The sequence below is a fragment of the Schistocerca nitens genome, chromosome 9, assembly GCF_023898315.1.
Source record: "Schistocerca nitens isolate TAMUIC-IGC-003100 chromosome 9, iqSchNite1.1, whole genome shotgun sequence".
NCBI classification, from domain to species: Eukaryota; Metazoa; Arthropoda; class Insecta; order Orthoptera; family Acrididae; genus Schistocerca; species Schistocerca nitens.
The window spans coordinates 381,664,341-381,736,429 of record NC_064622.1 but is presented as its reverse complement, the minus strand read 5'-3'; the positions used below and the strand labels follow the sequence as shown (position 1 = coordinate 381,736,429).

At 43.2% G+C, this 72,089-nt stretch overlaps 1 protein-coding gene across 1 annotated transcript; it reads left to right on the top strand.

The window, feature by feature from the left end:
- Nucleotides 1-32,296: 32,296 nt before the first annotated feature.
- LOC126203944 (protein takeout-like) lies at nucleotides 32,297-70,077 on the top strand. The gene is made up of 6 exons (XM_049938338.1): nucleotides 32,297-32,439; nucleotides 47,426-47,518; nucleotides 49,518-49,668; nucleotides 57,727-57,863; nucleotides 67,075-67,224; nucleotides 69,741-70,077. Exons 1-6 carry the CDS (start codon nucleotides 32,376-32,378, stop codon nucleotides 69,893-69,895), a joined length of 750 nt encoding a protein of 249 aa, XP_049794295.1. The 5' UTR covers nucleotides 32,297-32,375; the 3' UTR covers nucleotides 69,896-70,077.
- The last annotated feature ends 2,012 nt before the right edge of the window (nucleotides 70,078-72,089 follow it).

The following is a 72,089-nucleotide window of genomic DNA, read 5'->3' as shown; positions in this document are numbered from 1 at the left end:
TCCACACTCTCTGTAGCATATCAGGCGTAACAGTTTGGATAGCTGCTGTTATTTCTCGTTTCAAATCATCAATGGTGGCTGGGAGAGGTGGCCGAAACACCATATCCTTAACATACACCCATAAGAAAAAATCGCAGGGGGTAAGATCAGGGCTTCTTGGAGGCCAGTGATGAAGTGCTCTGTCACGGGCTGCCTGGCGGCCGATCCATCGCCTCGGGTAGTTGACGTTCAGGTAGTTACGGACAGATAAGTGCCAATGTGGTGGCGCTCCATCCTGCTGAAATATGAATTTGCAGCTCTCTGCTAGCTCTGCGAGTCGATTTTCCTGGGCTGCGAACAAATGCTTGCTGGATGCGTGCTACATTTTCATCACTCGTTCTCGGCCGTCCAGAACTTTTCCCTTTGCACAAACACCCATTCTCTGTAAACTGTTTATACCAACGTTTAATACACCACCTACCAGGAGGTTTAACACCATACTTCGTTCGAAATGCACGCTGAACAACTGTCGTCGATTCACTTCTGCCGTACTCAATAACACAAAAAGCTTTCTGTTGAGCGGTCGCCATCTTAGCATCAACTGACGCTGACGCCTAGTCAGCAGCGCCTCAAGCGAACAAATGTACAACTAAATGAAACTTTATAGCTCCCTTAATTCGCCGACAGATAGTGCTTAGCTCTGCCTTTTGTCGTTGCAGAGTTTTAAATTCCTAAAGTTGTGGTATTCTTTTTGAATCACCCTGTATAATGCTGCCTGTTAATACTGCAACAACAGGCACGATATCAATAATAAAATTTTACTTGTTGTTCGTATACATTCTAGTTGGTAGTATACGTGGCTACATTTGAACGTGATTTGCGGTTGTACCATGGTGTCCGTCACTGTATCCAACTGGACGAACGGAACACGTTCAACACCATAAAACGTAAACGTTTTATTTACAGTATATTTTACACTTCACAGTGGTTTGCATAGTATGGACGTAAACGTAAATGAAGATATTCTGGAGTTCTGAATGCGACAGCTTACAAAGAATCGCAGTCCATCACACTTGTAGGTAGTGAGGTGATGAAAATTCGGCGTCCTCTGGTGGCATGTTGCGAGCCCACCACAGCAGTGGCTCGCGGCGGCCTGTTTTAATGTCTCTCTTGCTGAGATGTGAGCGGTCGACAAGGACACCGTCTATACTGCGTACACAGTGTGCGAAACTTGGTACCAACTCTGGCAGAACAGTACGTCTAACGTAGCTGGGAGTAAAGTCGAACTGAGCTTGGAAGACAAATGTCAGTAAGTTATTTTATTCTGCTTCGAGCTTCATCATTATCTTGGTGGCTGGCGAGATGTAGCGTGCCGTCCGTCGGCAACCCATGACCAGATGTTTTCAGTGGATGAGAGGTTCGGGGAACGTACTGGTCAGGGCAGCCATGGGCCCCCTCTGACCAGGTAGTCGGGACAACAGGGAAAAAAGTGGGTCTTGTGTTGTTTTTTTGAAATACGGAGTCCTGATACAGTGTTTTAGTTAGGCGTACCACTGCCTGCTGGCCTTTCTCTTGTCACACTGTCTGTGCAACGTACCACGACGCAATCTTAATCGTCGCTGTGGACCAGAGGGTGAGCGTATGGGGTCGTAGGGCGAGGAAGAGAAAGACAGCTGAAGATCTCCGTCAAGCACAGGGAAGTGTACTGCTGCGCCTAGCATTCGAGTCTAATATAGTACCGAATGAGAAGCTTGTAGTGAAACTCGGCTTACTGGCAATGGAGATAGCCCTAAGGCAATGAAATACAAAATACTGGCTCAGGAAAGTTGAATATAATAAAGTAAAAGATATATATGAGCCACATCGATAAATGAAATAAGCGCAATCGATGACAAAGAATGGTAAGAAATCTGGAACAGGAGATACTACCAGTTCCTTACTACAACAACAGAAATGTCGTACTTCTTTCCAACTAAGGGAGCAGTAAACAACCTGTCGGAACATGGTTCATATCTGGACTATTTACCTAAAATACAAATCACCACAGATACTTGGTAATGTGAAGCAAACGGCACCCCAGGCAATATGGCCTGTAAGTGTGCCATGAGGGAAGACCAGAACAGATAACTATTTCGAAGTACTCCAGCCTGTAGCATAATAATGAATTATGATCTGTTGTTTAAGCTGAACTTCTGACAGCCGAAATATTTGCTTACGAATAAGTAAGCTCACTAGTTTTACAAACGCCTTACTTACAAAAAGTTATGCCCTGCACTGAAATATACATAGTTAAAACTCGTGAATTTGCAAAATAACACAACCTGATCGCGATACTGAGATAATATGAGCTCCAACAGGGGAGAATTACTGCGATCAAACTAATATAATGGCCAAAGCAAATAGTTAATTGTTAAATTGAAACAGATTAGTCGTAGGAAACAAGTGAATTTACCGGAAAATTATGTAAACTCCGGCGCTTGTAGCTCCGCTGATGCGATGTGCATCGTGTACACAGACTGTCAGCCTAGCTCACAAATACATGGAATAAAATAATCACACTTCATACGATGAAAAATAGCAAATCTGACATGTCTGTAAAGGTCGTCACCTACCCTCAGCTCTGAAAATAAACATGCATAGAATAACGCCGCTTAACGTTCATCGCGTTTCGTGCAAGAATAGACATTAATCGTAGAATGATCTTTAGCAGATAATACGGGTGTCTGTGCTGACGGCAAACTACTGCACTCTACAGTACACTGTGCTAACAGCGAAGTGCAATTCGGCGTGAATTAATTAATGAAGGAAAATGATAGCAACGATATCAGATTTGTTTAAGAAGTGTTTGACTATGAAAATGTAATTAAGCTACGATGGCATATACAGCTCAGCGCTCAGAATGCGTGATACAATAGCTTCAACGCGTGAGAACTTTGAAGTAAGTGCTTATTTTACGAACGGAATATGTAAGTGAAATACTGCGCCCGTCTCATATGGTATTAGCAAAATGGTTCAAATGGCTCTGAGCACTATGGGACTTAACATCTATGGTCATCAGTCCCCTATAACTTAGAACTACTTAAACCTAACTAACCTAAGGACATCACACACATCCATGCCCGAGGCAGGATTCGAACCTGCGACCGTAGCAGTCGCGCGGCTCCGGACTGAGCGCCTAGATATGGTATTAGCAGCAAATATTTTTGAGAATGTTTATGTTCGACAATGCTATGACGGTGTTTGTCGAACTGAAATCAGAAAAAATACGTGATTGTTCTAGCTATGTCGCTAATTATTACAAAAATAAAATTCATTACTGAAAATCACACCGGATAAGGTACAGAACAGTAAAGACTTCAAGATTTATCTACTACAGACGGAGATAGTTTAAGTCTTTCAAACATATAGTGATGAAAATAGCTATTAGCCATAATGATTCGTTAAGTGTCGTCCGATCCAAGGTAGTTTGACGGTCTACTCGAATGAAAGCAGATATTACATAATACTTATTTTATTACAGAGATCGCATTACATCATACCTTTTGTAATGAGCACCAGAACAAGAGAGTGTAAGTAATTTGGCGTGCCAAAAAATTATGTTATACCTGATGAAAGTCAAGAATAATCATTTTTTTAGTACAAAGAGTTAATACAGGGTCACAGCTGAACATTCCTGACTGTTCGTCGTGTGCGGAAAAAGTTGCAGTTAGTGTGGACAGCGTATGAAATAGACAAAATTTTCTTAGGTGTGACAAGAGACACTACAACTTGAAGGAAAATCTATACATACCATACTGCAGTGCCTGTGTTAATCAGAAGTGCGATGCAAAATTCTTTTGAACACGCATGCATGACCGAAGGATCCTTGGATCATACATCTGAACAAATATCGTATTTATCCGCTAACACCGGGCAAGCGACTTTCAATTACAATGTCTTCCCTGCGCAGGAAAATACACTCCTGGAAATGGAAAAAAGAACACATTGACACCGGTGTGTCAGACCCACCATACTTGCTCCGGACACTGCGAGAGGGCTGTACAAGCAATGATCACACGCACGGCACAGCGGACACACCAGGAACCGCGGTGTTGGCCGTCGAATGGCGCTAGCTGCGCAGCATTTGTGCACCGCCGCCGTCAGTGTCAGCCAGTTTGCCGTGGCATACGGAGCACCATCGCAGTCTTTAACACTGGTAGCATGCCGCGACAGCGTGGACGTGAACCGTATGTGCAGTTGACGGACTTTGAGCGAGGGCGTATAGTGGGCATGCGGGAGGCCGGGTGGACGTACCGCCGAATTGCTCAACACGTGTGGCGTGAGGTCTCCACAGTACATCGATGTTGTCGCCAGTGGTCGGCGGAAGGTGCACGTGCCCGTCGACCTGGGACCGGACCGCAGCGACGCACGGATGCACGCCAAGACCGTAGGATCCTACGCAGTGCCGTAGGGGACCGCACCGCCACTTCCCAGCAAATTAGGGACACTGTTGCTCCTGGGGTATCGGCGAGGACCATTCGCAACCGTCTCCATGAAGCTGGGCTACGGTCCCGCACACCGTTAGGCCGTCTTCCGCTCACGCCCCAACATCGTGCAGCCCGCCTCCAGTGGTGTCGCGACAGGCGTGAATGGAGGGACGAATGGAGACGTGTCGTCTTCAGCGATGAGAGTCGCTTCTGCCTTGGTGCCAATGATGGTCGTATGCGTGTTTGGCGCCGTGCAGGTGAGCGCCACAATCAGGACTGCATACGACCGAGGCACACAGGGCCAAAACCCGGCATCATGGTGTGGGGAGCGATCTCCTACACTGGCCGTACACCACTGGTGATCGTCGAGGGGACACTGAATAGTGCATGGTACATCCAAACCGTCATCGAACCCATCGTTCTACCATTCCTAGACCGGCAAGGGAACTTGCTGTTCCAACAGGACAATGCACGTCCGCATGTATCCCGTGCCAGCCAACGTGCTCTAGAAGGTGTAAGTCAACTACCCTGGCCAGCAAGATCTCCGGATCTGTCCCATATTGAGCATGTTTGGGACTGGATGAAGCGTCGTCTCACGCGGTCTGCACGTCCAGCACGAACGCTGGTCCAACTGAGGCGCCAGGTGGAAATGGCATGGCAAGCCGTTCCACAGGACTACATCCAGCATCTCTACGATCGTCTCTATGGGAGAATAGCAGCCTCCATTGCTGCGAAAGGTGGATATTCACTGTACTAGTGCCGACATTGTGCATGCTCTGTTGCCTGTGTCTATGTGCCTGTGGTTCTGTCAGTGGGATCATGTGATGTATCTGACCCCAGGAATGTGTCAATAAAGTTTCCCCTTCCTGGGACAATGAATTCACGGTGTTCTTATTTCAATTTCCAGGAGTGTAGATAATGAATGTACGAATATAGGTTGTAGACACATGGTTGACGACATGAGGAAGTTTATGTGTGCCTGTGAGTCGTGCTCGGATAGCTCGGATAGCCAATCACATGATATCTCCAACTCGTATTATAAATATGCTCATCCTCATCTCACACAGACGGTACGATACCAAACTGGAGGGCCCGCACAACGAATTGCTTGAGCATACCGACCACATCAGGCACCTACATACATTTCCTCACGTTGTTGTGTTTCATACACAATAACCACAGAATGGCACAAGGCGCGCATGAATCTCATTGGCTCACGTAGTCATATCACAGTATCCTTCAGATTACAGACACTTGCGTTTGTATAAATCGATACGCAGGATGAGACGTGTTCCTTTGCACTGAACCTGCGAGTCAATAAGAAGCGAAACAATTTCAGCAGTGAAATTTGCTAATATAATGGGAAACTTTCAAACTGCAAGGTTACATGGCCGAGAGAAAATCATGAGAAAGAGATGTACCAGTGCAGAACAAACGACAATAAAGGCTGTGAGAAGATGAAACTTGGGGGAGGACTAAGAACGATTTCCTGAGACTCTGTCAGCTATCTGCTAATTTCTACACACTGGATGGCGTAGTGGAAGAGACCCTGTGAATCCTAGCTAGTGCCTCAGCGGGCCATGGGATACCAGTCCAGAAGAAATCTAGTTTTTCTCTGACACGGTAGTGTAATGCAGTATTACGCTGTATAGCATAGTGAAGCTCCCTATGAGAAGGACGTGTCTGATGAATAAGTAGAAATTAGAGTGCATAAGGAAGATATAATTCCGTCCGAACAGGTTTCGGAAGGTCCAACGGTACCGTCAGATCGCCGTGTCATCCTCGGACGATAGGCGTGACTGTGTGTGGACGTGGAGGGCCATGTGGTCAGCACACCGCTCTCTTGGCAGTTTTCATGACCATAGCCGCTACTTCTCAGTCAAATAGCTCCTCTGTTGGCCTCGTAAGGGCTGAACGCACCATGATTGCCAACAGCATACGACAGACCCACACGGTCACCATCCAATTTTTAGCCAAACCCGACAGGGCTTATTAGGCTATCTGTCGGGAATCGGTGCTACTGTGGCAAGGAAGACGGAGGGGATCTAGATTTATAGTCAGAATTTAGAACAACTCTAGAGCGTTTGAGATCAAACTAGGCAGAATGGATAGACACAACACTCCATCGGAATTTCTAAAATTATTGGAGGGAAATGGCAACGAAACAGCTATTGAAGTTAGTTTTTAGGGTCTATAAAACTGGCGGCGTACCATCAGACTTCCGGAAAAATATAATCCTCACAATTTCAAAGATAACAAGGGGCACATAAGAGCGAGAACTATCTTACAATCAGCTTTACAGCTCATACATCCAAGCTGCTGATAAGAATAATATACAGAAGAATGGAAAACAAAACTGCGGAGCTGCTAGTTTACGATCAGTTTGGTTCTAGGAAAGGAAGAAGAATGTTGAAAATCAGGCGAACTGATAACGTAAAGAATGAGGAGGTTCTCTACGGAATTGGCAAAGAATGAAAATGTGGAAAACACTGACGAGAACGAGGCACAGTACGACAGCATATGTGCCAAGAGATGAGGGAATAGGATTCACTGTACTAGAGGGAAATTTAGAGGGTAAAAAAGTAGGGGATGACAGAGACTGGAATAAACTATTAAGATAAATACATTGTTTGTTCTCCATCAAAACTTTCATTTGCTAACTATGCCTATCAGTAGTTAGTGCATTCAGTAGTTAGAATCTCTTATTTAGCTGGCAGTATTGGACTCACGCTGTATTGCAGTAATTTGAGTAATGAAGATTTTTGTGAGGTAGGTGATTCATGAAAGGTATAGGTTATTGTTAGTCAGGGACATTCTTTTGTATGAGTACGTTCAGTTTTGCTCAGCTGTTTGAAAATCAAATAACGTAAGAGGTTTACCAGCAGTGTCATTGTTAATTTTTCTAAGGAGATGTTTCACCTTCCCTAAGTCACAGAATGGGCGCTTATGACCGTAGCAGTTTTGCGCCCTAAAACCATAATAAAAAAAGGAGGTAGAAGTTTTCCATTCGACACGGGATGACTATTGAGAAGAAAGATTGTGCACTGCTGGTAAAGTTGTTTTATGAAAACGGCAGCAGTAGTAGCTCTTCAGTGCGGTCATATGGCCGACAGAAACAGCTGTGAAGCGGCCTCATATCAATAAACGGGCTGTAGAAAATCATCAAAAATTATGAAGAAATAGGGTGAATTAGATGTTGCAGCAGGGAGAGTGGGATGGCCCATTCCAATGGCAGGTGTTGATAAAGTTCCTGTAGCTATAGCCGACCGGGCAGCGCATGCCTCAGAGTCTACAGGCTGTGCTCGAGCTTTGTCGCGGGAATTGTCTCTCCGTTACCAGTTTTGCGCCGCATTTTGCACTTGCATCGATACCCCCCCATGAACCATGGACCTTGCCGTTGGTGGGGAGGCTTGCGTGCCTCAGCGATACAGATAGCCGTACCGTAGGTACAACCACAACGGAGGGGTATCTGTTGAGAGGCCAGACAAACGTGTGGTTCCTGAAGAGGGGCAGCAGCCTTTTCAGTAGTTGCAGGGGCAACAGTCTGGATGATTGACTGATCTGACCTTGTAACACTAACCAAAACGGCCTTGCTGTGCTGGTACTGCGAACGGCTGAAAGCAAGGGGAAACTACGGCCGTAATTTTTCCCGAGGGCATGCAGCTTTACTGTATGATTAAATGATGATGGCGTCCTCTTGGGTAAAATATTCCGGAGGTAAAATAGTCCCCCATTCGGATCTCCGGGCGGGGACTACTCAAGAGGATGTCGTTATCAGGAGAAAGAAAACTGGCGTTCTACGGATCGGAGCGTGGAATGTCAGATCCCTTAATCGGGCAGGTAGGTTAGAAAATTTAAAAAGGGAAATGGATAGGTTAAAGTTAGATATAGTGGGAATTAGTGAAGTTCGGTGGCAGGAGGAACAAGACTTCTGGTCAGGTGACTACAGGGTTATCAACACAAAGTCAAATAGGGGTAATGCAGGAGTAGGTTTAATAATGAATAGGAAAATAGGAATGCGGGTAAGCTACTACAAACAGCATAGTGAACGCATTATTGTGGCCAAGATAGATACGAAGCCCACACCTACTACAGTAGTACAAGTTTATATGCCAACTAGCTCTGCAGATGGCGAAGAAATTGAAGAAATGTACGATGAAATAAAAGAAATTATTCAGATAGTGAAGGGAGACGAAAATTTAATAGTCATGGGTGACTGGAATTCAAGTGTAGGAAAAGGGAGAGAAGGAAACGTAGTAGGTGAATATGGATTGGGGCTAAGAAATGAAAGAGGAAGCCGCCTGGTAGAATTTTGCACAGAGCACAACTTAATCATAGCTAACACTTGGTTTAAGAATCATGATAGAAGGTTGTATACATGGAAGAACCCTGGAGATACTAAAAGGTATCAGATAGATTATATAATGGTAAGACAGAGATTTAGGAACCAGGTTTTAAATTGTAAGACATTTCCAGGGGCAGATGTGGACTCTGACCACAATCTATTGGTTATGACCTGTAGATTAAAACTGAAGAAACTGCAAAAAGGTGGGAATTTAAGGAGATGGGACCTGGATAAACTGAAAGAACCAGAGGTTGTAGAGAGTTTCAGGGAGAGCATAAGGGAACAATTGACAGGAATGGGGGAAAGAAATACAGTAGAAGAGGAATGGGTAGCTTTGAGGGATGAAGTAGTGAAAGCAGCAGAGGATCAAATAGGTAAAAAGACGAGGGCTAGTAGAAATCCTTGGGTAACAGAAGAAATATTGAATTTAATTGATGAAAGGAGAAAATATAAAAATGCAGTAAATGAAGCAGGCAAAAAGGAATACAAACGTCTCAAAAATGAGATCGACAGGAAGTGCAAAATGGCTAAGCAGGGATGGCTAGAGGACAAATGTAAGAATGTAGAGGCTTTTCTCACTAGGGGTAAGATAGATACTGCCTACAGGAAAATTAAAGAGACCTTTGGAGATAAGAGAACCACTTGTATGAACATCAAGAGCTCAGATGGAAACCCAGTTCTAAGCAAAGAAGGGAAAGCAGAAAGGTGGAAGGAGTATATAGAGGGTCTATACAAGGGCGATGTACTTGAAGACAATATTATGGAAATGGAAGAGGATGTAGCTGAAGATGAAATGGGAGATACGATACTGCGTGAAGAGTTTGACAGAGCACTGAAAGACCTGTGTCGAAACAAGGCCCCCGGAGTAGACAACATTCCATCGGAACTACTGACGGCCTTGGGAGAGCCAGTCCTGACAAAACTCTACCATCTGGTGAGCAAGATGTATGAAACAGGTGAAATACCCTCAGACTTCAAGAAGAATATAATAATTCCAATCCCAAAGAAAGCAGGTGTTGACAGATGTGAAAATTACCGGACAATCAGTTTAATAAGCCACAGCTGCAAAATACTAACACGAATTCTTTACAGACGAATGGAAAAACTAGTAGAAACCGGCCTCGGGGAAGATCAGTTTGGATTCCGTAGAAATACTGGAACACGTGAGGCAATACTGACCTTACGACTTATCTTAGAAGAAAGATTAAGGAAAGGCAAACCTACGTTTCTAGCATTTGTAGACTTAGAGAAAGCTTTTGACAATGTTGACTGGAATACTCTCTTTCAAATTCTAAAGGTGGCAGGGGTAAAATACAGGGAGCGAAAGGCTATTTACAATTTGTACAGAAACCAGATGGCAGTTATAAGAGTCGAGGGACATGAAAGGGAAGCAGCGGTTGGAAAGGGAGTAAGACAGGGTTGTAGCCTCTCCCCGATGTTATTCAATCTGTATATTGAGCAAGGAGTAAAGGAAACAAAAGAAAAATTCGGAGTAGGCATTAAAATCCATGGAGAAGAAATAAAAACTTTGAGGTTCGCCGATGACATTGTGATTCTGTCAGAGACAGCAAAGGACTTGGAAGAGCAGTTGAACGGAATGGATGGTGTGTTGAAGGGAGGATATAAGATGAACATCAACAAAAGCAAAACGAGGATAATGGAATGTAGTCGAATTAAGTCGGGTGATGTTGAGGGTATTAGATTAGGAAATGAGACACTTAAAGTAGTAAAGGAGTTTTGCTATTTGGGGAGCAAAATAACTGATGATGGTCGAAGTAGAGAGGATATAAAATGTAGACTGGCAATGGCAAGGAAAGCGTTTCTGAAGAAGAGAAGTTTGTTGACATCGAGTATAGATTTAAGTGTCAGGAAGTCATTTCTGAAAGTATTTGTATGGAGTGTAGCCATGTATGGAAGTGAAACATGGACGGTAAATAGTTTGGACAAGAAGAGAATAGAAGCATTCGAAATGTGGTGCTACAGAAGAATGCTCAAGATTAGATGGGTAGATCACGTAACTAATGAGGAGGTATTGAATAGGATTGGGGAGAAGAGAAGTTTGTGGCACAACTTGACCAGAAGAAGGGATCGGTTGGTAGGACATGTTCTGAGGCATCAAGGTATCACCAATTTAGTATTGGAGGGCAGCGTGGAGGGTAAAAATCGTAGGGGGAGACCAAGAGATGAATACACTAAGCAGATTCAGAAGGATGTAGGTTGCAGTAGGTACTGGGAGATGAAGAAGCTTGCACAGGATAGAGTAGCATGGAGAGCTGCATCAAACCAGTCTCAGGACTGAAGACCACAACAACAACAACAACATCGATACAAGATTCGGAATGTGCCCCAGATGAAGTCCCAAGATAGGCTACAACACCATGATGTTGCTCTTCGTTTTTTAACACGCTTGTAAATGGATTTCATGTGACTGACCAATATATTTTGAATGGACGAGGCACATTTTATTATGCGCGGTGCCGTGGATGCATAGAACTATCCCATATGGGATTCTACACGTAGACATGTTGTGCAAGAACATCCACTGCACTTACGTCACTGTGGTGTTCTTTCACAATCTCTTTCACTCTCATCCGTTTATCTACGAGGAAATGACACCTTGGGGCCCCTTTCGGTGCACAGTGATACGTGCTCGTTATAAGGACCTCCTTGTGCAACATGTCATTCCAGCTTTACACGAACGCAACCGTGTCAACATCGCATGGGGCGACACCACATGTCGCTTACCAGGTGAAAAATTTGCTTACCGAAACCTACGGAAACGACCTCATCATCTCTTGGCAATTTCGAGACCTGCGGCCTTACAAATCAGCCGACCTAAACGTGTGTGAATTCTGGTTGTGTGTACATCTGAAAGTAGTGTATACCAGGGATGTATCCGGACTCTGCCTGATCTGAAGGATAGCGTACGACGAGATGTCGCTCTGATTACATCAGATATGCTTCGATCAACTGTCCTTTTTGGGAGCAATGGAACGGGGTACAGTCACCCCCCGATTTCCGGTACTCGACCGAGTGGTAGCGGCTGCAGGTCACGACAACTGATAATGGCTGGGAATGTGGTGTTCTGACCTCACATCACCCAGTGACACAGTTGGTAGAGAATGACACGGCAGTCGTTCGGTACCGATGGACCCGCCAGGTCCTGTGGATGGTGTTGGTTCATGGTGAGGACATGGTTCAAATGGCTCTGAGCACTATGGGACTTAACAGCTGTGGTCATCAGTCCCCTAGAACTTAGAACTACTTAAACCTAACTAACCTAAGGACATCACACACATCCATGCCCGAGGCAGGATTCGAACCTGCGACCGTAGCAGTCGCGCGGTTCCGGACTGAGCGCCTAGAACCGCTAGACCACCGCGGCCGGCTGGACATGGTTCAGCGAAGTACATTAGAGCCTACAATATTCCGATCACTTATTTCGAATTACAACTGACGAGAAAAAGTAAACAACAGTACTGTCCCGTCAGCTCGGCAGATATGTATCACGCAGTGCACTCCACTAGAATACATCGCCAATCACACGGGTAAAAAAGAGAAGAAGATAAAAGCTAGTATAGTATACAGAGAATAATAGAAATTTCTCAAACAATAAAATCAAAGACTTTCTGATAAGTAATTTAATAATGTTATGTTAAAATGAGTGACACCAGCTCGGACATCAACTTCGCTCCAGTAATAGTACCCAGGATATCAAGGATCAGTTGCAACAGTTGCGAGCCTCATGTTTTATGACACTCGTCCGAACCGAATCTGTGCCAGCATCCAGACGGAGTGCAGGGTCATACCGTTATGTTTGTTCATACTGCCAAGTTCTTTGCGAATATGACTCGATTTTGTAATAACTTCAGTAACATGATGCCCTCTCAATCCATGAAGTATCATTCCGTTTCCTCCTAGCCTTTAGAGTGTTTCACTTATTATGTCAGGCAGTGTATTTATGAGACAATATCAATGCATTAGACGTTCTTTAATTCCTGAGTTATGAAATGATCAGGACGTAAAAGCTCGTCACTTTTAAACACATAAGTGGCACAGCCTAACATCTCTTTGTAGTGAGACTGTATCAACAAGGATATGGAGCATGTTTATGTAGTTACTTAATGTCGAAGTGATGTACGTTTCATTTTCGATGTAGATGTGACTACAGTAACTTTCTTTGTCTTCCTTGTGTCACACTACTGTGTCTTACAATTACAGAACGCACGCCTTCGCATCGTTGGCCTTACCGCAGTGTCCACTGCATATTAAAACAGTGTGGCCTCGACTCTTTCACTGAGAATTTAAAATAGAGATCCCAATAGGTACCTCACAACCACATACACCTGTAATACATTTGACAATAAAGAATTTGTCTATGCTATAACTATATGTACACCGTATTTCGTATGTAACAGAATTATATGAAATTCTTAAGTTATCAGTGATGAAATACAAACTGTCGGAGGCTATTTACTATTTGTATGGAAACCGTACTGTCAGTGGTTGAGAAGAGAGAGACACAATGTTGCAGACTTACTTGTTCATAAATCTACACTGAGGGAACGGTAAATGAAAGCAAAGAAAAGTTTTAAATGAGCATCAAAGTTCAAGGAGAAGAAACGGAAACTTTGCGGTTCGCCGAGGACATTGCAATTCAAAGACGTTAAAGGACTCTAAGGTCAGTGGAACGGAACTGAAAGCGTCTTGAAAAAATGTTATAACATGAATACGAGCAGAAACAAAACAACGGCAATAATATGAAGCAAAATTAAATCGTACCATGCAGAATGAATTAGTTTAGGAAATGAAATAGTAAAAGTGTTATATTGTGGTATTTAGCCGACGAAGGTCGAAGTAGAGTGGATATAATATACAGGTTATCAACAGTGTCAAATGTATTACCGAAAATCAGAAATTTATTACCATCTAGTGTAAATTTGGGAGTTAAATAGTCTTTCCAGAATGTGTATTGATTGTAGAAGTACGCTAAACTGAATTTTGGATGTTTGAATAGAGAACAGAAGCTATGGAAATTCGTTGCTACTAATTAACTATGAAAATAAGAACGGTAAATCGAAGCTAATTAGGAGACGCTGAACCGAAATGAACCGAAAAGGAAATTATGGTGCAGTTAAGCTAGAGAGAGAAATGCCTTGGTAGCACACATCAGGGGGCCTAAAGGAATTGTTAATTTGATAATGAATGAGCGCGTGTGTATAGGATGGGGACGAAGAATTGTGTATATTCATTTAAACCTTCGTATAGCGCGATAATTTATTAATGTCCATGTTGCCTTTGGAAACATTCGTATTGATACTTTTATAAGGCAACAGGTTTTCATCGCCAGGCCGAGCAAAGCCATTTCCAAATCTTAACTGATGAAGAATTTAACTTCATCTCTCGTTACATAACTGCTGTGTGTTCAATGCGAGTGAACGTGCATTGGAAACTCGAGCGCTTCGGTTAAATCGTGACCTTCATAGGCCGTTTCTCGCGTTTCATTTCCGTATCCAGATCAGCCTTTAGCTGAGTTCGATACGCTGTTTACCTGGCTGTCGGAACATAAAGAGAGGGAGCTTTCAGGAAGGTTGTAGGTCAAAAGGGTGGAGGGAAGAATAGCGCTTAACTTCCTGTGGATGACGAAACTTGTTAGACATAGACCACAAAAATGGGGAGGGAATACAGCAGTGCCCTTTGAGAGGGAATCATCCCGAAATCGGCATCAATCTATTTACGGAAGCCAAGAAAAACATATCTGAACTGCTGGATGCATAATAGATCCAGTCTCTCACAAACTGCGGCACCTTGCGTGGTCCATACTTTCAATTTCAACAAAAAGCGGCATATCGATTTTTGTTTTCAAGTTGTGTGACAGGTCTATTGCTTTTTCACAGTCCGTACACGTTGATATCAAACGACATATATGATTTTTATCCTCTTTTAAGATTTTTCTTTCCAGGAGCAAAAGTACTGAGCGAAAATGATGAGTATCCTAACCTGTCATTTTAACGACATGTGTTTTCGTGATGGTGCTACGAAGCATCAGGGCTGGACGAGATGGGGAAACGTATCAATTCAAGGTACGGAAATTTGTTCTGAATGGAACTGATGGCTTATTATGATTTTCACAGAAATTGTACTTGGTGTGATGAATAGCATTGTGCTCTAAATGTAGGGAACTGGAAATTAATGGAAATGTGTTGCGAAAAATTTTCATGTAATTTTCGAAAACGGTATTAATAATGTGCTGCTTGTCATGGCCATGTCGGTTAAATTTCTAGGTGTAACTTTACAAAGCAGTATGAAACAGGACGAGCAGGTAATGTTGTAGGTTGGAATGGGGAACGGTCGGCTTTTGTTAATTGGGAGAATTATAGGAAAAATGTTCATCTCTAAAGGAGACCGTGTATAGTACGCTAGTATGACCACTTCTTGAGTACTGTTCGAGTGGTCGGATTAAAGAAGGACATCGAAACAGTTCACAGAAGTGCTGTTAGATTTGTTGCATGTTGGTTCAAACATACTTCGTGAACTGAAATGGGAATCCATGGAGAGAAGACGAAGTTCTTTTCGCGAAACCCTACTGACACATTTTTGGAGAACCGCATTTGTGTCTGATTACAACATGATTCTATTGCCCTTAGATAAGACAAGAAAAATTATGGATCGTAAAGAGACGTATGGACAGTCATAAATTGTGTCCATCCTCCACTGTAGGCTGGCTTGCGTTGGGTGTATGCAGATGTAGAGTCAGTGGAATGTTACAAGCCAAACCAATAAATATCCACTATTGGCGAAGGTAAACATACGATTAGATGTGTTTTAATATCTTTATTTATCTGCACAATGTTGTACGCCCAAACTGTTGTTCAGAATGATGTCTTACGATATCGAAACACACAAGACGTCTTTGTAGAAACTTCTGTCATACCAGTACGATTAATAACAAGGTTGTTCGAACATTGTCGTATACAGTGCAAATTCTTGTAAGAAGAACATCTCCAATTTCGACAGTGTCTCGCATGCCAGTTGTTTCGAAGGAGCTCACAAGAAGATATCATGTGCGGATCGGATGATTGAGACATCACTTAAGAAGACCTCTTACTCGTGCCAGTAATATTCCACTAAAGTGGTAACGGGAAAGGGGTGGCTCCACCGTCTCGGATTCACATGCGTACCTGAAACGCAAATGGAGTATAGTTCAACTAGGAGAGGATGAGGATTAGAAAGGGAACGAAAATGATGCGTGCAAATTAACGTATCGTTGGCTACTTCAGCTCAGGAATATATCTGCTGAGAAGATAGAAATGTAATTCTCAATGTAGAGAATTCTTCAGAGGTAAAACTGAATTCAGGTGCACCCAGAGGAGAGGTTGTAGCTCCATTACTTTTTGAAGTATATTGAATCGACATAGTAAAGAACATGGAAAGTTCCATGACACTTTTCGCGGATGACGCAGTTGTATACAGAAAATCTGCAGCGCTAGGAAATTGTAGCGAAATTTAGGAAGAGCTTCAGCGGATCGACACTTGGTGCAGGGAGTGACAACTGGCCCTCAACATTTGTAACACACTGGGTATGCATAGACAGGAAGACCTGTCACTGTACAATTACACAATTGCAGAACAGTTTTTGAAAACAGATGCTTCCATGAAACATCCAGTACAGATTGATTAAAAGAAGAATGGCCACCTGAAAAATGGCCACCTGAAAAATGGCCACCTGAAACTAATCGGAGGAAAGGCAGATGTCAGTGCTGGATCGTTACCAGATGGGATTGATAGAGGAAACAGAGAAGATCCGAAGAAGAGCAACGTGCTACGTTTACATGTTCATTTAGCAAGCACGAAAGGGTCAGATGGATGATCAACCAACTGCAGCGGAAGACGCTAAAGATTGGCGTTCTGCACCACGCACTGGCTTACTGATACCACTGCCAGAGTGTACGTTCCTAGAAGAGTCAACGATATATTGCTTCCTTTTACGTATGTCTCGCGGAAAGCCTATGAAGATAAACAGAGAGATTCGAGCCCATACAGAGTCCTACCGCGAAATATTTGCGACTGGGACAGCAAAGGCGGAAAGTGACAATGTTTAAAGTTCTTATTTGTATTGTCTCTATTATTTGATTCAAATGGCTCTGAGTACTATGGGACTTAACTTCTGAGGTCATCAGTCCCGTAGAACTCAGAACTACTTAAACCTAACTAACCTAAGGATATCACACACATTCATGCCCGAGGCAGGATTCGAACCTGTAGCGCCTAGAACCGCTCGGCCACACCGACCGGCCCTCTATTATTTAATGAGTGTTTTATTAATGTGATTGCGTATTATTATTGATTGATTTTTATTGATGGTTAGGTTTAGCGGTTCCTTTCCACAGTTTTCTCCTTTTATTTAAGTTGAGTCATTTTAATTATGTTTGCGGTGGTTATGAAGTCTATATTGCTTACTGTTCTCCGTAAGTTAAAGAATACGGTGTGTTTCGCAGCAAGAGATCTCGTTGAGTCTCCTTGCTGGAACTTCTCCACCTGAAATCGCTAAAGATAATTCATCGCTCTACGGAAATCGAGCGGTACAGCCAAGTGCTATGCTGTGTCATGTGCATGGAATGTGGCGTCCAACTTTAGTTCGTGAAATTATTTAGGCCTTCGGAGAAATATTCTCGACGAATCCCAAAACCGTGTAAAGCTGCAGGTTCGCACCATCAAACCACACAACACTTCCGAACGACTTGCGTCTTTATAATCAGTGAATATTTCTTTTGAAATGATTAAGGGTTATGAACTCTACACACGTGATACTTCTTTTGTACTTTTATATGTATTTATTTTCTTCAATACTATAAAACATAGATTACTGCCTGAATGGTGTCTTCCAACTATCTCCTCTCATTCCGACATAGAACATCTCTCTTCCAATGTCCAACATGGAGTAATGATGTCTTTGCCGTAGCTTAAAGCAGTCTGTGTATCTTTGCTATCGAGTTCGCAAGGAGATGCTTAAATTCCACAGAGTATTTATCTCTCACGCAGGTGTTTTACACATTTATAGTCGTATTACTAGTCTGTCGCACATTATTTATGGATTTTTTCACCACGAAACGCTACAAATGGTACTAAAAGTACCCTCTCCAACACACCATAAAGTGGCTTACGCGTTACAGATGCAGATGTAAATTATTTATAATGTCTATGGTTCTTCAAAACTGTAACGTGTACATTCACGACGGTCTATAAATCACTATTTAGACTACTATGACATGAAAGGGAAGCAGTGGTTGGGAAGGGAGTGAGACAGGGTTGTAGCCTCTCCCCGATGCTATTCAATCTGTATATTGGGCACGCATTAAAGGAAAAAAAGGAAAGTTTGAAGTAGGTATTAAAATCCATGGAGAAGAAATAAAAACTTTGAGATTCGCCAATGTCATTGTAATTCTGTCAGAAACAGCAAAGGACTTCGAAGAACAGTTGAACGGAATGGACAGTGTCTTGAAAGGAGGGTATAAGATGAACGTAACCAAAAGCAAAACAAGGATAATGGAATATAGTCGAATTGAGTCGGGTGATGCTGAGGGAATTAGATTAGGAAATGAGACATTTAAAGTAGTAAAGGAGTTTTGTTATTTGGGGAGCAAAATAACTGATAATGGTCGAAGTAGAGCGGATATAAAATGTAGACTGGCAATGGCAAGGAAAGCGTTTCTGAAGAAGAGAAATTTGTTAACATCGAGTATTGATTTAAGTGTTAGGACGTTGTTTCTGAAAGTATTTGTATGGAGTGTAGCCATGTATGGAAGTGAAACATGGACGATAGCTAGTTTGGACAGGATGAGAATAGAAGCTTTCGAAATGTGGTGCTACAGAAGAATGCTGAAGATTAGATGGGTAGATCACATAACTAATGAGGAGGTATTGAATAGAATTGGGGAGAAGAGGAGTTTGTGGCACAACTTGACTAGAAGAAGGGATCGGTTGGTAGGACATGTTATGAGGCATCAAGGGATCACCAATTTATTACTGGAGGGCAGTGTGGAGGGTAAAAATCGTAGAGGGAGACCAAGAGATGAATACACTAAGCAGATTCAGAAGGATGTGGGCTGCAGTAGGTACTGGGAGATGAAGAAGCTTGCACAGGATAGAGTAGCATGGAGAGCTGCATCAAACCAGTCTCAGGACTGAAGACCACAACAACAACATGTGTCCACTGGACTGATGTCCAATGTTCGGGCAATTCCCCGTTCACTACACGTTTGCACACCACCACTCGTCTCCTCCTGCATTGCTGTGGCCACTGCTTCCACTGACGCCGAATAAATTGGTTTCCTCCCTCTACCAGCGTGCACACCAAAAGAGACCGTCTTTTCGAATTTCCAAATCATTGTCTCCATACCAACGGCAGTTATCGGACCAACGCCTGTTTGAAGCCCTTCAGCGTCCGGAACGTCTGCTAGCGACGTGTGCACAGTCATCTTTCTTGTAATACAGCTTTACAAGCAGAGCACGGTCCTGCATTGAGACAGTCATGACGAATGTCGCAGACGCGAAAGAGGAGTAGCCGTGTACCCGGCGTGTTTAGACCAACTTCAGTGGGTCGTGCACATGACGAGTGATTTCATTTTCATATTCTGATGCATACAGGGCCATCTTCTGATCGATATCGATTTTCACACAACTTTTTTTTTCTTCTGCTATACGTTTTCCCCTTTCTCGCACAATTTGGCGTCATTCTAGCCAATCTTGTTATTTCTCAGTGTTTTGAAAGTTTAACATAAATTATAATTACCCTGTGTATTGTTACGGGAACTGGGATTTCGTAAGAGGTGGTGCTGGACTGAGAGACGATGTACACACTTTAAACCTATTTCTTTCTCCAAACAATTGAAATCCCCACTCCAAGAGGGTGTGCACCCAGTTCACAATTATTCGACAAAATATCAAAACATCATTTTAACAGAATTAAAGTTTTGCACAATTCATAAATGCTCAAACAAGAAAATAGAAAATTATCATTAAAATTTAGGATTTTCGTATCGCAGTGTTGACAGATTCAGGTGCGTGTAGCTCCAGCTACAGCACTCCCAAATTAATTTCCTTAAATTATTAAACAAACTATGCACAAAAGTTTCTCAACATACGCAAGTTACAGTCCCAGAACACTAGTACTGGTCAGGCTCAAGCTTCAGTTACGGTTTCAGTAAATTCCAAGGTTCATATCAAAAGTTAACCTACGTTCAACACGGCTTATTTTTAATGCCATAGTCTTAATAACAAACAATACACATCCAAACACGCCGGAATTATTGGTATGTAAAGAATAGTCGGTACAAAATACCAACGACCCATAACAGACTGCACGAATGGTCATTTACTGCCAAAGAGAAGGGCTCCAAGGTGGCTGGTGCATAAATTGTGCTATTCAACAAGATAATACGTAACTCATAGGTAATGCTCGTTTCTAGCTAAGAATCAATAGAACACATGAACACAGAGCACAAGCTCACCGATGGACGGCCGTTTGTCGACAAAGCATAAGATCAGTATCTAACCACAACAATAACAAGGACACTTCTTTGCAAACCACTCCTCGGCTGTGAAACACCTTCTTACAAATACACATCGCTGGTTAACAGTACAAAAAATTTCACAGCAGATCAATCGATCAATAATCAGAGCGACAGGGAACAGAAATATCGATAACCTACAACGTCCTTTGAGTTTGACCCACTCTAACCAGAGAAAGAATCATCAGGACTTAATACAACAGGATATATCAATGTGCTCTTGTTGTTCTGAGTCCTTCCTAGTATCAACTCTCTCAGTCTGCTACCACCACTAGAGTGCTCCATTGCTGCCACTCCAGCCGGTGAAATGCAAACAGTGTCGTCTCGCCACTTCCCAGGCTTCCCTGTATGAGCTCTGTCCTCACACCAATGTTGGCCTTTTGCTCGCTGCTACTAACTTCCGATGCCTGTTGCACTGACCGACTCGAGCTGGCGTGGCAGTTCTCATAGAATATAATAGCTCCTAACCAGAAGCCAATTATATAGTTCTTCTGTGTGCTTTGGTAGTTCAGCTTTTGAATTTCTGAGTATTAATGGGTAATATTTAATAGACACAGCTCTCGCGTTTTCGTTTGTGTCGAAAAGTAAACCTATTTTGTGATATACACTAAGTTCATGAGGAGCGAGTTATTCAGACACACTTCTTGCAATTAGGTCCTGTGACTGCTGTGTGGAGTTGGTGATGCTTCGCTTTCAGCTGCAGACAGTGTTGACTTCGGTTACTTAGCGTGGGGCTGCAGTGGATGGACCGGCCTTGGGGATTCAACAAACGTCCAGCACGACCCACAAATCCGCTGATCGGTCTGCAGTGGTGGCCAGCCCAGTAACACCTCACCCCAGGTCGAGTGGGGGGCATGGCAGGCTGCAGAAGACTCCCCAAGGGGCTGACTGTAAAGCCTCTCAGTCTGACAAACAGGTTCCACATGCTGTCTGTGGCCGACAGTCTCTCACAGACACACGCATTCATTAGTCCTATTTCAGAGTAAACATCTCAGTCTGCAAGATACGTGCAGTCACAGAGGTGGAATCATTTATCATTGGGAGCTCCAGTGTGAGGCGTTTTGTGAGACCCCTTATGGAAATGGCTGCAAGGAGGCGAAGAAAGCCAGTGTGCACTTCATGTGCACACTGGGTGAAGTCATTCCACATGTGGAAGGAGTTCCATTTAGTACGAAGAGAGAGCATAAGCTGCAGCTAATCGCAGGTGGTACATCACGTCAGTAAAACTGATGGGTATTGCTTTGGATCGGAAGAGATTCTCTCTGGTTTCTAGGTGATATTAGAAGTGGTAAAGGCTGCCAGTCTTCTTGCGAGATGAAAGCAGAACTCACCTTTTGCAGCACAGTCGACAGGACCGATTACAGACCTGGATGGTCTGAATCAGAAGCTCAGATGGTTCTCTGACCATGTAGATTGCAGATTCCTCGACTTGCACCATAGGGTAGTAGGGTTTCAGGTTCCGCTAAATTGGCCAGGAGTCCATTACATGAAGGAGATGACTACACGGGTAGCAAGGACTGTGTGGCATGAACTGGCCTTTTCTTAGTTTAGAGGGTCTTGGGGAAAGATAGAAAGGGCTTCAGTCTCAAATGGTGCAGGTCGAACACAGGAAGAACGTACGTCTACGAACCATTGGTATAACAGTTGTAAATCGTAGTAGCTGTGATGGGAAAGTACGAGAGTCCTGAATACTAATAGAAACTACTGATACTCAAATCGTTATAAGCCCTGAAAGCTGGAGATAAGTTCAGTCGAAATATTTGCGAAAGACGTAACGGTGTCGAGAAAGGATAGGCTAAATACAGTTGGCAGTGGCGTGTTTGTTGCTATTAGAAATATTTTTCTTGTATCGAGTTTGAGGTAGGTAGTTCCCTCCAGTTATTATGAATGGAGGTTATTCTTGGCAACCGGAATAAAACAGTAATTACATTCTTTTACCAACATCCCAACACAGATGATACAATTGCTGAAATGTTCAAAGAAAAATTAAATCTAATTTCAAACAAGTACCTAACTCATATAATTATAGTTGGCGGAGACTTTAATTTACCCTCGGTATGTTGTCGAAATACTTTTATAAATACGGGGCTATGCATAAAACATCATCATTGTACCAAACGCATGCTATGAAAATTATTTCGAGCAGTTAACTCATGATCCCACTCGAATAGTAAACGGTAATTGAATCATACTTCAGCTCTTAGCAACAATTAACCATGAAGAAATAAAGAGCATAAAAACGGATACAGGGCTTTGTGACGGAGTGTTGTCGTTGCGAGACTGAATGCCGTAACTTCCAACCCCTCCAATAATAAACTAAAAACATATTTCTTCAAAAAAGCGGATAATAAATTCCCTTGACTTCTTCCCGAGAGACAGTGTCCACTCCTTTCCAATTAACCATGTATGTTTAGACCCGACGGGGCTTAAATTCAAAGGAATAGTGTCGGCAGCAGTTGAGAAATTTATGTAAAATAATATAACAAACGACGGAGATGATCCCATGGCACAAAAACAGGTCAGAACGCTGTTGCAGAAAGAACGGAAAAAGCGCGCCAAATTTAAGTGACCACTAACTTCCCAAGGCTGGCGAACTTTTACAGAAGCTCGAAACTTAGTGCGGAGTTCAATGCGAGATGCTTATAAGACTTTCCACTACGAAAACTTGTCTCGATACCTGGCAGAGAATCCAAAGAGATTTTGGTCGTATACAAAATATGCTAGCATCAAGACATAGTCAAGGCTTCCTCTGCGCGACAGCAACACTATTAATGACAGTGGTGATAAAGCGGAGTTACTAAACGCCTTCTACTGAAATTCCTTCATCAAAGATGACGAAGTAAACATTCCAGACTTCGAAACAAGAACAGCTGCCAACATGAGTAATTTAGAAGCAGATATCCTTGGAGTAGCGAAAGAGACATAAACCACTTAATAAAAGCAAGTTTTCCAGGTCAGACTGTGTATCAAGTAGTTCCCTTTCAGAGTATGTTCATGCATTAGCTCCATACTTACAATGCTCGCTGGAAGGAAGATCCGTACTAAAAGATTGGAAAGCTGCCCATGTCACACAAATATTCAAGAAAGGCAATAGCAGTAATCCTCTAAACTACATGCCCATATTATTAACGTCGATATGCAGTAGGATTTTGGACCATATATTGTATTCGAAAATTATGTGCTACCTCGAAGAGAACGGTCTCTTGACACACAGTCAACACGATTTAGAAAACATCGTTCTTGTGAAACACAGCTAGTTGTTTACTCACACAAGGTGTTGAGAGCTGTCAACATAGGATTTCAAATTGATTCCGTATTTGCAGATTTCCAGAAGGCCTTCGACACAGTACCCCACAATCGATTTGTAACCAAGTTAGCGCTTATGGAAAATCGCCTCAGTTATGCGATTGGATTTGCGATTTTCTGTCACAGAGGCCGCAGCTCGTGGTAAGCGACGGAAAGTCTTCGAGTAAAACAGAAGTGATTTCTAGCATTCCCCAAGATAGTGTTACGGGCCCCGTTCCTTATCTGTCTACATAAACGGTTTAGGAGACAATCTGAGCTACCGTTTCAAACTGTTTACAGATGATGCTGTCATTTACCGTCTAGTAAAATCATCAGAAGGTCATAAAAATTTTCAAAAAGATGTAGAAAAGGTATCTGTATGGCATGAAAATTAGCAATCGACCCTAAATAATGATAATGTGTGATGTCATCCACATGAGTGCTGAACGAAATCCGTTCAACATCGGTTACACGATTAATCCATCAAATACAAGTATAAAGGTCTTAAATTCAATTAAATAATTGCAATTTCAATTACTATTACGAACAACTTAAGGTGAAAAAAATACATAGAAAATGTTGTGGGAAAAGCGAACCAAAGACTGTGTTTTATTGGCAGAACATTCAGAAGATCCAACAGATCTAGACTGCCTAAACTACGCTCGTCCGGTCTCTTTTGGAATACCGTTATGTTGTGTGGGGTACTTACCAGGAAGGATTAAAGAAGTAAATCGAGAAATTCCGAAAAGGGGGAGCATGTTATGTATTATCGACAAAGAAGAGAGTGTCACTGACATGATACAGGATTTGGGGTGGGAATCATTGAAACAAGTTTGTCTCACCGGGGCACGAAATTTCAGTCATCAACATTCTCCTCCGAATGAGAAAATATTTTGTTGACATCACCCTACACAGAGAAAAATTAACATCATAATAAAATAAGGGAAATCAGAGCTCGCACTGGAAGATATAGGTGTTCGTTTTCTCCGCACGTTATGCGCGAGTGGATTATAGAGAATTATTGTGAAGATGGTTCGATGAACCCTCTGCTAGGCTCTTGAGTGTGTTTTGCAGAATATAGATGTAGATGTAGATGTACCTGTACGGTGGCCCAGGTGCCTGCTCTAACGACGCGACTTCTCGCGCATCGGGGGTTCCAACTGGTCACGCGCCTGACGACGGGTAGTACTGACACATACATTATGTAATGAAAAGTATCCGGACATCTGGCTGAAAATGACTTACATGTTCGAGGCGACCTCCATCAGCAATGCTGGAATTCAATATAGTGTTGGCCCATCCATAGCCTTTACGACAGCTTCCACTCTCGCCTCGCAGGAATACGTCCAATTAGAAGCTGGGAGGTTTCTTGGGGAATGGTAGCCCATTCTTCACGGAGTGCTTCACTGAGGAGAGGTATCGATGTCGGTCGGTGAGGCCTGGCGCGAAGTCGGCGTTCCAGAACATCCCACAGGTGTTCTATAGGATTCGGGTCAGGACTCTGTGCAGGCCATTTCAATACAGGGATGTTACTGTCGTGTAACCACTCCACCACAGGGCGTGCATTATGAATAGGTGCTCGATCGTGTTGAAAGCTGCAGTCGCCATCCCCGAATTGCTCTTCAACAGCGAGAAGCAAGAAGGTGCTTAAAACATCAATGTAGGCCTGTGCTGTGATAGTTCCACGCAAAACAACATGGGGTGCAAGCCCCTCCATGAAAAACACGACCACGCCATAACACCACCGCCTCCGAATTTTACTGTTAGCGCTACACAAGCTGGCAGACGACGTTCACGTGGCATTCGCCATACCCACACCCTGCCATCGGATCGCCACATTGTATACCGTGATTAGTCACTCCACACAACGTTTTTCCACTGTTCAATCGTCCAACGCTCCTTCCACCAAGCGAGGCGTCGTTTGGCATTTACCGCTCAACCGTAAAATCCAAGTTTTATCACCTCCCTCCTGTCATAGTACTTGCTGTGGATGCAGTTTGGAATTCCTGTATGATGGTCTTTATAGACTGCCTATTACACATTATGACCTTCTTCAATTGTCGGCGGTCTCTGTCAGTCAACAGACGAGGTCGGACTGCACGCTTTTATGCTTTACGTGTCCCTTCACGTTTCGACTTTACTATCACATCGGAAACAGTGGACCTAGGGATGTTTAGGATTGTGGAAATCTCGCGTACAGACGTATGACACAAGTGACACCCAATCACCTGACCACTTCTAAGTCTGTGAGTTCTGGGGAACGCCGCATTCTATCTCTCTCACTATATCTAATGAGTACTGAGGGCACTGATATAGAATATCTGACAGTTGATGGCAGCAAAATACACCTAATTTGAAAAACGTATATTTTTTGGGGTGTCCGGATAGTGTATGTTCCCATAGCTCAAGTTACTTCACGTTCACCATTCACAAGAATCTAAATCCGTCAGCAACAGAATCTCCTATAATACAATGACTGCCAGTCATAGCGACGTATCCTCCTTTAATGCACACGCCGACTGCGCAGTTAAGGAGGAATTCATGAAGGTGGAATTCTCTACTGAATCGTATTGTGTGTATCTCTGGTTGCCAAATCATAGTGTTATAACAATGTTGGGTGGTTTTGACGCCGGAGTGGGTCAGGAAGACATCTATTAACCGGTGGTCGGTAATGAATGTCTGCGACAAGAGAGAATCGATAGTAGTACCCATTCGATAAACTTCGTAATTGATAATAACATCTGTATCAAGAGTACATGGTTTCAACATAAAAACACACACAAACGAACATATACATAGGATACAGAAGCATCCCGAAGCAGTATGCGAACAGAACTAAAGATCCGTGGACCTTATAAAACCGCACTGAAGCACTGGTAAACATGAAACTTAAATAGGTATGTAGAACTATTAAGCAGATTACACATTATTATAAAAATAGATTAAAAGGAAGTACGAGTCAGCACTGCCAGGAAGCCCAAGTAATTGTGAGGAAAAAGAAGGAGACACTGATAAACACGACTGGTGTCAGATTAAGGAAACGTAAACAAGTAGCCTCATAAAATCTGGGCAAACGAAAGGCGTCAGGTAAGGTGTGGTTCAGTCAAGTGTGCCAGCAAAAGAGTTGAGAGAGGAGGTTGGTTAAGAAGACGTGGCTAGCAAATATCAGGCATCAGGAGCTACAGACATGTATATTAGGGTAAGGAAGGAAATGGCAAGTATACTAAGGCGGGAGAAACCGATGTATAACAAGAAGCTAATAGAAGAAGCCGAACGGGAATGTATTCAGCGCAGGACAAGACAAATATAACGATAAGGACAGAAAGTAACACAGAGATATAAAACAAAAGAAACATTAGGTAATGACACACATGGGAAGATCCTCACTAATACCTCTGAAGTAGAACGACGATGGCCGAAGTACTTAACGTGAGGTACAAAATTCTGTATCAGTTTATACTGAAAAGAATGATTCCTATTGGAGAAGAAATTATAGGGGACTGTCACTGTGGCTTCAAAAGGAGTAAGCCAACTGTAGATCAGCTCTTCACGCTCAGACAGGAAACGGAGGCTGGGGACATAGTACTGATATTCACATGATGTTTGTTGAGTTCAAACAGCTATGAGAATACGCATAGGGGCGTATTAGGGAATGTCCTGAAAGAGTTTCAGTTTCCACAAAAATTAATACGTCTGCGTTAGATATACTTAGAGGGGGTTTGGTGGCCATGAAAATAATGAAATGAAGTCCCATGCTTCTTTACAGAGCGTAGGGGAACGATGCGGGAAACCCGCACCGCCTTACTAGGCAAGGTCCTAATGGAGGTGGTTTGCCGTTGCCTTCCTCCGACCGTAATGGGGATGAATGATGATGATGAAGACGCAACAACACCCAGTCATCTCGAGGCAGGAAAAATCCGTGACCCCGCCGGGAATCGAACCCGGGACCCCGTGCTCGGGAAGTGAGAACGCTACCGCGAGACCACGAGGGGCGGACTTGGTGGCCAACGGAAGTGTTAAAACTCAGAAGAGTGTTCCTAGAGCCACTCTGTAGCGATTCTAGAAGTGCAGGGTGTTGCATTGTCCTGCTCGAAATACCCAAGTCCGTCGGAATGCACAGTGAATATGAATGGATGCAGGTGACCTGGCTGTATGCTTACGTACGTAAGACTCGTATCTAGACGTATCAGGTGTCCCATATGACTCCAACAGCACACACCCCACCCCATTACAGAGCTTCCACCAGCTTGAACAGTTCCCTGCTAATATGCAGGGTCCATGGATTCATGAGACTGCCTCCATACCCGTACACGTCCATCCACTCGGTAGAATTTGAAACGAGATTCGTTCGACCAGACAACATGTTTCCAGTCATTATCAGTTCATTGTCGGTGTTGAAGTACCCAGGCGAGGCCTAAAGCTTCGTGTCGCCGGTCAACAAGAGTACCCAAGTGGACCTTCGGTTCCAAAAGTCCATATCGATGATGTTTCGTTGGTCCCATTCTTGCAGGATCTTTCTCCAGCCGCAGCGATGTCGGAGATTTGATGTTTTACCGGACTGCTGATATTCACGGAACACTCGTGAAATGGACGTATGAGAAAATCTACACTTCATAGCTGCCGCGAAGTTTCTGTGTCCCGTCGCTCGTGCGCCGTCTATAACACCACGTTCAAACTCACTTAAATCTCGATAACCTGTCATTGTAACCGCAGTAACCGATCTAACAACTGCACCGGGCACTCGATGTGTTGTATACGTTTTTCCGACCGTAGCACCCTATTCTGCCTGTTTAAATATGTCTGTATTTGAATACGCATGCCTATACCAGGTTTTTTTTAAACTTCAGTGTAGAACGAACTCACAGCTGGGTAATATTTAAAAAAATTATTGGGTATGATGGAATGAAACAGTTTGTAGAAAACATTGGTTCCCTTACGCAAGAGCAGTAATCTACATACTACTAGCAGTTAATGCAAACTGAAAGTCAAATTCACTTCAGATTTAGCAAACTTTAACACAGTCATCATAAAAATGTCTTCTGCTTTACAACGACTGCAACTGGAATTCGTGAACTAAACAGTGACAAATTATCTGAGTTCACGCTGATAGCGTACAAAAGCTATGACGGGCGGATAAGGAGGGGGAGGTGGGGGAGGGAGAACTAAGCCAACTCATGTAAGGGGTGGAGAAACGAAAGAGAGGTTTCATCTGAAGTAGAAATCGAAACTACTAAAAAACGGTGTTTGGTGATCACCAGACATGCTGAAGCTACCACTTGATAACAAGTAGCTGCTTCTTACAATGTTGTTAAGTAGGAGAATATTGTTGGTATGGAATTCTAAACTGTTTAGTTGTTTTTGATTTTGGCTGTTAACAAGAAAACCTCCTTCAATTGAACGTAAGAGCAAGTTGAACTGGGCGGCTCACCCCGTCGGAGGTTCGAGTTCTCCCTCGGGCGTGGGTGAGTTAGTAGTTTAAGTTAGATTAAGTAGTGCGTAAGCTTAAGGACCGATGACAACAGCAGTTTGGTCCCTTAAGACCTTTACACAAATTTCCAAAATTTCCAACTTGGGCGTTTGAGAATCCAGAGCCATATGGAATTTTCAGCTGTAATGTCCATCAACATCTACATCTACATCCATACTCCGCAAGCCACCTGACGGTGTGTGGCGGAGGGTACTTTGAGTACCTCTATCGGTTCTCCCTTCTATTCCAGTCTCGTATTGTTCGTGGAAAGAAAGATTGTCGGTATGCCTCTGTGTGGGCTCTAATCTCTCTGATTTTATCCTCATGGTCTCTTCGCGAGATATACGTAGGAGGGAGCAATATACTGCTTGACTCCTCGGTGAAGGTATGTTCTCGAAACTTCAACAAAAGCCCGTACCGAGCTACTGAGCGTCTCTCCTGCAGAGTCTTCCACTGGAGTTTATCTATCATCTCCGTAACGCTTTCGCGATTACTAAATGATCCTGCAACAAAGCGCGCCGCTCTCCGTTGGATCTTCTCTATCTCTTCTATCAACCCTATCTGGTACGGATCCCACACTGCTGAGCAGTATCCAAGCAGTGGGCGAACAAGCGTACTGTAACCTACTTCCTCCGTTTTCGGATTGCATTTCATAGGATTCTTCCAATGAATCTCAGTCTGGCATCTGCTTTACCGACGATCAACTTTATATGATCATTCCATTGTAAATCACTCCTAATGCGTACTCCCAGATAATTTATGGAATTAACTGCTTCCAGTTGCTGACCTGCTATATTGTAGCTAAATGATAAGGGATCTTTCTTTCTAAATATTCGCAGCACATTACACCTGTCTATATTGAGATTCAATTGCCATTGTGTCATACGGCGAAACATTTTTGATATTTCACGAAACTGTCTATGGGGGCACATGCTGCTACTTCGTCAATATCCATTGAACGTTCCGGCTCTCTTTAAATTAGGTCTGAATTGCTTCATACTTTGTGACAAGGTGCGATACGAGCTCTGGTCCAAATCTACAACCATACATCGTAATACACCTCCTGGCGTGTGGCAGAGGGTACCTGGTCTACTACAGTTATTCCCCTATTTTTACCACTGCCGAATGGTGTGCCAGAAGAACGATAATTGGCATCGTCTTTATATAACTTTACCTTCTTTTCCGTAGATATAGATAAGAAGAAGAAATATATCAAATTACTCTTCTAGGAAATCAGGCGCTCAGATTTTTCACAGTATAACACAACATGACGCGCAAAACATGTGCTGTTGGATCTGCCACTGGAGATTTTGCTAATCAAACCCTTGTTGAAACAGTTGCTCTTCGCTGGTTGTTTTCTGTTGCCTCTGTTAATCGCATCCGGCAGCGGTCCCACACTGACAAGCAATACTCAAGAATCTGTCACACGAAAGTTTCGTAGGTTACATGTTACATGGCTGGTACACACTTTCTGAGGATTCTTCAAATGAATCCCAGTCTCGCATCTGCCTATGATAAATTTTATGTTGTCGTTTCACTTTAAATAACTCAGTATAATAACTCGTAAATATTTAGAGGACTTTTATCTTTCCAAAGATAGATGGGCTGTCGAACAGCAGTAAACTAAGCTATCTTATCGCTTATTTCTACGCATCAAGTTACATTTCTTTACGATGAGTTGCGAATCGTTTCATAGAACTTCCGATGTCATCCACAAAATCATTTATAAATAATGTCAAGACTAAAGGTCCTACAACACTCACCACTCACCAGGGACTCGTCAGAAGCCTTTGTGTCTGAAGAGTTCCTCCATTGAGGATGACATCTTAAGTTCTGTCAGCTGCGAACTCTTCCATCCAGTCAGGAACGCAGTCTCATGTTTCGTATGGTCGTTTACGAAATTTTAACTTTTATTCCTAGAGAGGCTGTACAGCCTTTTTTGAGAAAAAGCTTTATTAACAAATAGTAATCATATACGTGAAAAATCACAGTGAAAATGCATATTTTAATTTAAATAATAAAAATGTAAGGATAAAATATGTTTTTGGGCGGCAAAATTAATCTTTTTACAAACTTAAAATTCTTCTTGTAAAGATTGTTGTTCTGTTCCTGTCGTGCTTCGCCTCCAATAGATTATTCTGTTCCGCGTTTGTCAAATTTTATTTCCAGGCTGTTGCCACATTATTTATGCTTATCAACCTTTTTGGTTTTCCAGTCGACCATTCCCACGTAGATAAAGAAGTTGATAAGGTTATCATCTCCTTGGATGTCAGTTATATAATGCGCCAGTAATCACACCATGGAGTCATGTTTTGTGGTAGGATACATGTTGTATACAGGGCGATGTACGATGTCTGTCTGTCTGGTTTCGAGCTCCTTGCTAACAAGGAGGCAAGTCTGTTCCTGACCCATCGCCACATACGTAAACGACAGTAGCTAGTGAAAGGCTGAAGTTGAGAATCAACCAAACCACATGAAGGACGTTTATCCGTGTCTCTAGTTCCTGTTCCGTGGAGTTTTTCATTTCTTGCAATATTATTCTTAACACGTGGACGTAACGTCTGGTGTACGTATTTGAGGGTTATGTATTTCCACACAGCTCCCAGACGGTGGCCAGTTGCTTCAATTCTGTATTGTCTTTTTCCTCCTATTTCCATTCGTGGTGAGAATCTCTTGTTGTCAGGTGGTTCCTCCTTAGGAGCCCAACTCTTTGTAAGTGGCTTGGAGGCAGAATCCTCTAAAACGTTTGAACTTGTAGTTAGTTTTGTTTATATCGGTCAGGCAATGCATACTTGCAAGGCGAAAGATTAGGAAAAACTTTGTTGTGATGTTGCCTAGAATTTCGTTTATCAGTGTTATTATTGACTTGAGACACCGCGCCGATGCTTATCTGTTGATGTGAATTGATGTAAACAAGTTGGCTAGCATATCGTACGACAGCTTCGCGAACGCCTCAGGCTGCGTTTCGGAATAAGAGTGCGGATATGGGGAACGTTGTAATCTGTACGTATCGGATCGTCGATAGTTCAGGCTGAACATTACCTACGCCCTTCTCTTCTACAAACATTACCTACGCCCTTCTCTTCTACAGCTGTCTCCCAAGCAGAGAAGAGTCTGCATGCGTGGGGCGACGTCACGGCGACCGGCTACACGGTGGGTGTAGTTGCCCTTGAGAACGGAATCTTTAAAGACAGGAGCCGGTGTGCCGCCAACGCCACACGCAATCCTCCAGCTCCAGAGGTCGGCTTTCAGTTCCAGGCGCCATGGGGTCAACACTGCCGCTGTTTGTGCTACTGCTTGTCGCATACGCCGGCGCCGCTCAGCTACGTGAGTGCTTACTGTGAAATGTCTTAGAACGCACAGGCGTTGTGCTAACGCGTCTACCTACATTCCTGTACCATGAAGATTTGCCCTTGTTGATATTTCCTTTATTATCAGCTTCTGTCTAAGGTCTCAGTATCAGATTTCGTGCTATGAAGCATTAACGGGTGTCCTACCCTTCCTAAGTATAAGAGTATTTTATGTACACTTCCCTTGCTTATTATTTCTAGAACGTGTACATTTAATTCGCTGTTTACCACCTTAAAATTTAACATATATTTTTAGCACTAAATTTTTACACCGTCCAGTTTATTCATCTCCGAATTTCCATTCGACCATATTTCTATTTCACACAACTCTGTGATCTACATGCAGAGTTTCAGAATCCACCAAGTTTCGCTTCAATAACTGCTTCCGTCACACCTGACTTGTCTAAAAACATAGCGTATCTAACGTTTCTCCACTTGCGACTGCCTCATTCCGCTGTCATCCACAGTCCATTCACATATAAACTTTTCCTCCCGTATTATTTCTAGAACGCTACATTTAGTTCGTTGGATGGGAAACTTTGAACATCCTGAGAAATGGGGCTAACTCACACTAACAACGGTCTGAGGCCATAAGCCAAGACCCGACGCATTAGTCAGTTCTTCACCTTGTTTCGTGCTTAAGTTGATCTTTAGTGGAGGTTTGAGAAATTCTGGCATTTGCTACAACTGCAGTGATATTAATTGTAAAAACTGTAAAACACCGTCAGAATTATTACGCATGCAGAAGTGGTATTAACAAGCGTTAGTAAATGTTAATGCCTTCTTAATAATATTGCCATCTACGAGTCATTTATATTGTATGGTTTCTTTATACAAGTGCAATTAGCTAGCTATTTCCGTTCTCCTATTTCATTTAATAATAGTTAAATTTTCTGTCAAAGGTTATATAACATAATGAGTAAATTATGTCGTGTTGAAGTACCAATCACTACATGTGGATGCCCAGGAATCATCCAACTGCACTTGGAATAATTGAATACTGCAAAGTGAAATATTCAATTCCAATACATAACATTATGTATGTTATATATCTACTATATAAACAGAAACCGAAATGAAAGTGCTCAAGAACTAGGTATTTTGCCTTTCACTCAAAATTTTAAAAACATATTTTTTCACAAACTCTACTTGGTACTGAAAGAGGGTACTGAAGGAAATCGTAATAGTCAAATTTGCAGAGAATTTTCTGCTCTTTTAAAAAGTGAATAGATGCCAAAGCTCTACGAGCATAAGAGAGTGATATTTTTTGAAGAAGAAAACTGAAAAGAGTCCTCTATTTTGAAAGCATTTTGACTACAGAGAGTTTAGGCAATATAAATTTTGTTGAAAAAAGTTAGTTTTCCAATCTTTCGAGCCATATAGTAAAATAACGACATTTAGTAAAATAAAATTTTCTACCCCACCTTTTGCAAGGTTTATCTACTATTTGACGGGACTATATTTATATGAATGCTTAGTGTCTGTTCTTTCGGACATATCCGAAAGAACAGATGCCACGCTTTCATACAAATGCTTCGGTTAGATGGGCAATGGATCAAACTTCTCCAGTGTGGATGCACGTCAGACCTCCTGCGGGAATCTGAGTAGCGAGCATGGAGGAAATGGACTATGGATATAACCCCAGCAGTTGTGATGGACACTGTTCCGGGTGACACAGTGGTTAACGCATCCACCTTGCAAGCAGAAGATCCCGGGTTCGAATCCCGGTGTGGCACACTTTTTAAGTCGACTTCGCTGTTTCTGTGTAACGTCTGAATACAGCTGATATCACTAACCCGTTTCCTTTCCTTTCTCCCCCTACAACTTCAATTTACATATAAGGGGCCATGTGTGTTTTATCTGGTCCACTTTCTGTCACTCTGGACGGTTGCTGCTATTACAGGAATTCTACGCTAGCTACTCTTTCCAGTGATTTGTAGTCAATAGTGTAGTCGGGCAGCAGAAGATCTCGTCGGATGCATAATAGGTTACATTTAGTTATATTAAAAGTAAGCTGGCAGTCCCTGCACCAAGCGCCGAACCTGCGCAGGTTTTTCTGTCATTTTGATGTCGTACTCTGGGAGATGCAACCGTCCTACAGACAGCAGCATTGGGCGCGAATAGCGTCTCGGATACTCAAACATAATCTACTTTATCATTATCACAAAATGTCAATAACAGCGGTCCTCTAACTCCGTATCGTAATCCCGAAATGTATGTTTATCTTTCTCGAATTTTTGTAGTTGAGAAATACGTGTTCATGCCATAAGAAACTCCTGTGTCTAACCAAAAATCTGCTCCGATACCCGGTAAGCCTGTATATTCTTCTCTATACCACAATATGGAACTGTATAGAATCCTTCCGCAAGACCGCTACGGTCGCAGGTTCGAATCCTGCCTCGGGCATGGATGTTTGTGATGTCCTTCGGTTAGTTAGGTTTAACTAGTTCTAAGTTCTAGGGGACTGGTGACCTCAGCAGTTGGGTCCCATAGTGCTCAGAGCCATTTGAACCATTTAGAATCCTTCCCGAAGGAACATGGCACATGCCTGACAATCTTTGCCTATGGTATAAGGGTCGATCAAAACGTTTCCGTTCGAAGGCCGTACAGTCCAGAACCAGTATGCCACCGAGGCAAAATCGCTGTGGGCTTTGAGGTGATAATCACACGGACGAACCAGGTTGAAGATACAAGTTTGGTAAATACCGTATCGTGCTACATCAAGATGTCCGTAACTGCCTGCTGTGCATATTTTTACGAAAGAGATCGTCGGAACTTTTAAGGGACCGAAGACATGTTAATCGCATGAAGAGAGAGCAAAGTTCAGATGGCTCTAAGCACTATGGGATTTAACATCTGAGGTCATCAGTCCCCTAGACTTAGAACGACTTAAACCTAAGGACATCACACACATCCATGGCCGAGGCAGGACTCGAACCTCCGATCGTAACAGCAGCGCGGTTCCAGACTGAAGCGCCTAGAGCCGCTCGCCCACAGCGGCCGGCGGAGAGAAGATCGTGAGATTGGCCGGGTGCTCGAGTGTCTCCCATTTTAGGAAATTTGCGACATGGGGACGTGCGTTATCATAAATTTGGCCCTTGATTCCACAACTGTGGTTTTCGAGAGATGTACTGCCCCATCTATATTCTTCATTCTCCGATCTGTGCCTGCCTGAGTTCGTCCATCAGCAGCCAAGGAAAGAGTAGCAGCACGCTGGTCGTATTTCAACGTATTTGGTAAAAACGTCGCAATAATTCGTTTCAACCGCAGGCCCCTTGGAAAAACATGAATGCCACATTAATCCGTTGCCTAAATGTCGGTGCTCATATATCAGTATCGGTGTCGCTCTACGGTGTATATACGCTGCAGCAACGCTCTCAAACGGAAACTTTTTAATCGCCCCTTATGCTATGTTTTCTGCAAATATTCTTATTGGCATTTGTTATATTATTATTCCAGTGAAGAAAATGTTTACCTCTTTGCGATTACACAGTGTTATTAATCTACAATTTCCAACTTCTCTAAGTGAGTACTTAATACACTACTGGCCATTAAAATTGCTACACCACGAAGATAACGTGCTACAAACGCGAAATTCAACCGACAGGAAGAAGATCCTGTGATTTGCAAATGATTAGCTTTTCAGAGCATTCACACAAGGTTGGCGCTGGCGGCGACACCTACAACGTGCTGAGATGAGGAAAGTTTCCAGCCGATTTCTCATACACAAACAGCAGGTGACCGGCGTTACCTGGTGAAACGTTGTTGTGATGCCTCGTGTAAGGAGGAGAAATGCTTACCATCACGTTTCCGACTTTGATAAAGGTCGGCTTGTAGCTTATCGCGATTGCGGTTTATCGTATCGCGACATTGCTGCTCGCGTTGGTCGAGATCCAATGACTGTTAGCAGAATATGGAATCGGTGGGTGCAGGAGGGTAATACGGAAAGCCGTGCTGGATCCCAACGGCCTCGTATGACCAGCAGTCGAGATGACAGGCATCTTATCCGCATGGCTGTAACGGATCGTGCAGTCACGTCTCGATCCCTGAGTCAACAGATGGGGACGTTTGCAAGACAACAACCATCTGCACGAACAGTTCGACAACGCTTGCAGCAGCATGGACTATCATCTCGGAGACCATGGCTGCGGTTACCCTTGACGCTGCATCACAGACAGCAGCGCATGCGATGGTGTACTCAACGACGACGCATCCGTGTTTGGCGACATCGCGGTGAACGCACATTGGAAACGTGTATTCGTCATCTCCATACTGGCGTATCACCCGCCGTGATGGTATGTGGTGCCATTGGTTACACGTCTCGGTCACCTCTTGTTCGCATTGACGGCACTTTGAACAGTGGATGTTGCATTTCAGATGTGTTACGACCCGTTGCTCTACCCTTCATTCGATCGCTGCGAAACCCTACATTTCAGCAGGATAATGCACGACCGCATGTTGCAGGTCCTGTATGGGCCTTTCTAGATACAGGAAATATTCGACTGCTGCCCTGGCCAGCACATTCTCCAGATCGCTTACCAATTGAAAACGTCTTGTCAATGGTGGCCGAGCAACCGGCTCGTCACAATACGCCAGTCACTACTCTTGATGAACTGTGGTATCGTGTTGAAGCTGCATGGGCAGCTGTACCTGCACACGCCATGCAAGCTATGTTTGACCAAATGCCCAGAGGTGGTTGTTCTGGGTACTGATTTCTCAGGATCTATGCACCCAAACTGCGTGAAAATGTAATCACATGTCAGTTCTAGTATAATATATTTGTCCAATGAATAACCGTTTATCATCTGCATTTCTTCTTGGTGTAGCAATTTTAATGGCTAGTAGTGTATTTTGTAGAGCAGAAGAATACACCACACTGCTACAAAAGTATTTTTCCTGAAATTTACTTTTCCGTTTCCGTAAGCCATGCTGCAGTGATTTAAGATCGTGGTTGGTTGTCGACCACTACACGAGACCGACCCCTCAGTGCTTTGAGCAGCGGCTCTCTTGTGTATGGCGTGGTGCTCGTAATACAGTCGGAGAATGGAAGCAAACTTGTCCAAAATGGTCTGCAAATAAAGTAGATAATCAGAACGAAGTTTTCACACAGCAGCGGAGTGTGCGCTGATGCGAAACTTCCTTTCAGTTTTAATCTACTTTATTTGCAGACCAGTTTGCCGAACCGAGATTCGAGCTCGGGACCTATTTCCTTGCTCGGGCAGGTTCTCTACTATCTGAGCTACCAAAGCACGACTCACGACCCGTCCTCACAGCTTTAATTCCACCAATACCTCGGCTCCTGTGAGAGCGGGTCGTGAATCGCGCTTGGGTAGCTCAGAGCAATTCCACCAGTACCTCGTCTCCTGTGAGAGCGGATCGTAAATCGCGTTTAGGCAGCTCAGACAGTAGAGCACTTGCCCGCGGAAGGCAAAGGTCCTCAGTTCCGGTACACATTTTTAATTTGCCATGAAGTTTCAAGGTAGATAACATTTGGAAAGGCATCTCATGCCTCTCTTCTGATACCCATCGCCTTAAAAATTATCGCGGAAAATGTGTTTCTCTACCATTTACGCCCAGCTAGATACATGTGAATATAGTAACAAAGTGCGTAAACTACCTGATGGAGAAACAAAACGCTATTGAACGAAAATTAATTTCATCTTCTAGATTAGTTTAAAGTGTTGTCCTGCTGAACATACATTATGTGTTGTAACACCTGAAAGAGCAATTCGATGTGACGAAGAGAGACTTAATTGTAGTTGCTGTATCTCATCGCAGGGTCACAATGTTTTTGAAAATCTGTTGCCTACATCTACATCTTCATCTACATGGATACTCTGCAAATCACATTTAAATGCCTGGCAGAGGGTTCATCGAACCACCATCACAATTACGTTTTCCCTTATTTTATCGTGATGATCGTTCCGCCCTATGAAGGTCGGTGTCAACAAAATATTTTAGTATTAGGAGGAGAAAGCTGGTGATTGGAATTTCTTGAGAAGATTCCGTCGCAACGACCTTTCTTTTAATGATTTCTAGCCCAAATCCTGTATCATTTCTGTGACACTCTTTCCCATATTTCGCGATAATACAAAACGTGCTGCCTTTCTTTGAACTTTTTCGATGTACTCCGTCAGTCCTATCTGGTAAGGATCCCACACCACGCAGCGGTATTCTAAAAGAGGACGGACAAGTGTAGTGTAGGCAGTCTCCTTAGTAGGTCTGTTACATTTTCTAAGTGTCCTGCCAATAAAACGGAGTCTTTGGTTAGCCTTCCCCACAACATTTTCTATGTGTTCTTTCCAATTTAAGTTGGTCGTAATGGGAAACTGCAAACAGTTCTTCTGATTCTATTCAAGCCAGATCAATAACGTTCTTTCCCTTTTGCTCCGTCCTTCTTTCACTTGGAAATGATATCGGATTGTGGCTTTTCGTGATTAGGCGATATTCGTCACTAAATATCCACTAGCGGTGTCCATAAAAAATTGTGCATTACACCTGTGGAAACCAGTTAGAATAGGCTGACGTGTTGGAGCAACTGATTATGTGTTCTTAGAGGGTACTCATATATTAAGTACAGTGCACTATGTTCGAGTTTTGTTTTCTTATTGTAATGATGAAGAAAAGAGGTGCACAACAACCACGTATTAGACAAATCATCAATGGCAGAGGCTACGCAGCAAATTCGTGTAGTTTGCTTTCAATCCGACTTGCATCATACCCATCTCTTTCCATGGCGTCCCACAGGTAAGTGCCGTAACATGAAAACGTCAAAGAAAACCCCCTGAAGCCCTGATACGGGTAATTGTCGTATACACTTTACGTGTACTCAGAGACGTGTCTCAAGGAAAAAAATAGAGTGATTATAGGTTGTCGCAGCTGATAACATTTTTCGTCAAGTTGGAATTAGTTAATTTACACCAATGAAAATAAAGTCATGTGTGTGGAACTAATTGTCTGAATCGATGTTGAGGGTGATGAAAAAGTCTGTACACATTTGAAAATTCAGTAATTCACTGAATAATGTAGCTCAAAAGGTATAAACTGACACACACGCTGGAAATGACATATAGTTTTATTCAAAACCAAAAGAATAACGCAGAAAAAGAACATCAGACTGCTCTTCATATGATACAAAAGCAATAATTAGCACCAAAAAAATGATGTTCTTTATAGCAAATGCTCGCCATATCGGCCATCAATCATCACCAATACCTGTAGTTCAGAGACAATTTTGTGAACATCACTGTACAGCATATCAGAAGGTGTGGCGAGAAATTGCTACACGATGTTGTCTTTCAGCATCCCGAAAGATGTCGGACGATCGCGGTACACTTAAGACTACACGTAACCACATAACCAACAATCACACAGATTACGGTGTGGGTACCTGTCAGGCCAAGCATACCGAATGTGGCGGATCGGCACTAGATCCCCATCAAACGATGTGTGCAAGAGATCTTTCACACGAGTATTAATGAGGGGTGGAGAGCCATCTTGCATAAAAGTCGTACCTTCCAGCAGGTGTTTATCACCTAGGCTAGGGACGATGCGTTCATGTAACATATTGGCGTACATCGCACACGTAGTTTGATAAGTACCAGCCCGCATTTCCTCGAAGAAAAAGGGTGTCATCACGACTGACATGGTAAATACACACCTCACCGTGATGTCGTCATGCAGTTCAGTCTCCATGACAGTTCTAGTAATTTCGGTATCCCAAATTCTGCAGTTTTATCTGTTGGCCCGTTTTTTCACCCGCTTGTGGGTTCAAAAAACCCCATGCCATTTTAAGTACGTGCGTCACGTTTTACACCTCAACTTACATTATTCCGTGAATTATAGCATTTTCAAATGTTAGCGGACTTTGCGGTCACGCTGTATTTCGACCAGCTGCATCCACTAGGATAGCTCAGTTGTTTCAATATGTGGTTCTGACTGTCAGTACGTGTTACTAATAATTTACAAAGTGGAAATCAAAAACGATAACTTAAACGCCATGACAACAGCTGAGGGTTTGTTATGAAAAGGGACGGGTTATTTGAAGCAGTTGCATGTTGAAGCCTAAAATCACTCTTACTTTTCACGAGAAGTAACGGTCCACTCCAGAGGACCAAATAGTTTCCTGTGGTAGGGAAACAGTCAGCCTCAGGAAGGCTCAATGCCTGTTGTGAATTATCCGAAAGACCACGTAAAAATTCTTCAATTTCATTCTCGGAACCTACAAGACCACTCGTTTGCGTAGCAAATGACGTGTTAAAAGAAAAATTTTCCTCAAGAGATGAAGGTTCTGTATGTTTAAGCTACAGTTCCACAATTTTTGCAAATGATGTAATGAAGCAGCCCGTACAAACACATTACGAAGCTTTTCAATGTTCATTTGTTCTTTTCTGTTTAATTTACTTGGCACTTGAGTAGGGACTCACATTGTCATCAAGACATATATATGCCTTCTGGAAACAAATTCACACAAAACAGACGCACAGCTTGAAACCTCCCAAACCACTTACTTCAGAGACTTACGCACAGGTCTTATATGATGTTTACAATAAAAGAGGACCAGCACTTCAGTCAAAAATGAGTATATTGTAAAGTCTCTTCGACGTAGCAGTACTGTTATAGAAGTTGTAGAGGGCAGCTCATGTCGACCCGATGTTGCAGCAGTTGTAGTATCGCATCTGTTCGGACAGCTAAAGGAGATATGGTTGTCATGCTGTCGGTTACCGCTATCACATAATAGCAAGTTGTTTCGTGTATCAGCCATGGTTGAACGTAAGGAGTGTTTTAATGTTCTTAAACGTTCTGATAAACTGATGTTTCTCCCGCCAGAACTCAAATCACCAGTACTGGGTTTATTATAGCGTACGCTCGGAGAAAGTAATTGGATGACTATCAGAATTCTGCGTACCACGTCTCTCTGATTATCGGTTTGACGCCGATTAATATATCTGTAGCTGCTGCTCCTAACTGTTTCCCTTTCTGACACGAGGGGCTTCTGTAGCTACTCTCTCTGCTGTTTCATTTCCAGAAATACCGCTGTGAGCTTTATCCCAACACAGACTTACACCTTGATTCCTGTTAGTGAGTTTTCATACCAGGTTCATGATGTCTAACGTCAATGGATGATTGTTTCGTCCTGTGTAGAGGTATCTGAATAATTCAATCGCTGATATCATGTTTCGAAAATAAAATGATCATTGCATTTGGTACACCTCACACTGTTTCAAGCAAAGTTCTAGCTGAAATATATATGACGGAAGTATCTGTTCCGAAAGAACAGTTACCGTGGATGACCATGCAGCTTTGCTAGAAATGAAATGATAATTAAATGGACACCCTAGCTGCAAACAGGCGTTGATGTACTTCATTGGGACATGTTGAAAATCTGTGCCCTTACCGGGACTCGAACCCGGGATCTCCTGCTTACATGGCAGACGCTCTATCCATCTGAGCCACCGTGGGCACAGAGGATAGCGCGTCTGCAGGGACTTATCCCTTGCACGCTCCCCGTGAGATCCACATTCCCAACATGTCCACACCACTACATTCGTAGTGCGCCTAATAGATTCATTTCTAGCAAAGCTGCATGGTCATCCACGGTAACTGTTCTTTCGGGAACAGATACTTCCGTCATATATAGTTAAAATATGGCTTCCCAGCCATTGACCTTCTTGTGCGAACGCACACGCTATGCCCGAACTCGTACGGGACTTGGTAGATTAATCTGCCACGAGTAATGAGTATGATGGGCAAACATCTATTAGGCGCACTACGAATGTAGTTGTGTGGACATGTTGGGAATGTGGATCTCACGGGGAGCGTGCAAGGGATAAGTCCCTGCAGACGCGCTATCCTCTGTGCCCACGGTGGCTCAGATGGATAGAGCGTCTGCCATGTAAGCAGGAGATCCCGGGTTTGAGTCCTGGTAAGGGCACACATTTTCAACATGTCCACAATGAAGTACATCAACGACTGTTTGCAGCTAGGGTGTCCATTTAATTATCATTTCATTTCTAGCTGAAACTTTGGAAGATAGGGAGACGAGGTACTGGCAGACGTAAACCCTCTGAGGACGGAGTGTGAGCCGTGCTGGGGCAGCTCAGATGGTAGAGCATTTGCACGCGAAAGGCAAAGGTCCCGAATTCGAGTCTCGGTGCGGCATACAATCTGCCACGGAATTTCATATCAGCGCACACTCCGCTGCAGAGTGAAAATCTCATTCTGGAAATTCCTAGCTTTTTGGAAGCACTACACACAATCCGTAAAAACTAGAAAATATGCGGAACAGACTTTGCATTGTTTCGTAGACATAGATAGAACAACACATTCCTCTCTTTATATCATGGTTTCGTTGTGTTGTCGCATAAAACAATCTCAAGTATTCAAATGTGTGTGAAATCTTATGGGACTTAACTGCTAAGGTCATCAGTCCCTAAACTTACACACTACTTAACCTAAATTATCCGAAGGACAAACACACACACCCAAGCCCAAGGGAGGACTCGAACCTCCGCCGGGACCAACCGCACAGTCCATGACTGCAGTGCCTTAGACCGCTCGGCTAATCCCGTGCGGCTAAAACAATCGTTGTATAAACTGATCCATGAAAGAACGGTATGTCCAGAGAAAGCACCAAGTTTAAAGTTTCTATTTATGGAAACTTATTTACGTGTACAGCACACAACCGTCCGTGCCCGGTAGCTGAGTGGTCAGCGCGACAGGCTGTAAATTCTAAGGGGCCGGGTTCGATTCCCGGCTGGGTCGGAGATTTTCTCCGCTAAGGGACTGGGTGTTGTGTTGCCCTAATCATCATCATTTCATTCGCATCGACGCGCAAGTCGCCGAAGTGGCGTCAAATCGAAAGACTTGCACCAGGCGAGCGGTCTACCCGACGCGAGGCCCTCGTCACACGCCATTATTATTATTACGGCACACAACCCTTTGATTCTACTTTATTATTGCATGTTACAGCGTCTGTTCGTCGACATGTGATAGCTGCCGCTTCGCCCTAGAAAAAAAAAATGTTGTGGCCTTCGTAAACCGGTTAATATCATTCCTCGCCAAACAGACAGACGTAATAGTTTTGTACGTGTTGGTGGAAGGTATAAAGTTTAAAGGTTGTTCCTGGTATCAAATGTGCCAACAGCAATTTTTCTTCGAAACTCAAGACTATTTCTGCTTTTTCCGTCATCCGCCTTGCCAGATGCCCCTAGGTTCTCACAGCTTCCAGTAGTGTTGTACCTATAAATCGCTATGATTTTTTTCTATTCTTACGAGCTCATTTGAGGACATTGTAGACAATCATAGTGTGAGGAGACTTCAGAGAGTAGGTAACACTTAATTAAGACAGAACAAGTTCACTCGCGCTGTGATGCTCCTGTTACTCGTGCCGCAGCAGGACTGTGTTTGCAGGGAAGTCGAAACATGTACTATCATCATGTTGTACTACGATCTTAGTTTGGGACTTCACGTGTAACTTACTTTCTGAAGTCCCTACGTAGGTATTTAATATCAAGTAATATTATCAGAATGTTCGTCGTTTTATAAACTATGTTTTCCGTTACAATTTTATTTTGTAAGAAATTACTGGTCCTCTCCTTTCCACCCCCCACCCCACAGCGATTATAATACTTTCGCTACTTGAGCCAGCGTCGGCGGAAAACTATTTACCATACTGATACATAACTTTATAGCAATGATCGGACAGGTTTCCCACGATCTTGTCGTGATGTTGGCGGATGCCTCGCCCAAAGACACCGTGCTTTCGTTCACTCTCACATCTTTGTAAACTTTCTGCAAGCGCCCACGACGCTCTTGTTTTCCGACAAAAATGTTTCAGCTCTCTGCTTGGAAAGCACCTCTGTTACAGAAGCCGTTTCAAAAGGTACGTATAGCGCCGCCACCTATCGGAACTTCATGAAAATATAGGCCAGTGGTTCTCAACGTGGGAGCAATAACCCCGTAAGGGATGAAATGAAATTTTCTGGGGGGTAAAAACTAAATTATTCGAATCTGTTTCAGTTACGAAACTAAATTATTTCGAAAAGATCATTGCTATTATCACAATTTTTAAGACTATAATGTTGATTATACAAGTTATCAATCATTACTTTTTCGCAGTAAAATGTAAATGACGTGTCACTATGGCCTCCCGTCGGGTAGACCGTTCCCCTCGTGCAAGTCTTTCGAGTTGACGCCACTTTGGCGACTTGCGTGTCGATGGGGATGAAATGATGATGATAAAGACAACACAACACCCAGTCCCTGAGCGGAGAAAATCTCCGACCCAGCCGGGAATCGGACCTGGGCCGTTAGGTATGACATTCCGTCGCGTTGACACACGCTGAGCTACCGTGCCGGCATACCACTCAGCTACCAGGGGCGGACACTTTTTCGCAGTTAGTAGCATTAATACATTGGTGGCTAGAGATTTCTCCCTCAGTCCACACCACACATACGTTGTGCTTTATCCCATGCATCGCTGATGGTAAAAATGAGGCATATACCTAACAAATGTTGAATATCTCAAGAAAATTTCTATAAGTTGTAGATAGTAGTCCAGAAATTGCTTCACTACTCGCTTCGGAAGAGGTAAATGAATTAATTGACAGCACGACACAGCAGTAACTATGCAAGGCCTACCGTAGCGCTGTATATTTTATTATTATTATTATTACTATTACTGTGTTCCTGTGGTCAGACACAAAGGATTAACAGCCTGAAGTCTTCCAGTTTTTGCCAGTTAGAAGTAAGGCGCGCAGCAATCAAGTGACTTACGAACAGTAACTATAGTGCACACATTTTAAGTTGATTGGATTTCATTGGGGTTGCAGTGTGCAATTCAACCAATTGACGCAGTGGAGAGGAGTAATACATAGGAAGTGTCTGCCTTCACTGTGATTAATTAGCTTTCTTGTCTGAGACGGAGTAGTGGGGAGTAAGTGCTATGCACCTCGAATTCCTTCGTCATTCATTGTCTCTCTTCTCTCTCTAGCTCACTCTCTCTTTTCTCTCTCTCTCTCTCTCTCTCTCTCTCTCTCTCTCTCTCACACACACACACACACACACACATACAAACACACACGCATACACACACAATGTAAATACCGCTCATATTTCGTCATTTTAAAAACAAAAGTGTTCCAACAAAAGCCATTATTCTACAGCATAGTTAGATGCTAATGTTGGTGATAATGTGGGGGACAGTGACAAGAGACGGGAGGGGAAGGTGGGAGGGCGGTGGTACGAGCTAACGTCTAATTGCACTCAGGGTCTAAGAAAGCTTGGAAACCATTGGTGTAGGGGCTGAAGCGCCAATATTCGACGAAGTTCCACAAGAAATTCGGCATTTTTTCAACCGAAGTAGGGCAAGAAAAACATGTGCTGTAATTCCGATTGAACGTCATGACATGCCGTTAGGCACCAGAACTGGCATGGCGACGTAGGGGTGAAACACAGGCACCAGTGTGCTCTATAGTTGCACACAGTCAATAAGTGCCGGGACAAGGTGGCTGGGTTTTACTCGTAAAGCTGTTTTACCAAAACAACAGCAGTATTGCAGCTGCTCTTCGCCAGTATCGACACTTTAATGCCTTACGGAGAGGTTCTCTGTCCACACCGGGGTTGAAAAATATGGTTCGTAAGTTCCAGTTAACTGGCGGTTTGGAAATTGACGCTGGAAGACGCCAATTTCAGCAAAGTTTCTTGAACAAGTTAGTGCTGACGTGGATGAGAGCGCGGGACGCAAAGTACGATCTTGAAGCAGTACACAAGCTGTGTCACGACACTTGAATGCCGCGCGGGATTAGCCGAGCGGTCTGGGCCGCTGCAGTTATGGACTGTACGGCTCGTCCCGGCGGAGGTTCGAGTCCTCCCTCGGGCATGGGTGTGTGTGTGCTTGTCCTTAGGATAATTTAGGTTAAGTAGTGTGTAAGCTTAGGGACTGATGACCTTAGCAGTTAAGTCCCATAAGATTTCACACCCATTTGATTTTTGACAGTTGAATATTCCGTCGTCCACACCCCACCTTAAAAATTTCGGATAGCAGTAGAGCAGTCTCTAGTGTAGTTCCAGACTGTCGTGTACGCAGATGATCGTCACTTCGAGCAACGGTTGTAACCTAGGACGCATACATGGTACGCAGTTAACAATTGTTACCCTCTCATGTGGAAATCAAAATGTGTTGCTTTCAACAGTTTATTTGCTGTTTCTTTTCCGAATGTTCTTAAAAAACGCCTACACAAGGTTCCATTGTCCTACGATCACTCGTTTTTTATCAGGGTCCTCTTGGGTAGCTTAAGTTTAATTATATCGATTTTGTAGTTTGATACTTACAGTTGGCCTAATATTTTTGTCTGGCAGAAATTGTCTCTGAGCAAGATTGAAAATAGTTTCAGTACCCCTGTATCGTCAAGGTTTCCAGACGTTATCGTTACCTTCTCCAAATTACTCCCAATTTTAAATCTATTGCCGAGCTCTAGAATAGAAACAACATTAAAATGCAATCCTAGTGCAAAAGCACAAGAAATTGAAAGTATAAAGAAAAGTGTCTGTACACACGAACCTTTGTCACATGTGTGAACAGCTTCCTTTTCAGATAATAGACAATTTTCCCCTGAATCTGTGACATACAATCTCGAAAACGTAGTACTTAATTTTACCATTCAGCTATAGCTCATGGCTGTAGATCTTCGTACTTGTATATGTCCTGACACCAGTGCAATGAGTACCGAGCCCTATAATGTTCACAGAGTTAGAAGCAATTTCTGGTATGTGTTAAAACTGCAATTCAAGTTCTTGAAATAAAAAAAAGTCTTTTTAAAAAGTAGCAAAGAAATTACAAACAATGTTTGCCACGGTTGACAGCCCACGTCCAATAGTTCAGATTTCGTCAGTTTTATTTGTCATACGACGTGTTTTACATACGTAAAATAGTGCACTAATGAAATTCTGTTTTATTACAGCACCATCGATGAAAACGTGCAAGCAGACTGACCCAGACTTCAGCGGCTGTTTGAAGAATGCTCTCATGGACTCCAGACCGATTCTGAGACAAGGTAACTTCTGTCGACGCAGTGATGTATTTCTCGAATGTATTATTTTTACCTCCCCCTCCCAATCGTCGATATTATATAAGAGGCAGGTGGAGCAGCAGCGTGAAGTCGATTTCCTCGTGCAGTTCTTGGATGGCATGCGCCGGTGTTTTTTCGAGTTATATATAAAACAGCGCTTATTGTTGTCAGATTTTGGGAAGATTTCAAAGGGGTGCAAAGATTGGAAACTTCTAAATGTTCAGAGGTTGTACAGAGTTTCACGGAGAGCATAAGGGAACAATTGACAGGAATGGGGAAAGAAATACAGTAGAAGAAGAATGGGTAGCTCTGAGGGATGAAGTAGAGAAGGAAGCAGAGGATCAAGTAGGTAAAAAGACGAGAACTAGTAGAAATCGTTGGGTAACAAAAGAAATATTGAATGTAATTGATGAAAGGAGAAAATATAAAAATGCAGTAAATGAAGCAGGCAAAAAGAAATACAAACGCCTCAAAAATGAGATCGATAGGAAGTGAAAAATGGCTAAGCAGGGATGGCTAGTGGACAAATGTAAGGATGTAGAGGCTTATCTCACTAGGGTTGGTTCAAATGGCTCAGAGCACTATGGGAGTTAACATCTGTGGTCATCAGTCCCCTAGAACGTAGAACTACTTAAACCTAACTAACCTAAGGACATCACACACATCCATGCCCGAGGCAGGATACGAACCTGCGACCGTAGCGGTCACGCGGTTCCAGACTGAAGCGCCTACAACCGCACGGCCACACCGGCCGGTCTATCTCACTACGGGTAAGATAGATAACTGCCTACAGGAAAATTAAAGAGACCTTTGGAGATAAGAGAACCACTTGTACGAATATCAAGAACTCAGATGGAAACCCAGCCAGTTCTAAGCAAAGAAGGGAAAGCAGAAAGGTGGAAGCAGTATATACAGGGTCTATATAAGGGCGATGTACTTAAGGACAATATTATGGAAATGGAAGAGAAGCTCTCCTGTGAACCTTGCAGAACTAGCACTCCTGAAAGAAAGGATATTGCGGAGACATGGCTTTGCCACAGCCTGGGGGATGTTTCCAGAACGAGATTTTCACTCTGCAGGAGAGATTCTGTAAAGCTTGGAAGGTAGGAGACGAGGTAATGGCAGAAGTAAAGCTGTGAGGATGGGCCGTGGGTAGCTCAGTTGGTAGAGCACTTGCCCGCGAAAGGCAAAGGTCCCGAGTTCGAGTCTCGGTCCGGCACACAGTTTTAATCTGCCAGGAAGTTTCAGTTCCAGATGATAATTTAATTTGTAATTTAACATAATTTTACTGTTCGTTAGTTTCGTCTTTTCACTTATTATTGAAACTAAATGGTCATTTCCATGTTGTTAACATTCAGAGTTTGTTACATGTAAATTGTACATTGTAATTTATGTTTTCTGGAGAGTAGTTCATTTGTAAATTTAGTTGTAAGCTCACTTTGATAAAAAATTTCGGTAGTTAGTAATGTCTTCTTTAACTTATATTTTATTTCTTGAATATAGTCCTTAAGGAGTGCCTGCCTATTACAGAAACATATCTGGAAGGATTAAGGGGTCAGAGATATATCGTCTCGAAATCGGAAATCTGGACCAGAAGTCGTTAATGAATCTGTCCATACCACGTCTATAATGTTTCAGTCCGATCAACCAAAACAGTCAGATAATCATTGGCTGTAGTGCGACTGTGCATGGTAGCCACTGAATACCGCGATATGGCCCCCCAAATCAACACCGAACCCTGGTGTAACTGAACTGTTACGCCAGTGGTATATTGTAGTACTTTGCGTAGAACCACTGATTTGCAGATGTTCTCAAATGTCTTGATTGTTGCTTTCTATTTAGTGTCTTCCTCTTATTTGTGGGAGTGAGTCAAGTGCAGCGAATCAAAAAGATAAGATGTTGTTGACCGTATATGCTTCATATATGTAAGTAGCAGTACTGCATCACATCTGCCTATCCGTTCTCATACATGTTTTCTTTCCAGGAATTCCGAGTCTGGGTCTCCCATCTATTGACCCGATGCACTTCACGCAAATCAGCATTAAGGACACACCCGATCGGCCAGTGTTTCTTAACCTGGAATTCAATGAGGCCGATATGATCGGCATGGGTGAGGGAATTGTTGACACCCTGGAGTAAGTAGCTGCTGCTGCAGCGATCTTCAGAGCAAATTCTTATGTGATGCAGTTCTCCGACGTCATCAGCTCTCTGCCTCATAAACCTGAACTTTTTTTCTGTAGTTAAACCTTGGTTCCCCACAAAACGTTTTACACTCCAAACCTCCATTAATTACATAATTAACTGTTCCCTGATGTCCCAGCACGACTTTTGTCAACCCTTTTGTCTATTTTCACAGAAAGCTCTTTTCTCCCAAATACGACAGAATACATCTTCATTACTTAACCGCCATACTAAACACATCAATAGCAGTCGTCTGTGAAACATTTTCTAACCTTTTATTCGCTTCTTGTTGTGCTGTCTATCGTCTACGTTTCACTTCCGCACAAGGCCACACCTTAGAAAAACGGTCATGGAACACGCTCCCTAACACTTAAATTGATATTTGATGTTTACATTTTTATCTTTCTCAGAAAATCTTTTCTTTCTATCGCAAGTCTGCATTTTACGTCCTCTTTGTATCTCCCATCTTCAGTTACTTTGTTACTCAAACAGCAAAATTTCTCTCCCACTTTTAGTGTCTCATTACCCTACCTAATTCTTTGTGCTTTTTCTATTTTAATCCGTCCTTTCTCGACTATCTTCGGTTTACTTTTGTTGATGTTCACGTTTTAACTTTTTCTCAAGACTCCATTTACTCTTTCTAATCGTCCTTTGGTGTATGTGACCGAATTACAAGAGGAAAAAAATTTGGAAAGGGCACATGTGAGAATGCACGTTTGGAACTAAGAAAGTGAGAACGTGGTGGATATCAAGTGGACGAAGACTTCTCAGATATTGTTGTCCTTGATCATGAATGTCACGCACTGGCACGAACATTTCATGCTCTGTTGATAAAGGAAGTACGTGCTTCGAAGACCGGCAATAGTCCTGCAGTGGGCAATCAATTACACCTGCATCCACAAATTGTAGTACACATTAAGGACACCAACCTGCGTCACAAACAGCACAGGTTGCGAAGGTTCTTATTGTTGCAAATTTGGGTGCGAGGTACTTTCAGAACCCTCCAGTGTTTCCCTCTCATAACAAACTATATCCTTAACATTGCGATTAATAATAAAACATTTCACCATATTTTCCACATTATGGTGTTGTTATAGAAGTCCAAGGCAGTGACCTCTACAGTCGTCAGAATAGCACTGTGACAAATGTGGGTATGAGGATCTGTCGAACGTCTGACTGTAATAATGGGACATTGCTATCAGAATGCACATTCACTGATCATAGATACACAGACGTCCTCCATGACAGCTGCTGTCAGTGCAACTGGGAGAAGGCCGCTGGCCACGCTGATATGCGCTGACGGCAGCTCATCTCGCATTCTTGACTACTGTGGCGAGAAAGGCACACACTTAGCACATCCCGACGTCATAGCCAGTTAGCCCTAGCACGGATGCCATAGTCTGTGTTGCCAGAACGAGCACAGCTAGCACACTACTACGGTGCTCTCGTTGATGACGTAGACTGAACCCCAAAAGGGCAGTGAATAGCTCTGCATGAAGTGGTTGCAGTCATGGAAAGTTATGTCACGGGCTCTCTGCGACAGACTGGCCTGCGACACTGGAGACTGCATACAGCTGCAAGTCGGGGGCCGCTATTACTGTGCTCTCCCAGAATGATGGTGGTTGATCAGCTCGCAAAGGATCATCAGTGACGCCTTCATAGACCTGGTCTTGAGAGGTGTCAAAGTGCTGGCATCAGTCAAGGCGTGGATGAGGCAGCAGCGGATCTCAGTAGCAGAGTCCATCAGATCTAGTAACCAGTGGCATCTTACATTGTAGCCATATCAGTAGACCCAGAATGGAGCCTCGGTATTAGGTAGCTGCTACACTAAGCAACTGCTGAGCTACAAGTGAGAACTAATCTATGGAAGTCTGTATATATGTACTTGTCTGGCTACACCAGACTCATTATCATTCTGTGAGATCATTGAATGTGCCCTGCTTTTCTGTGCTTGTCACCATTCTTGGTCACCTCAGGAAGTCACAACTTAGCCTTTCACACTCTTTTCTGCTATATCAATAACTGAACAGTTACTCTTGCGTTTGACCTGAGCATTCTTGCGACACTGCACAGTCAGCATTTTTACGTTATTCCTGTGTTACCACGACGTCATTTTTCTACATTGCTTGAAAGAGTGTTCAGCCTGTCCAGGGTGTTGAAACAGTCTCTGTATTTACTGCTGCTCTATCACTATTTCTCTCTCGCTGGCATTCCACTTGGTCATTCATTCATTCTGCTCTGCCTCTGGCATTGCAGGGCATTTTTTAATATGGGCCAGTAGTATTATTCTGTGGCGCAACATCATCTAGGGTCTCTGCTTCTCCTTTACCCATGCAACCCGTGAAGAAAACATTGGCCATTATTATCTTTCAGCTACTTTCAAAAGCCAAAAACTGCTAAATTCTAAACTGATGAGGGAAATTGGCACAAGTTAATTACTTCAAAATGCTATCCTTGGATTTGCTTATATCTTCTGGACGCTGCCACAATAGAAAATGTACTTTTTGTTGAGATATTTCAACTTTGACAGCGTACTTCATAACGAAATAATTTGCCACTGAAGTACTTCGTCACATTTCTGTTATTTGTCTTTTCATTCTCTTCTATAAGGAGTAGGGAGTGGAGGGATTGATTGAGAGCCATCCGAGTATAGAGTTGCGCTTCCTTCCAGGTTAATACCAGCAAGTTTGTAGTCCAGCAGATGGATTCCCATATGGCAATAAATTGAAAGGGATTATAAATTAAGTCCTTTGCCTTATGACCAAGGAAAACTTCTTGAAAACCTCAATCGGTACTGGGGAATGTGAACTAACTTTTCTCTCTCTCTCTCTCTTTTTTTTTTTTTTTTTCATCAGTCTACTGACTGGTTTGATGCGGCCCGCCACGAATTCCGTTCCTGTGCTAACCTCTTCATCTCAGAGTAGCACTTGCAACCTACGTCCTCAATTATTTGCTTGACGTATTCCAATCTCTGTCTTCCTCTACAGTTTTTGCCCTCTACAGCTCCCTCTAGTACCATGGAAGTCATTCCCTCATGTCTTAGCAGATGTCCTATCATCCTGTCTCTTCTCCTTATCAGTGTTTTCCACATATTCCTTTCCGATTCTGCATAGAACCTCCTCATTCCTTACCTTATCAGTCCACTTAATTTTCAACATTCGTCTATAGCACCACATCTCAAATGCTTCGATTCTCTTCTGTTCCGGTTTTCCCACAGTCCATGTTTCACTACCATACAATGCTGTACTCCAGACGTACATCCTCAGAAATTCCTTCCTCAAATCAAGGCCGGTATTTGATATTAGTAGACTTCTCTTGGCCAGAAACGCCTTTTTTGCCATAGCGAGTCTGCTTTTGGTGTCCTCCTTGCTCCGTCCGTCATTCGTTATTTTACTGCCTAGGTAGCAGAATTCCTTAACTTCAATGACTTCGTGACCATCAATCCTGATGTTAAGTTTCTCATTACCTTCGTCTTTCTCCGATTTACTCTCAGACCATACTGTGTACTCATTAGACTGTTCATTCCGTTCACCAGATCATTTAATTCTTCTTCACTTTCACTCAGGATAGCAATGTCATCAGCGAATCGTATCATTGATATCCTTTCACCTTGTATTTTAATTCCACTCCTGAACCTTTCTTTTATTTCCATCATTGCTTCCTCGATGTACAGATTGAAGAGAAGAGGCGAAAGGCTACAGCCTTGTCTTACACCCTTCTTAATACGAGCACTTCGTTCTTGATCGTCCACTCTTATTATTCCCTCTTGGTTGTTGTACATATTGTATATGACCCGTCTCTCCCTATAGCTTACCCCTACTTTTTTCAGAATCTCGAACAGCTTGCACCATTTTATATTGTCGAACGCTTTTTCCAGGTCGACAAATCCTATGAAAGTGTCTTGATTTTTCTTTAGCCTTGCTTCCATTATTAGCCGTAACGTCAGAATTGCCTTTCTCGCCCCCTTACTTTTCCTAAAGCCAAACTGATATTCACTTAGCGCATTCTCAATTTTCTTTTCCATTCTTCTGTATATTATTCTTGTAAGCAGCTTCGATGCATGAGCTGTTAAGCTGATTGTGCGATAATTCTCGCACTTGTCAGCTCTTGCCGTCTTCGGAATTGTGTGGATGATGCTTTTCCGAAAGTCAGATGGTATGTCGCCAGACTCATATATTCTACACACCAACGTGAATAGTCGTTTTATTGCCACTTCCCCAATGATTTTAGAAATTCTGATGGAATGTTATCTATCCCTTCTGCCTTATTTGACCGTAAGTTCTCCAAACCTCTTTTAAATTCCGATTCTAATACTGGATCCCCTATCTCTTCTAAATCGACTCCTGTTTCTTCTTCTATCACATCAGACAAATCTGCACCGTCATAGAGGCTTTCAATGTATTCCTTCCACCTATCTGCTCTCTCCTTTGCATTTAACAGTGGGATTCCCGTTGCACTCTTAATGTTACCACCGTTCCTTTTAATGTCACCAAACGTTGTTTTGACTTTCCTGTATGCTGAGTCTGTCCTTCCGACAATCATATCTTTTTCGATGTCTTCACATTTTTCCTGCAGCCATTTCGTCTTAGCTTCCCTGCACTTCCTATTTATTTCATTCCTCAGCGACTTGTATTTCTGTATTCCTGATTTTCCCGGAACATGTTTGTACTTCCTCCTTTCATCAATCAACTGAAGTATTTCTTCTGTTACCCATGGTTTCTTCGCAGCTACCTTCTTTGTACCTATGTTTTCCTTCCAACTTCTGTGATGGCCCTTTTTAGAGATGTCCATTCCTCTTCAACTGTACTGCCTACTGCGCTATTACTTATTGCTGTATCTATAGCGTTAGAGAACTTCAAACGTATCTCGTCATTCCTTAATACTTCCGTATCCCACTTCTTTGCGTATTGATTCTTCCTGACTAATGTTTTGAACTTCAGCCTACTCTTCATCACTACTATATTGTGATTTGAGTCTATATCTGCTCCTGGGTACGCCTTAAAATCCAGTATCTGATTTCGGAATCTCTGTCTGACCATGATGTAATCTAATTGAAATCTTTCCGTATCTCCCGGCCTTTTCCAAGTATACCTCCTCCTCTTGTGATTCTTGAACAGGGTATTCGCTATTACTAGCTGAAAATTGTTACAGAACTCAATTAGTCTTTCTCCTATGTCATTCCTTGTCCCAAGCCCATATTCTCCTGTAACCTTTTCTTCTACTCCTTCCCCTACAACTGCATTTCAGTCGCCCATGACTATTAGATTTTCGTCCCCCTTTACATACTGCATTACCCTTTCAATATCCTCATACACTTTCTCTATCTGTTCATCCTCAGCTTGCGACGTCGGCATGTATACCTGAACTATCGTTGTCGGTGTTGGTCTGCTGTCGATTCTGATTAGAACAACCCGGTCACTGAACTGTTCACAGTAACACACCCTCTGCCCAACCTTCCTATTCATAACGAATCCTACACCTGTTATACCATTTTCTGCTGCTGTTGGTATTACCCGATACTCATTTGAACAGAAATCCTTGTCTTCCTGCACTTCACTTCACTGACCCCTACTATATCTAGATTGAGCCTTTGCATTTCCCTTTTCAGATTTTCTAGTTTCCCTACCACGTTCAAGCTTCTGACATTCCACGCCCCGACTCGTAGAACGTTATCCTTTCGTTGATTATTCAATCTTTTTCTCATGGTAACCTCCCCTCCCGTAGATGCGAAATGGGGGACTATTCCGGAATCTTTTGCCAATGGAGAGATCATCATGACACTTCTTCAATTACAGGCCACATGTCCTGTGGATACACGTTACATGTCTTTAATGCAGTGGTTTCCATTGCCTTCTGCATCCTCATGTCGTTGAATCATTGCTGATTCTTCCGCCTTTAGGGGCAATTTCCCACCCCTAGGACAAGAGAGTGCCCTGAACCTCTATCCGCTCCTCCGCCCTGTTTGACAAGGCCGTTGGCAGAATGAGGCTGACTTCTTATGCCGAAAGTCTTCGGCCGCCAATGCTTATTATTTATCAAAATTTAGGCAGTGGCGGGGATCGAACCCGGGACCGAAGACGTTTTGATTATGAATCAAATACGCTACCCCTAGACCACGGGTACTTCTTTTTTCTAGGACAGTCATACTCTTATTTACTGTCCTCTATACAAAACTATGATTGTTCGTGTGTGTGAATGAGAGTGTGCAGTAGAGATGTTTAAGTTTTGTATATAGGGGATCTCATTAATCTTTCTTGTACATGGTGTGTTCCATTTATCTTGATCATCCAAAATAGCTTTTTGTGTAGAAGCATTGTACAAAATGTATGAAACAAATGGTGTTTAGGTATCAGGGCAGCATCATAGGCTTTATTGTAACTGTTCACAACGAACATATGAGTAGCAGAACGAATTTTTTCAAATAGAACCCTCTATTTTCTATTCAGTAATCCACTTCTCTCATCAAGACCTGTCCAAAAATATTACAGTGTGTAGAAATGACGTTACTAAAATCATAACACGAAACTGACTTTGACTCTCTGTACTAGTACATAGGGCACATATTTGGGGTAAAGTAACTGGTCCAGTCGCTGATTTTGACAATCCGTCCGTTCTGTAAAACGTCTTCAGTTGAATGTTTGTGTGAGAACAGTGCACTACAGCGAAAGAATGTAAGTGGGCTTAAACTTCCTATTTCCTGGAGCGTTAGAACAAGAATAGAAAGCATCCGATACGAAGGTAGATTCTTGTCAACCTATAGCTGTCTGTAGAGTTCCGTCTTCGTATGTAACTTGCGCCTGCCTGCAATCACAATAAAAAAATAAAAAAACGGATGACGATGCAGTTTTTAAGCAAGCCCTACCAATACTGTGTACAACATATCGTTTAGTGGTATTATTCGACAGCAATATTATTGCACCTGAGAGTGAGAGCACTTCGTTCGGCTTGTAGTCAGTTTATATTCTAGTATTACACGGGGACACGCTGAACCACTTGATAGTGAATGCAAAACTGTCCTGGAAGCAGTTACAGTGCGATGTATTTTCCTTAGTCACCACTTGCCCTGTTCACTGTAACATCATCACGCTTTTCCTATTACGGCCACGGGAGGCAAAGAGCACTAATAATTTGTTGGGTAGTATTACAATACCGTATTGCACGTAGCCATTCTGTTAAAAAGGAAACATTATTGCAGTTACCGTTCTCCTAACTTACAGTGTCCACAGATGAGTAGCATTTCCACCTTCTCTTCTGTCGTGTACATTGTACTGACGCAAAGTTAAAACGGTCGACTGAATTACAGATGTGCATTTTCCAAGCACTTCCATTTGTTAACTTTTAGCTTCAACAAGCGGACGACTTAGCTTACAGAGGGTAGTTGTTAGTACAGGAGAGCCAAATTAATTTCATTTTATGTTGTTAATAACATGAATGGGATACTGATACGTTTTTGAACGGTTCTTGAGGAGAGCAAGTGGAGTAAAGAATAAAATGTACAAGGTACTACTTAAAATAGACGCACTATCTTCGTAATTAACACTTCTACTGACCACACCAAATAATCTGTATCCAGCAGCAAAATAAAATATCTATCACGAAAATATATATAGGTTTCCCACTTCTACTGACCACACCAAATAATCTATATCCAGCAGCAAAATAAAAAATCTATCACGAAAATGTTTTTAGCTACGGTGGGGTCATTATCCAGTTTCATAACCTTTCTTGCAACCGTGTTAATTACGAACATAGTACGTCTTTTTTAAGTAGTATAGTGGGGTGTTGAAAAACTTCGAGGTGCTTAGATAACATTGATGACTATATAGAGAAATGTGAAGAAATGCATTCCTATCCATCTTGTAATGAATAGCTAAATTACTTAAATTCTATTTTAAATCTTCACGGCATTTCCTTTTGTTATGTAAATTGTATGTTATTTCCACACAGTTATAGAAGTGATTATTTGTTGAATGTAGATTAACCTCAAAACTGGTCTGTGCAACTGTTTGCAGGATGAAGCCTGGTAGCTACAACATGAAGGCACACATACACTCTGGCGTACCATTCCGGCTGGTCGGGCCTTACAAGGCCGACGGCAAGGTGTTGGTACTCCCTGTCAAAGGACAGGGAATAAGCAACATAACAGCACGTGAGTATCTAGATTCTCGCATCTTACGCTCTCTCATAAACACTTTTCGTGAAAGTGTTACTGGTTATCAACGAGGATCCGCTTTTCACGCCATGCGGATTAATTGATTATTTTTCTTCGAATGCTGTTAAACGCATAGACGCAGAACCTGAAACATAGCGTGGTATGCTACAGTGCTCCTCCTCTAGACTCTGTGAAACTTGGCATTTCGATCGCGAGCATGTCTTGCGTTGTGCATGCCTTTAACCAGCTTTTGTGCACGCGCAAACTGATACGACGCCATTGCCTTATGGGTCAAATACATACGGATTGGATAAACAACATGCACATTGCGTGGCGTGCACATCTAAGCCTTACTATTCAACTGCAGGTTTACGTCAATGCCAATCTTGGCAGCACACTGTGGCAGTCGTTTATCTCTGTTCCCTTGGCAGTCGACATGAATCCAATTAGATTGTAGTACGCTCCTCAGACATTCTGATTCACTCACTATACATAAAAATAATATGTCTGACGTAATTATCACTGGTAGAGGCCCGTCAGGGTAGCCGAGAGCACTAACGCGTTGCTTCCTGGACTCAGGAAGGCGCGTCGGCCCCGGATCGAATCCACCCGGCGTATTAACGACGAAGGGTTGGTGTGCTGGCCAGCCTGGATGTGGTTTTTAGGCGGTTTTCCACATCCCCCTAGGGGAATACCGGGCTGTTCCCCACGTTCCGCCTCAGTTACACGACTCGCAGACATTTGCAACACCTTCGCACTATTCCATGGCTTACATTAGACACAGACAGCTGGGGTACACTAATTCCTTCCTGGGGGGTACGGAGTGGCGGCAGGAAGGGCATCCGGCCGCCCCTTATACTTAACATGCCACATCCGATTAACCATGGCTGACCCTGCGTACCCACGGGACGAGGCTCGGACAAAGAAAGAAAGAAAGTAATTGTTACTGGCAGTGGCTGCAGGGATATAAATTTGTTCATAATCATAACACTTATACACCTGATGTTATCTCAATTAATCTGAATAAAAAAATATGTGAACAAACAAATAGTGTACTCATGGGCGGCCACTGCACATCGTTTTTTGGCGAAATGCTGAATTTTTCGGACGTCCCCTCGGCCGTCCTCGCTACCAGGCTCTCGAACCGGCAGGTGGGGAGGAATGGAAGGGACGTAGCGGTGTGATATGAGGAAAAGGGGGCCAACCTGTGTTCCAATCTTTGAGTTTGCGTTGTTCGTCCGTACCGCGTGCTGGCCATACATAGCGTGGAATTTCACGCCGAATTTGGCTGATAATCTACCTTCCTATTCACAGACACGAGTCGAACATCATTTCTGTGGATTACGCATTCCTATTAGCCCAGCTCGGCACGGCAACTTGATGTTTTCAATATCGAATGTACGCTGTCCTATAGGAAGTGTTTGGACAGCTCAATGTAATGTGAAATTAACCACCATGTGACACGAGAGGCGGACTCCTCACTGTAGAAGGTAGCGGAGGGTATTTTGTTATCAGCAGAGAATCAGTAACAGTAGAATTCATCGGTGAGGAAAGCACAGCTACTAAATGTGTGGACTAGTCATCAGATGTCACCTCACCAAGTAATCCATCACGGACCACAGCTAAAGCAAGGCCAACCAGACCTCTTCGTACTGACGCACAGGGACCGTCGAGGTTTGGGGGAAAGTTGTAATAAATCGCACTAATTCAGTGGAAGACATCATTCGTGAGCTCCAAAATGCTGCCATCAATCCAGCCACCACAGTGACTATGCGCAGGGAATTACAAAGAAAGCGGTGCAAGGGTTCAGATATTTTTTTTTGGTCATCAGTCTACTGACTGGTTTGATGCGGCCCGCCACGAATTCTTTTCCTGTGCTAATCTCTTCATCTCAGAGTAGCACTTGCAACCCTCGTCCTCAATTATTTGCTTGACGTATTCCAGTCTCTGTCTTCCTCTACAGTTTTTGCCCTCTACAGCTCCCTCTAGTACAATGGAAGTCATTCCCTCATGTCTTAGCAGATGTCCTATCATCCTGTCTCTTCTCCTTATCAGTGTTTTCCACATATTCCTTTCCTCTCCGACTCTGCGTAGAACCTCCTCATTCCTTACCTTATCAGTCCACCTGATTTTCAACATTCGTCTATAGCACCACATCTCAAATGCTTCGATTCTCTTCTGTTCCGGTTTTCCCACAGTCCATGTTTCACTACCATACAATGCTGTACTCCAGACGTCCATCCTCAGAAATTTCTTCCTCAAATTAAGGCCGGTATTTGATATTAGCAGACTTCTCTTGGCCAGAAATGCCTTTTTTGCCATAGCGAGTCTGCTTTTGATGTCCTCCTTGCTCCGTCCTTGGTTATTTTACTGCCTAGGTAGCAGAATTCCTTAATTTCATTGACTTCGTGACCATATTTATTATGAGTCATATATCTCTGTAGTCAATCCTAAGCGACACTTGTGAGGGTGGAAAGAACGACGCCAGTGGTCACTGGGTGACTGGAAACGAGTGATTTCGAGTGATGAATCACTCTCTACCCTGGGGCAATCCGATGGACGAGTTTGTGTTCAGCTGATGTCTGGTGAACGTTAACGGCTGTCACGTGTAGCGCCAACTGTGAAGTACAGAGGAGATGGTGTTAGGATATAGGGGTGTTTCTCGTGTTAATGTGGTCCCTTACTGCGCTTAAGAAAACCCGAAACAAGGAAACATATGAATACATTTTACATTGTTTGTTTCGGCATGACAATTCATTCTGTCATATAACAGCATCTTTGACGCAATGATCTGTGAGCAATAAGATTCCTGTAATGGACAAGCGTGCCCAGAATCACGACATGAACCGACTGGGACTCCTCTGCTATGAGAACGTCGACTTCGCTCAAGATCCCAGACCTTCTCTACTTTTGACTCTTCAGTAATAAGGACCTGCCATTCCTCCATAGACATTTGAATACCTCCTTGGAAGTATATCCAGCAGAGGTGAAGAGGCCATACCTGTGAAGCGCAGACACATTCCATATTAATGTCCACGAACAGTTGTCCAGATACTTGTACGGCGCATATTCTTCGTTCAGGCTATACTCTTCCGCTGCTGATTTCTGTGAGTGTACCGCGCGAAATCTAACTAGTCCCTACCTCCGTGTCGAGATCCCATGGTGCGTTTTTCTGATTTACTGGACACTTTATTCATATCAAATAATACGTATCCCCGGAACTTAAAGTTTCATTGGGTGATCGGTAGATCCTAGAGCATCATTCGTTTTTATTGGTGGCTGCAAGATAATTTTGATGTCGCTTTATCCAGGCGGCCTATCCACTTTATTAAGAGAGGCCCCACATAAGGTGGCTGACGTGGTGTCTTTTCTTTCAACGAATGCCATTTTTACTGGGGTTTACTGTAACCATTTTGATGGAACACTTCCTCCCTGTGATTGTAGCTCCGCTGGAAGACTTTGCTTATCACGATGCACGATGATTTGTGCTCTATGGACCAGTACAGCAAGCACTGTATGTTGCACCATTCGATGGTGGCATTTAGTTGCATGCTTCCTACAAACTGCACGACCTAGACTACCATTAGTGTTCTTATTTAGTAAGAAATAGTAGAAAACGAGACATCAATTTCCCGTCTAGCTCCATTATGAATGTTATGTTGTGATAGGTGTTGTTTAAGTATCCACGAATTCATTGGTGGAGGCGATGGCCACCATAATGAATAAATATAGGGACTTGGCGACACTCTGCTAGGAGATGATGACTATCACTCTAGACGTACGGTCTAGATCGGTATTTAAACACTGCCACCTGGCTAGAGTCTCTAGAGCTTCTTATGTATAGTATACTCTGGCAAACCATTCACTCAGGTAGCTTTTTCTATTATCTGGGAGGACAACTGTCCATTTTATCTTTCACTATTGTGGTATTCTTGGTATTTAATATATTTGTCATTATTCATAATACTCTATTTAATTTAAAATAACTTATTCATATGTCGCTGTAAACGAAACAGGGGTAAATTGACATACTAATAAATCTTGCACTAAGCCTTAGTTATAAACCGACATATAATCTTAATCTACAAATTACTCTCCACCAAACTGAGACCTTACACCAACGAAACTGCAGGTTGTCCAAAATTGAACAATCTTATACATAAGTACACATGTTCGTATTGTGTATTTACGTTACACGAACTACTGAGCTCTATCACCTTTATGTATTTTATTGTTAGGATAAATTACGGTTATAGGCTGTAATAGTCTACGTGAAGTATTACACTGTTTATACATATTCTAATCAAAATTTAATGTCAATACACCTGCCCCCTGACGCTTCACAATATTTAGAAATATCCCTTAACTGGATCTGCAGTAAGGTAACTAGTATTAGTAAAATAATGTTATTTCTATACTTCTGTGATCCAAGAAAACTTAAAAACTAGCACCTCGTAACAGCGAAAGATCCGTAATGTACATTTTAAACAGCGAAAGATCCAAGGCAGAAGCTTGTGGTATATCATTATTGAGTCTTTCAGGTACAGAATGTAACTCAGTATGTGATGAACTGATACAGATTGCCTTTTATTATTTAAATGAGATGAAAACCTTGAACTTGCTGTTCGGACATTTCATGGTATTTTTCCTTCTTCATGTGAAGTTCTGACAGTTTAGAGCCTTAGCGAAGACGCAAATTACTCTCAACACTAACAGTTTATTACTCATTATACATGATGTATCGCAATTAATGGTGTAAAAGCATACAGTTGAACGTACACGATGGTATAAGCTTAAAGTTTCTGTAAACATATAATCGTCGGCAAGATAATAGCAACTTTGTGGCTACCAGCCACACCTGACTTTATTCCGCGTAAATGTCATCCCAATTAAGAAAAATTAGCAATGCTATACAACGTTAAGAAAAGTTATGGGAGGTATTTTGGTAGATGTGCAGCCGCTATGAATAAAAACGGCGACAGCTATTGAATTATCCTCGAACAAGAGGGAGATGTTCAAACTGTCGTCCTAATACTCAGATGCAGGCTTGTACCCGTCGCCGCAAAGAGTTCCGAACGCTTTCATACTGAATTATTTCGAAATTCTTGCAAGCACTGACAAGCTCTGTTTGAGTTCTTTAACAGTGTTAACCGCAGTGACGTACGTTACACGTATGGTGGCCCCAAGCATAGAAATCCGTTGTCGCTCAGCTCGAGTGATCTTGGAGTCCTCCTCGCCCAGTTCATCTTCGGCCATATCGCCAATTTAGATGCCGTCTCACCATGACAGCAAAATGAGCCTGTGCCCAATCATGCATGTATCACGTCCTCTGACGTTGCGAACAGGGAACATCCTCAAGCAATCCTTGTTGGATGATGTTGCAGAAACCAAAGGTCATACCATCCACTTAGCTGGTTTGGTAAAATGTGCAGCCCAATAAGACGATCACTTAACGCCTCTAATCATACATTCAATAAGAAACGACGCGGGGCTGTAGACACGTGCACATGTGCGTTGGAGCCTAGATGACTCCGAACGTGTAATAAGTAATCACAACAAGTGAACCCTGCTTCGTCTGTGAATAAAGTGTTATTGTCAAATGCAAGGTTGCTACAGCTTGTTGTTGCATTCACTGACAGAACGTTATTCTAGGGCCGAGGTCCGCCTTACTAAGACACTGAACTCGTTGGAGGTGGTATGTGTACATCGCAAGGTGATGCAGCACAATTCTCCGTGTGGCACATTCCAGGAATTTCTGTGGCAAATATACTTGTCGTGTTCCATGGACAATGTTCGGCTGTTTCCAGCTCCATATCACCAAACTCTGGTGGAATTCGTGCACGCCTACCCAATCCCGCAGCATCTCCAAAGCTCCCAGTTTCTCGGAGGCGTTGATGTACCATTGTAAACGTTCGATTGTCTAGGTCCCTTCAGTCAAAGTAGTATTCCTTGGAACAAGCGTGCAGTCTCCCATGCATTGCCGTTATCCTTACCATACATGAAATGCATGTCCCCATATTCCTCATACTGTAGTTTTCCAAGCTACTGCGAACAATCGTACAAAACAACTCATGCTCTGGAAACACTTGATGCGAGTCACACTCTGACTGTGTACTCTACTGTAGTACCAATTCTGTTTACTACTCCAGATTTACAAAACGTGAACACAGCTCACACCCCCTACCGGCATATGGTTCACATGGCTCTGAGCACTATGGGACTTAACATCTGAGGTCATGAGTCCCCTAGAACCTAGAACTAATTAAACCTAACTAACCTAAAGACATCACACACATCGATACCCGAGGCAGGTTTCGAACCTGCGACCGGAATATCGTATTTACACAGAATCACATGGGTAGTGACTGATAATCACAAAGTTGCAATTACCTTGGAAATGTTTCGTTTGCAGAGCTATTTGTATCGAGACTTTTTTGCTTCTGGTATCGTGTACTGTCAGTGCGTTTACGCTGTTAATTATGATACACTCTATGTATGAACACAGGTTTTTAAGGTATGTTGGGACCACATCCCTCCACCCCGTCTCCCACCGCCACATTCCACTGTTGCATGAGACAAATGTGATGATATGGACCAGTTAAGTAAATAGTGGAGTATCTGATAAGACAGCATACCACAAATTGAATCCCACTTTTAAACAGCTGTTTGTGCAGTGGAGCTAGATAAACGTTATTGGCCTTTTCCTTTCATATTAAATTGGGTCACAAAATAGTACACAATCTGTAGTAGGTTTTGAAGCCAGCTTTATACACTCCTTAATGATCTTCAAAAGCCCGCATCTCGTGGTCGTGCGGTAGCGTTCTCGCTTCCAATGCCCGGGTTCCCGGGTTCGATTCCCGGCGGGGTCAAGGATTTTCTCTGCCTCGTGATGGCTGGGTGTTGTGTGACGTCCTTAGGTTAGTTTGGTTTAAGTAGTTCTAAGTTCTAGGGGACTGATGACCATAGATGTTAAGTCCCATAGTGCTCAGAGCCATTTTTTTTTATCTTCAAAAGATATTTACTGGACTTAATTAACAGTGTAGATCACTATGCAACAGATAATAATTTCAAATTCTAGCAATAAAATAAATTTTCAAAAAAGTCTGAATGTAATAACACATCCTCAATCTACACTCCTGGAAATTGAAATAAGAACACCGTGAATTCATTGTCCCAGGAAGGGGAAACTTTATTGACACATTCCTGGGGTCAGATACATCACATGATCACACTGACAGAACCACAGGCACATAGACACAGGCAACAGAGCATGCACAATGTCGGCACTAGTACAGTGTATATCCACCTTTCGCAGCAATGCAGGCTGCTATTCTCCCATGGAGACGATCGTAGAGATGCTGGATGTAGTCCTGTGGAACGGCTTGCCATGCCATTTCCACCTGGCGCCTCTGTTGGACCAGCGCTCGTGCTGGACGTGCAGACCGCGTGAGACGACGCTTCATCCAGTCCCAAACATGCTCAATGGGGGACAGATCCGGAGATCTTGCTGGCCAGTGTAGTTGACTTACACCTTCTAGAGCACGTTTGGTGGCACGGGATACATGCGGACGTGCATTGTCCTGTTGGAACAGCAAGTTCCCTTGCCGGTCTAGGAATGGTAGAACGATGGGTTCGATGACGGTTTGGATGTACCGTGCACTATTCAGTGTCCCCTCGACGATCACCAGTGGTGTACGGCCAGTGTAGGAGATCGCTCCCCACACCATGATGCCGGGTGTTGGCCCTGTGTGCCTCGGTCGTATGCAGTCCTGATTGTGGCGCTCACCTGCACGGCGCCAAACACGCATACGACCATCATTGGCACCAAGGCAGAAGCGACTCTCATCGCTGAAGACGACACGTCTCCATTCGTCCCTCCATTCACGCCTATCGCGACACCACTGGAGGCGGGCTGCACGATGTTGGGGCGTGAGCGGAAGACGGCCTAACGGTGTGCGGGACCGTAGCCCAGCTTCATGGAGACGGTTGCGAATGGTCCTCGCCGATACCCCAGGAGCAACAGTGTCCCTAATTTGCTGGGAAGTGGCGGTGCGGTCCCCTACGGCACTGCGTAGGATCCTACGGTCTTGGCGTGCATCCGTGCGTCGCTGCGGTCCGGTCCCAGGTCACCGGGCACATGCACCTTCCGCCGACCACTGGCGACAACATCGATGTACTGTGGAGACCTCACGCCCCACGTGTTGAGCAATTCGGCGGTACGTCCACCCGGCCTCCCGCATGCCCACTATAACGCCCTCGCTCAAAGTCCGTCAACTGCACATACGGTTCACGTCCACGCTGTCGCGGCATGCTACCAGTGTTAAAGACTGCGATGGAGCTCCGTATGCCACGGCAAACTGGCTGACACTGACGGCGGCGGTGCACAAATGCTGCGCAGCTAGCGCCATTCGACGGCCAACACCGCGGTTCCTGGTGTGTCCGCTGTGCCGTGCGTGTGATCATTGCTTGTACAGCCCTCTCGCAGTGTCCGGAGCAAGTATGGTGGGTCTGACACACCGGTGTCAATGTGTTCTTTTTTCCATTTCCAGGAGTGTATTTACTGTTAATTGTGGAAACTGTGAATGTTGCAGATCAGGTCGTGCGTAAGGATTTCAAAGCTGATGCTTAAAAAAAGATATTATTATTTTTTATTATTACTATTATTATTATGTACTACTCATTGTAATGTTTACTTAGTACAGATGTCTAATTAGATTTAACAGAGATCCTGAAGATCCTAAACTTTGCCACTTACAATAAACACACCTATTACCTGTTATAGGTATATAATCATTCATAATAGCTTATTGAAGACTGTACACCTCTCATAACACAGAATAATGTTGCCTCTACAGTAAATAATATTTAACCATATTAGCAATTCTTATAAATATTGACTTAGAAGGAATGTCTTTACCCATTTCTAAGACTTGATAACAACACCGTTACAAAGATTTTTTATTTCTACCATGTGTCATTCGTAGTAATTTGATTCGACTTAGGACACCACTATGAATAATGGAGATTTCAAGAAAAGCGACATAAACGGAAATAATTCGTCTTTATATAAACTTATTAATCTGTTATCTACTGAAAACTGCTAAATCTAGCTTAATGTATGCGAGACTCCTCGTCCTGTGCTTTTTCTTGAGTGACCTGAAATTTACTCTAAATAGAGTATTCTTTCTTATGTTCCTCTTGCTTACAGCTAGACTGGAGGCCGACCTGGAGATGACTGGACAGCCGGTTGAACGAGACGGAGAGGTGTACTGGGATGTGACGGACTTCAAAGTCAATCCACATTTGGAAAAGTTGGTGGTTGACTTAACTGGATTATACAACAACGACAAGGCACTAGGTAAGCAGTGGAGTAGTTACTGAGCAAATAATTTATGTACCTGTTCTAGAATATTATACTGTAAAGGTCAGGTACGTTGAAGGGGTGAGTCGTTGGAGAAATTAAGCTTGAAGGTAATAATTCATGAAGCGATCCACAGAGTTTATTACATTTTGGTCAGTTGTTATGCGTCGAGAAGTAACATTAATGACTTGTGGAGTGAATGAGTTCTTAATTATTTCATTTTATGAAGAGTATGAGACCCGTAACAAAAAGGCAACTTTCTACAGCCCAAGAGTCATTCGAAGGGTGCTATTCCTTATACCAAATGATTTATCTAAGGTGGAAAATATATTTGGTTCATTTATTGTTGTTGAGTTATATCACTTAGGAAAATTACGTAACCAATGGAATTTATGTCATATTGGTTAGATTCCTGAACACACCAAGGAATTTTGGCTCTTTTGAAAGCAACATCTGGAAAATCCTGTACTCCTGACCAAGTTAACGAACTGTATTGGTGCCCTAGTACATATTTCAGTCACATCGTTGAAAACAGTATATTGTAAACCTTATTTACGTTGGTACCCTGTTGTTTCCAGTCATTCTGAGATATTGTCCAATAGCAAATCGTTATAGGAAATTAATGATACATATGACATAGAACTAAAGAATAAATAAATACGAATGAGAGAGGTAGCGCCAATTGTAAACTACAGAAACAGCACAAAAGCAACATCCTCTTATTTACCTAGAAGAAACAGAATATACCAATAGTAAATATTGCCATCGTTCTTCCGACTTATAAGGAAATTGTGTGTGTGTGTGTGTTTGTGTGTGTGTGTGTGTGTGTGTGTGTTTCTGTGTGTAAACTATCGGGTTTACAGGCCTACGCTTGCAAATTTCTGGCTGGCATGATATACAGAAGTAGGGAACGGGAGATCTGTAAGATGAAGATAATAAACATTTGAAAACAGGTGAACAGATTTGTAATGAAATAATGCAGTTATCTCACAATCAGATTTCTCACTGCATCGCCGTCCTTCTTCATACCACAACCAATACCAGGCTGACTTCGCGGGCCGTCATGCATACTCCCACAATGTATTTTTATTGGTCAAAATTCTGACAAACGCTAGTGCCTGTCAATTGCATAAATAACACGTAAAAAAGATTTGTCGGTCTGTGCTCTACAGTGTGTTCCTATCACAGGAACTCTTCATTTTAAATTGCGAAGGATGCAAAGTAGCAGCTGACAACGGCTTTGCCGCAGTGGATACACTGATTCCCGTCAGATCACCGAAGTTAAGAGCTGTCGGATGTGGCTGGCACTTGAATGGGTGACCATCTAGGCCGCAGTGCGCTGTGGCCATTTTTCAGGGTGCACTCAGCCTCGTGATTCGAATTAAGGAGCTACTCGACCGAATAGTAGCGGCTCCGGTCACAGAAAACCATCATGACGACCGGAAGAGGGGTGTGCTGAGCACACGCCCCTCCTATCCGCATCCTCAGCTGAGGATGACACTGCAGTCGGATGGTCCCGATGGGCTGCTTGTGGCCTGAAGACGATTGTGAACTGGTCGTCAGATGTCACTTCAACAACTAATCCATGAGGAACATTCAGTCTTTCTCCGTGTCTATGAGGCCCCGTCTTCCTCTGGGCTCTCGAAGGAAGAAACTGTCTGGTACCAAGGCTTGACGATGTCCGCACTACAAGCGGCCATCTCCAGCACTAACCACTGCAGCGCACTGCCGCTGTTTCCATACTCTGGGCTCAACGGCACTCTGGTTCCCCAGAGACGGTTTTCCTGGGCAGCCATCAACGAACCCCAACCACTGCGGTATCTCCGACCAATGCTGCACCCAACATATTGATCATTGACGATGATGCAAAGAAAAAGGCAACTGATGCCCCAGCTTGACTTTACTGCACTGCATAATTTGCCCACAGTGATCTACAGCACCAGCTCAAGACGATGTCACTGGCCGCACTCCCTACTGGTTTGGTCCAGCCAGTCTTGGGTCTTTCCAACGCTTCCAAACAATCGTAAACACGGCATCAATGCACTGACCCAGCTGCAAACCACAACATTATCATCCACGTTCTCACAGCAGCCCGGAGCTGGCTTCCAGAAGATGTGTCCGATTCAGTCCCGTATTTCCGACTTCATTCCCTGTCGGCTCCTTAGGCCAGCTACGCTGTTGCAAAACAAGTGTGTACAGCCCACCATACTTCACCCAGACCCTGCCCCCCCCCCCCAACTATGGCGCTGGCTTCTTTTCCAGATGACGCGCCTGTATAAGCTCCACACTGATAAAAGCTGTGTCGTGCCAACCCCAGCGAGGCCCTGTGTGTCACTGACTGGTCCCATTGACTTGGTGGGCGGGGTTAGAAAATTCGTGCTACGAAATTTCTGTTTCATGATGTACATCTCAGAAACTATCAGCCTGTTTATCTGTGCTTCAGAGCTGAAGTTACGATTAAAGAATGCATCTGGGAAATAAAACCAATTCAGAAATGTGTGTGAATGTTTCAGCTGACAACACCCTCAAGTTCCTCAACGAGAATTCTGGGGAGATCGCGAAGGAGCTGGAACCCGCCATAGGGGAAGCATTGGGCGCTTCTTTCAAGGAGATGGCCAGGAGAGTGTTTGGCAAGGTCCCGTACAACTCAGTGTTCCCACCTTCGTGAAGATGCGACGATCTGTACGTTCTGCTCGAAGAAAACGACTATATTAGTCTTGCTATGTAGATGCACGATCATACATACCTACCTTGCTGCTTGTGTATTGTACTTTGCACAAATCCTAGAATGTAGAAAAATTGTATGTGTAATCAATACTTTGACTATTAAAAGAGTTTCTTTCACTTTCAGATACTATGTTCCCTATTTTTAAAATCGTTTGTAAAAATTTACTTCAGACTTTATTCCTACAGACTTAACAACACTAAAATTTCATACTCTATAACTCCATACTGAAACAACGCCTTGGTAATGATAATGTATCGTCCTGTACTGAATACAGTATTACCTATAATTCATGTGAGCATTCTATTTCTTTGAATCCGTCGTAGCCATGTGTGAACTCAGTAATATCACAATGCAAAGCAATGTTGATCAACGTGCATACCACAAATTATGGTTATATTTATAAAATAAACTGTTTTTTGAGAAAATTAATCTTCCTTACTATTCATTCTTCAGTAGCGATGAATGTATTTCGTTGAATATTTTTATCACGCAGCCTCTATTTATCGGTGTGTTTAGTACACTAATACATATTTTCTCATTTTCGTCAAGGAAATGTATTTATCAACAGTGTTACGGTACCTTTCTTCACTTCCCCACATGGTCTCTTACGTATTTTGGTGAAATGTGGAATTACTGCAGCTTCACTTAGATTATATATAAACTGAAATACACAGAATGGAGGGAGGAAATGTGTTGGCAGAAGAGCTAACACCGTGTTACGAGTGGAGGCCGAAATGCACGCGTTTTAGCTCACGCTGGCTGGCGCGAGGGGGGGATAACTATACTGACGTGAGGTCCGGAACATGACAAGGAATGAGAATTCAGAAAGCGGACGTAATTAGTTTGATACCTAACTTTAGTCCATTAATGATGAACGCCGCTCTTGACAGTACATGATTCACAATATTATCTGTTCAGAATACATTCATAGTAACTGAATATGGCGCCTTGCTAGGTCGTAGCAAATGACGCAGCTGAAGGCTATGCTAAACTGTCGTCTCTGCAAATAAGAGCGTATGTAGACATTGAACCATCGCTAGCAAAGTCGACTGTACAACTGGGGCGAGTGCTAGGGAGTCTCTCTAGACTAGACCTGCCGTGTGGCGGCGCTCGGTCTGCAATCACTGATAGTGGCGACACGCGGGTTCGACGTATACTAACGGACCACGGCCGATTTAAAGGCTACCACCTAGCAAGTGTGGTGTCTGGCGGTGACACCACAGGAAAAGTAACTAAACATCACGACTTGATTACTACAGCCTCACTTAGATTATACAGGGTGATTCAAAAAGAATACCACAACTTTAGGAATTTAAAACTCTGCAACGACAAAAGGCAGAGCTAAGCACTATCTGTCGGCGAATTAAGGGAGCTATAAAGTTTCATTTAGTTGTACATTTGTTCGCTTGAGGCGCTGTTGACTAGGCGTCAGTATCAGTTGATGCTAAGATGGCGACCGCTCAACAGAAAGCTTTTTGTGTTATTGAGTACGGCAGAAGTGAATCGACGACAGTTGTTCAGCGTGCATTTCGAACGAAGTATGGTGTTAAACCTCCTGATAGGTGGTGTATTAAACGTTGGTATAAACAGTTTACAGAGAATGGGTGTTTGTGCAAAGGGAAAAGTTCTGGACGGCCGAGAACGAGTGATGAAAATGTAGCACGCATCCAGCAAGCATTTGTTCGCAGCCCAGGAAAATCGACTCGCAGAGCTAGCAGAGAGCTGCAAATTCCACAATCAACTGTATGGAGAGTCCTACGAAAAAGGTTAGTTATGAAACCTGAACGTCAACTACCCGAGGCGATGGATCGGCCGCCAGGCAGCCCGTGACAGAGCACTTCATCACTGGCCTCCAAGAAGCCCTGATCTTACCCCCTGCGATTTTTTCTTATGGGGGTATGTTAAGGATATGGTGTTTCGGCCCCTCTCCCAGCCACCATTGATGATTTGAAACGAGAAATAACAGCAGCTATCCAAACTGTTACGCCTTATATGCTACAGAGAGTGTGGAACGAGTTGGAGTATCGGGTTGATATTGCTCGTGTGTCTGGAGGGGGCCATATTGAACATCTCTGAACTTGTTTTTGAGTGAAAAAAAACCTTTTTAAATACTCTTTGTAATGATGTATAACAG

Excerpts from the sequence above, each read along its gene's own strand:
- LOC126203944 (XM_049938338.1), top strand. The coding sequence starts at position 32,376 with ATGGGGTCAACACTGCCGCTGTTTGTGCTACTGCTTGTCGCATACGCC. Across the intron at positions 49,669-57,726 it reads GGAATTGTTGACACCCTGGA|GATGAAGCCTGGTAGCTACA; the intron begins GTAAGTAGCTGC and ends AACTGTTTGCAG. Across the intron at positions 57,864-67,074 it reads AATAAGCAACATAACAGCAC|CTAGACTGGAGGCCGACCTG; the intron begins GTGAGTATCTAG and ends TCTTGCTTACAG.